General features: G+C 37.6%; 1 pseudogene; it reads right to left on the minus strand.

The window, feature by feature from the left end:
• Positions 1 to 25,509: 25,509 nt before the first annotated feature.
• On the minus strand, positions 25,510 to 33,386 carry LOC118580087 (annotated as a pseudogene).
• Between the last annotated feature and the right edge of the window lie 38,703 nt (positions 33,387 to 72,089).

Here is a 72,089-nt window from a genome sequence, read left to right on the forward strand (position 1 = left end):
TGTGGACTTCTGGGGACCTCTCCAGCACTCTGCCTATTCCTGTTCTCATGTGGTCTTCATTTATCATGGCCTGTTATTCCTTGTTCTCCCTTTCTGTTCTTGATCCAGCTGGGATCTCCTGCTTCCCTAAGCTTTCTTTCCCTCAAACCTTGCCCTTCATTACTCCCACTGTCATCCAGGTTGTTCATGTAGATCCCATCCATTTTTCTGTCATTGGGTGATCCCTGTGTCTTTCCTAGGGTCCTGTTTTCTAGGTAGTCTCCTTGGAGTTGTGTAGCAGTCTAGTCATCTTTGTTTTACATCTAGTATCCTCCTATGAGTGAGTACATACCATGTTTATTCTTCTGAGTCGGGGTTACCTCACTCAGGATGATTTTTTCTAGATCCATCCATTTGCCTGCAAACATCATGATACCATTGTTTTTCTCTGCTGAGCAGTACTCCATTGTGTATATGTACCACATTTTCTGTATCCATTCTTCAGTTGAAGGACATCTAGATTGTTTCCAGGGTCTGGCTATTACAAACAATGCTGATATGAACATAGCTGAGCACATGCTCTTGTGGTATGATTGATCATTCCTTGGGTATATGCCCAAGAGTGCTACAGCTGGGTCTTGGGGGAGATGGATTCCCAGTTTTCTAAGGAAGCACCATATTGATTTCCAAAGTGGCTGTACAAGCTTGCATTCCCACCAGCAATGGAGGAGAGTTCCCCTTGCTCCACATCCTCTCCAGCATAAATTGTCTTCTGTGTTTTTGATCTTAGTCATTTTGACAGTTGTAAGGTGGTATCTCAGAGTCATTTTGATTTACATTTCCCAGATAATTAGGGATGTTGAGCAATTCCTTAAATGTCTTTCAGCCATTTGCACTTCCTCTGTTGAGAATTCTCTGTTTAGTTCTATAGCCCATTTCTTAATTGGACTGTTGGGCATTTTGATGTCTTATTTCTTGAGTTCTTTATATATTCTGGATATCAGCCCTCTGTCAGATGTGGGGCTGGTGAATACCTTTTCCCATTATGTAGGCTGTTGCTTTGTCTTGTTGACCATGTCCTTTGCTCTAGAAAAGCTTCTCAATTTCAACAGGTCCCATTAATTGATTGTTTCTCTCAGTGTCTGTGCTACTGTTGTTATATTTAGAAAGTGATCTCTAGTGCCAATGCGTTCAAGAGTACTTCCTACTTTCTCTTCTATCAGGTTCAGAGTAACTGGATTTATGTTGAGATAGCACCATTTGTTGAATTTGCTTTCTTTTTTCCATTGTACATTTTTGGCTTCTTTATCAAAAATTATATGTTCATAGGTGTACAGGTTAAGAAGTCAAGCTTTCCCTATTTGCAGATGACAAAATTGTATACATGAGTGACCCCAAAAATTCAACCAAGGAACTGATACAGCTTATAAACACCTTCAGCAACATAGCAGGATACAAGATCAACTCAAAAAAATCAGTAGCCCTCCTATATACAATAGACAAACAGGCTGAGAAGTAAATCAGAGATTCATCACCCTTTACAATAGCCAAAAATGATATAAAATACGTAGGGGTTACTCTAACTAAGCATGTGAAGGACCTATATGACAAGAACTTTAAGTCCCTGAAAAAAGAAATTGAAGAAGATGTCAGAAAAATGGAAAGACCTCCCATGTTCATGGATAGGCAGGATTAACATAGTAAAAATCATGATCTTACCAAAAGCAATCTACAGATTCAACACAATCCCCATCAAATTCTTCACAGATCTGGAAAGAATAATACTCAATTTCATATGGAAAAAGAAAAAAAAACCAGGATAGCCAAAAGAATCCTGTACAATAAAACAACCTCTGGAGGCATCATGATCCCCGACCTCAAGCTCTACTATAGAGCTACCATAATAAAAGCAGCTTGGTACTGGCATAAAAACCAACATGTGGACCAATGGAATTGAATTGAAGACCCTGACATACATCTAGAATTTAATTTAGATTGTTTTACTTATGCATGAAATTCTCATCCTTTCTATCCCAATTTCTAACTCCCTAGCAGCAATGTTCATGTTAAAGTTTCTGCAGCTTTGCCCCTCCCAATTGGCCTGGTAGTTGAGATCATACATCTGGCCACTTAATATTAGTTTCTTTTGGTCAGTAATCTACATTGAAAGTTTTTCAGTGTTTCTATAGTCTTGACAGTTCATTTTCTTTTATTGCTAAATCATACTCTATTACACTCATACACTGCTGTTTTTTCATACATTTACCTACTAAAAACCATCTTAGATGTTTATGAGTGTGGTTGATTATGAACAAAGTCTCTGTATATAGGTTTTTGAGAAAATAAAAATTTTTGTCTCCACTGAAAAATTACGTTGGATTTTAATTGCTGTATTTTATAGTAGGCTGTGTTTGTATCTGTAAGGAGTAATTACAATGTGTTTTTTTTTTTAAATTACTCCCTGTATTCTGTAGAAGCTGGTAAACTGTAAACATTCTGGTAGATATGTAGTTGTATGTCATTTGTGTGTGTGTATGTACACACATGTGTATTGGTGTGTACATTATGTTTAGAGTAGGAGGCCAGAAGTTGACTCTCTGTACTTTCCTCTATTTTCACCTCCTAATTTTTTAGGAGAGTTTCACAGAACTTAGAGATGACCATTGTATGTAGGCTGGATGACTTGTAAACCCGTGAGTTCCCATCTGTTCTGCTCTCAGAACTTGAGTTACAGGCAATTGCCATCATGACTAGCTTTACAGGGAACCAAGGTACTGGAATTCATGTCTTAATATTATGAAGCAAGCACATTACTAACTGAACTACCACTCCATAACATCATTTATATTTCGATTTCGAACTGGTAGTATGCTAGATAGTTTTATTTCAACTTGACAAAAGCTATAGTCACTTGAGAGGAAATCTCAATTAAGAAATCATCACCATAAGATCTGGGTGTAGGCAAACCTATAAGACATATTCTTAGTTAGTTATTGATGAGGGAGGACTCAGCCAATTGTGTGTGGGGCTACCCATTGGCAGGTAATCCTGGGTTCTGTAAGAAATCAGGCTGAGCAAGCCATAGGAAGCAAGCAAGTAAGTAGCACCAATCTATGATTTCTGCATAAACTCTTGCTTCAAGGTTTCTGCTCTGTTTGAATTCCTGTCCTGACTTCCTTCAATGATGAACAGTAATATATAAGTGTAAACCAAATATATCCTTTCCTCCCTATGGAATATTCCTTTACATCATGTGAATATATGTGATTAGTTTAATAGAGAAGCTGTCTGGCCAGTAGTTGGATAGGTAAAGGTTAGGTAGGAGAGCCAAACACAGAACCCTGGGAAGAAGAAGGTCAGAGTCTATAGTAGTGAGCATATGCAAAGAGAAAAAATGATGGGTGTACTATACTGAGAAAAAGTACCAAGCATAGATAAAAAATATGGGTTAATTTTAAATGTAAGAGTTTATTAGTAACATGTCTGAGCTATCATCTGAGCATTTATAATTCATTTTATCTTTGTTGGTTATTTGATAACTGCTGGGTGGAAAAGAAAAGTCCATCTACATAAAGCATTGCAACTTGGGGTAAGAATTCCCACATAAAATGTAACAATGTTTAAAAAAAAAGAATGCTAAGCACACAGAAACAGTCAAAGGCAGCTTCTTGATAACTGCCTTTCCTCGGATAGGCAGTGTTTACTAGTGTCAAACAGGCATGACTACTTTAAGAGGCAACTTCCTGACTCGGTACTAACACAAGCATGGCTCTTTTAAGAATCCCTGCTACTAAACACTTAGATGGGGTTTGTGAGTGTGGGAGACTCACTACTCCAAGGCAGCATGGACCTAAAAACTTCCCAGAGATAGGGCTGTGAGTAGGGCTCCCTGGTACCTACACCATGAGTCTGAACTCTCAGTGAGCCTAGGGAGAGAAGCCAGGCTCCAGCACACTGTAATCTAAGTTACAGAGCAGGTTAAATATGGCTCATGCAGACAAAAAAAAAAAAAAGATGAATAGATACACAGTATAGACAGATACAAACAAATAAACAAAGAAAACCCTTTAAGAAGATTACAGTATGTTTAAAAAAAACATAGGCATGGGATAGAGAACAGAAAGAGTATATACCATTATATATATATGTGTGTGTGTGTGTGTGTGTGTGTGTGTGTGTGTGTGTGTGTGAAAGAAATATTCTTATTTAAAATAAGAATGTAAAGTCCTTAAAAGGGGAGTAAAGTAATATAAGAAAAAGTCATGTAAAAATGGAAAGAACACATATAATTTGCATATTGTTTATTATTGTGTTGTCTTTGAATTTTTTGACCACTCAGGAAAGAGCCATCACTACTTAGAGACACTGGATTATGAAAGTTGCTACATTAAACCAGCCTATATATTTTAAATATATCTTGACTTCAAAATGGAAGTCAAAAGATATGTTACTTTGGGAGAGAGGTTATGCTTTTTTCTACAGCTTTGAAATGAATGTTATAAAACATAATAAATCATGTTGAATACAGAGTTCCCATGACTTATTATTCCATATCTGTAGTAAGATAGGCTTGTATGGTCAAGGAAATTGACTCAAACACTTTGCCAAGGCATGCTCATAACATACCTGCTTATGAGCCACCCTGAAGTCTGCCTGAGGGCCTAGCAACAGGCACTGCCAGCGGTACTGGTAGATGTCAGAGTTCCTGATTGTGCCCAGCCATTGAAGGATGACCATGTAATGCCACCAGATTGGGACACAGCTTGGATGCTGAGAGCAGGGTATATAAGGCCTGCCTCATTATTGAATAAATGAGTCTGCTGTTTGACTTCAACAAACTCCCAGTGTCTGTGTCATTGACGATGTGCCTTCTTACCTCTTCCTCCAAGGGAGCTGTTAGGATCTAGCAACACATATCATCCTTTGATATAGTATGAGTAGAGATTTATATAATACTATTTGTTTATATAGTCCAAATGGATTTATAAAGTTAACAGATGCCTTTTACCTGCTCAAACATAAAACAAAAACAAAAACAAAAAAAAAAATCATCTTTAGCTGACTCAATACGACATTCAGTCTATACTTATATTAATTCAAATAACATATGTTATCTTTAAAGGTTTATGTATTATCAGATAAAGGGGGACAGATTACAATAAAAATGGATGGCCCTGGTGATCCAGCACCCAGAATAGCTTCAAAGCTGCTAACTGAGAGGATCCAGCCTCACAGAATATTCTAGCCAAAACGTAGTACATATCTGATTTTTCTCAAGGTTCCCCAAAAGATGCCAGCACCTCACAATAACAGGAAGCAGTCTATAGAAAAATAATGCCCACATTCGCAAAAGATGGGTTATAGATGCTTGTCATCATTTAAGGGAGGTTGGTTACAAGTTATTACTGGTAAGAGTCAGAAAAAAAAATAGCTGAACAAAAAAGATAAGCTTCAAGGATCTTGTTCTGAAAAGAAATAGGGGAGATATAAAAATGATAGGATAAAAGCCTATTGAATCTATTAGTAAATCAAAAAACAACCACTACTCTTAAATAGTTTACATTGTTATGGATTTTGATTTATTCCTATATTGTATTATGTTTCTACTCTTATTTGGGGTATTGTGCTTATACAGCTCATTTTAAAAATAATGTATAATTCAGAAATTCAGGTTAGTAGTTCATCGACAACAAATTTGTAGTCACATTAGTATGCTTTAAGTTTAAAAAGATATATTTGTATAGCTAGATGATCTTCAAACATTTCAAAGACCTATAGACTATTGTATTTAAAATGTTTTAGTAACATAAAACTTTGTTTGACAGAGACACAGCTGCTTCTTTGAGGGACAGTTTACTTCAGAGAAGAAGATGGGCAATTAAGTACCCCTGTATGTAGTTTTTTTTTTTCCTCTTTAGGGCAAAAGTTAGCCATTTGGGCAAAAAACTGCCCTTGCCTCAATTGCTGACAGTATACTGTCCAAACTAGATGAGCAGGAAGCAAAAGAAAGTGACTATCAAACTTTGCCATGACAAGATAGAACATTCCTTCAAGATTCTCTGCTTCTCAAAAATGTCTGTCAGGAGAGACCAGCCCCTAGCTTCTGTCCTCCCCAGAACTCCCATCTGGACCAGAGGTGGGTCCCTGGGTTATAGTCAGAGAGGCTCCTGCACCTGGGTCCCACCTCTGGACACAGGCTACTCTGGGAGGACCTGACCAACTTGGCCCCAGTTTCCTGCCAATTGGCAGGTCCTGCAGGAAGGCTCCCCTTTTCCAAGACTGCAGGCAGACACTGCAGTCTCCACACCCTGCCCCCACACCCATCTGCTAGAGACCCCAGCCACTTCCTGAGACTCAGAGACCAGCCCCCAGCTCTCATCCAGCCTGGAACTCCCATCTGGACCAGAGAGACCGCATCCAGTTCCTGAGAATCAGAGACCAGCCCCAAGCTTCCATTCTGCCCTGGAAATCCCATCAGGACCAGAGACCAGAGGAACTCCCATCTGGACAAGAGGAGCTCCAATCTGGACAAAATAAGGAGACCAGAGGGACTTCCCAAGACTCAGAGTCCAGCCCCCCAGCTCCTATCCAGCCAGCACTCTCATCTGGACCAGCACTCCCATCTGGCCCAGAGCTTCCATCTGGACCAGAGAGAGGCTCCCTAAATTTGTCAGCTCTCTCTGGACCAAGTACACTGATAAGACCAAGAACAAATCCACTAGGAGATGGGCAGATGTCAAGGCAGAAGAACATACAACAAAATAAAGAGCAATGAAGCATCACCAGAACCTAGCCCTTATACAACAGCTAGACCTGAACATCACAGAATGGAAGAAGAAGAAGAAAAAGAAGAAGAAGAAGAAGAAGAAGAAGAAGAAGAAGAAGAAGAAGAAGAAGAAGAAGAAGAAGAAGAAGAAGAAGAAGAAGAAGAAAACAACCTTATAAGTAACATCATGAAGAGTCTAGAGCTTTATATAGAAGAAATCAAAAATAAAGTAGAGGAACAAACAAACAAAAAATGGGAAGAGAGCTATAAAAAACTAGTGGAAAGGACAATTAAAGCAGAAGAAAACAATAAACCCTTGAATGAGAATCATGAAAAAGCAAGGGAGACGATCCGAGACCTGAAGAGGGAAATAGAAAAAATGAAGAAGACACTAGCAGAAGGAATGTTGGAAATAGAAAATCTGAGTAAACAAACAGGAACTACAGATGCAAGGATAACCAACAGAATGCAAGAGATGGAAGAGAGGATCTCTGGTGTTGAAGATAAGGTAGAAGAAATAGATTCATCAGTCAAAGAAAACACTAAAACCAAAAAATCATGACCCAAAATGTCCAAGAAATTTGGGACACCATGAAAAGACCAAACCTACGAATAATAGGGATAGAGGAAGGAAAACAATACCAACTCAAAGGCTCAGAAAATATATTTAACAAGATCATAGAAGAAAACTTCCCCACCTTAAAGAACGAAATGCCTATGAAGATACAAGAAGCTTATAGAACACCAAACAGACTAGACCCCCCAAAAACGTCCCCTCGCCACATAATAGTTAAAAAACTAAACATACAGAATGAAGAAAGACTATTAAGGGCAGCAAAGGAAAAAGGCCAAGTGACTTATAAAGGCAAACCCATCAGAATAACATCCGATTTCTCCATGGAGACTTTGAAAGCCAGAAGGAACTGGACAGATATAATACAGAAACTAAGAGACCATGGATGCAAGCCTAGACTAATATACCCAGCAAAACTTCAAATTATCATAGATGGAGTGAACAAGACCTTCCAAGACAAAACCAGATTTAAACAACACTTATCCACAAACCCAGCCCTACAGAAAGCACTAGAAGGAAAATTCCAACCTAAGGAAGGCAGATACACCCATGAAAACACAAGCAATATATAACAACATAGCAGTAAACCCCAAAGAAGAGAAGTACACACACACTACCACCAAAAAATAAAAATAAGAACAGAAATGAACAATCACTGGTCATTAATATCCCTTAATATCAATGGATTAATTCACCTTTAAGAAGACACAGACCAACAGATTGGATACGAAAACAGGACCCATCTTTCTGCTGCATACAAGAAACACACCTCAAATTCAGACAGACACCTCCTAAGGATAAAAGACTAGAAAAAGACTTTACAACCAAATGGTCTTAAGAAGCAAGCCTGTGTAGCCATCCTAATATCCAGAAAAATAGACTTCAAACTAAAATCAATCAAAAGAGATGATGAAGGACATTACATACTCATCGCAGGAAACATCCACCAAGATGAAGTCTCAATTTTGAACATTTATGCCCCAAACACAAGGGCACACACATATGTAAAAGAAACATTACTAAAGCTTAAATGACATATAAAACCCCACACATTAATAGTGGGAGACTTCAACACCCCAATTTCACCTCTGGACAGATCGGCCAAATTGAAACTTAACAAAGACATAATGGACTTAACTGATGTTATGGCTCAAATGGACTTAATTGATATCTACAGAACATTCTACCCAAATAAAAAAGAATATACCTTCTTCTCAGCACCCCATGGAACCTTCTCTAAAATCGACCACATACTTGGCCACAAAGCAAATCTCAACAGACACAAATAATTGGAATAACCTCCTGTGTTCTATCAGACCACCATGGTTTAAACTTAGATTTCAACAAAAGAAAAAAATACAGAAATCCTACAATCTCATGGAAAGTTAATAATGCTCATCTGAATCACCAGTGGGTTAAGGAAGAAATAAAGAAAGAAATTAAAGACTTCCTAGAGATCAATGAAAATGAATACACCACATACCCAAACTTATGGGACACTATGAAAGCAGTGCTAAGAGGGAAATTCATAGCACTGAATGCCCACATAAAGAAGCTGGAGAAATCTCACGCTAGTGACTTGACAGCACACCTGAAAGCCCTTGAACACGAAGAAGCAAAGTCTCCCAGGAGGAACAGATGCCAGGAAATTATCAAATTGAGAGCTGAAATCGATAACATAGAATTAAAGAGAACAATACAAAGGATTAATAAAACAAAGAGTTGGTTCTTTGAAAAGATCAACAAGATAGACAAGCCCTTATCCAAACTAACCAAAAGACAGAGAGAGAGCATCCAAATTCACAAAATCAGAAATGAAAAGGAGGACATAACAACAGACAATGAGGAAATACAGAGAATCATCAGGTAACACTTCAAAAACCTCTACTCCACAAAACTGGAAAATCTAAAAGAAATGGATAGTTTTCTGGATAGGTACCACATACCTAAGTTAAATCAAGACCAGATAAATCATTTAAATAGTCCAATAACCCCTATGGCAATAGAATCAGTCATTAAAAGTCTCCCAACCAAAAAAAGCCCTGGACCTGAGGTTTCATTGCAGAATTCTACCAGATCTTCAAAGAAGACTTAATACCAATACTCTTTAAATTGTTCCACACAATAGAAGCAGAAGGTATATTACTAGACTCCTTCTATGATGCTACAATTACCCTGATTCCTAAACCAAACAAAGAAAGAGAACTACAGAACAATCTCCCTCATGATCATTGATCCAAAAATACTTAATAAAATTCTGGCAAACAGACCTCAAGAACACATCAAAACAATTATCTACCATGATCAAATAGGATTCATCCCAGGGATGCAAGGTTGGTTCAACATATGAAAGTCCGTCAATGTAATACACCATATAAACAAACTCAAAGAAAAAAACCACATGATCATCTCACTAGATGCAGAAAAGGCATTTGACAAAATCCAACACCCCTTCATGATAAAGGTCTTGGAGCAATCAGGAATACAGGGAACATACCTAAACGTAATAAAGGCAATCTACAGCAAGCCAACAGCCAACGTCAAATTAAATGGAGAGAAACTCAAAGCAATACCACTAAAATTAGGAACAAGGCAAGGCTGTCCCCTCTCCCCATACTTATTCAATATAGTACTTGAAGTTCTAGCCAGAGCTATAAGACAACATAAAGAGATTAAGGGGATACAAATTGGAAAGGAAGAAGTCAAGCTCTCCCTATTTGCAGATGACATGTTAGTATACATGAGTGACCCCAAAAATTCAACCAAGGAACTGATACAGCTAATAAAAACCTTCAGCAACATTGCAGGATACAAGATCAACTCAAAAAAAGAAGTAGCCCTCCTATATACAGTAGAAAAACAGGCTGAGAAGTAAATCAGAGATTCATCACCCTTTACAATAGCCAAAAAATGATATAAAATACGTAGGGGTTACTCTAACTAAGCATGTGAAGGACTTATATGACAAGAACTTTAAGTCCCTGAAAAAAGAAACTGAAGAAGATGTCAGAAAAATGGAAAGATCTCCCATGCTCATGGATAGGCAGGTATAACATAATAAAAATGGCAATCATACCAAAAGCAATCTACAGATTCAATACAATCCCCATCGAATTACCAACATAATCTTTACAGATCTGGAAAGAATAATACTCAACTTCATACGGAAAAACAATAAACCCAGGATAGCCAAAAGAATCCTGTACAATAAAACAACCTCTGGAGGCATCACAATCCCTGACCTCAAGCTCTACTATAGAGCTACTGTAATAAAAACAGCTTGGTACAGGCATAAAAACCAACATGTGGACCAATGGAATCGAATTGAAGACCCTGATATTAACCTGCACACCTATGAACATATAATTTTTGACAAAGAAGCCAAAAATGTACAATGGAAAAAAGAAAGCATCTTCAACAAATGGTGCTGGCATAACTGGATGTCAATATGTAGAAGGCTGCAAATAGATCCATATCTGTCACCATGCACAAAACAAGTCTAAGTGGATCAAAGACCTCTACATAAATCCAGCTACTCTGATCCTGATAGAAGAGGAAGTAGGAAGTACTCTTGAATGCATTGGCACCAGAGATCACTTTCTAAATATAACACCAGTAGCACAGACACTGAGAGAAACAATCAATCAATGGGACCTGTTGAAACTGAGAAGCTTTTGTAGAGCAAAGGACACAGTCAACAAGACCAAGTGACAGCCTACAGAATGGGAAAAGGTCTTCACCAACCCCACATCTAACAGAGGGCTGATATCCAGAATATATAAAGAACTCAAGAAATTAGACATCAAAATGCCCAACAGTCCAATTAAGAAATGGGCTATAGAACTAAACAGAGAATTCTCCACAGAGGAAGTTCAAATGGTTGAAAGCCATTTAAGGAATTGCTCTACATCCCTAATTATCCGGGAAATGGAAATCAAAATGACACTAAGATACCACCTTACACCTGTCAGAATGGCTAAGATCAAAAGCACAGAAGACAGCTTATGCTGGAGAGGATGTGGAGCAAGGGGAACTCTCCTCCAACTGCTGGTGGGAATGCAAGCTTGTACAGCCACTTTGGAAATCAATATGGTTCTTCTCCCCCCAGACCCAACTATAGCACTCTTTGGCATATACCCAAGGAATGCTCAATCATACCACAAGGGCATTTGCTCAGCTATGTTCGTATCAGCTTCGTTTGTAATAGCCAGAACCTGGAAACAACCTAGATACCTTTCAACTGAAGAATGGATAAAGAAAATATGGTACATATACACAATGGAGTACTACTCAGCAGAGAAAAACAATGACATCATGAGGTTTGCAGGCAAATGGGTGTATCTAGAAAAAATCATCCTGAGTGAGGTAACCCAGACTCAGAGGGACAAACACGGTATGTACTCACTCATAGGAGGATACTAGATGTAAAACAAAGATGACTAGACTGGTACACAACTCCAGGGATGCTACCTAGAAAACGGGACCCTAGGAAAGACCCAAGGATCACCCAATGACAGAGAAATGGATGAGATCTACATGAACAACCTGGATGACAGTGGGAGTAATGAAGGGCAAGATTTGAGAGAAAGAAAGCTTAGGGGAGCAGGAGATCCCAGCTGGATCAAGAACAGAAAGGGAGAATGAGGAATAACAGACCATGATAAATGAAGACCACATGAGAACAGGAATAGGCAGAGTGCTGGAGAGCTCACCAGAAATCCACAATGATTTAGCCTCTGTAGTCTGCTGGCAATGGTCAAGAGCAAGCCTGATCTGACCTAGTCTGGTGATCAGATGACTAAACACCCTAACAGTTGTCTTGGATCTCTCATCCAATAACTGATGGAAGTGGATGCAGAGATCCCCATCCAGGTCCCAGATGGAGTGTCCAACTGTCGAGAAAGAGGAGGGTCTACAAGAGTGTGAATTGTTGAATTCAAGATTGCAAAAAGCACAGTGACAAATAGCCAAATGAATGGAAGCACATGAATTATGAACCAAAGGCTGTGGAGCCCCCAGCTGGATCAGGCCCTCTGGTAAGTGAGACCATTGAATAGCTTGATCTGTTTGGGAGGCACCCAGTCTGCGGGACCAGGATCTGTCCTTAGTGCATGAGCTGGCTGTTTTAAACCTTGGGCTTACACAGGGACACTTTGCTCAGTCTGGAAGGAGGTGACAGGACCTGCCTGTACTGAATCCACCAGGTTTAAATGAATCCCCAGGTGTGCCTTGATCCTGGAGGACATGGGAATGGAGGGGAGGGGCTGCGGGGAAGTTGGGGGTGGGGGCGGGATGGGGGAGGACAGGGGAACCCATGGCTGATGTATAAAATTTAAAACACATAATAATAAAGAAAAAGAATTATAAAAAAAATGTCTGTCAGATATACTAGGCCTATAGGCCAAAGTTGGTGCTCTATTCTTACAGAAGAATTTTGGGTGACTGTCCAGCTAGCTAGATATCACTATCATTACATAACATTATACCCTTCTGAGATCTTTGATAGAATTAAAAAATAAATAATTTAACTTAAAGTTTTCATTAGTTATGATAAAAAGGTAAATTATAAAATTTTAGATTCACAAAGATAAGATAGTATTTTCTCTAATTTTGCCAAATATAAATGGACTGGATATTGTGACTGTAATTCTCACCTGATATGTAATTCTATATAATTTTACTATGATAAAGTTAAAACCATCCTTTTAATTAGACAAAAAGTGGAAAATGTTGAATATTCCTTTGTACTGCATGGATATTTGTCAGTGTGATTGGTTTAATAAAGAAGTTGACTGGCCAATAGCTAGATAGGTAAAAGTTATTGGGAAAGCCAAACAGAACTCTGGGAAGGAGGGCATAGTCTACAGTAGTGAGCAGATACAGCAAGAAACATGGTCATGCTGTACTGAGAAAAGGTACCAAGCCACGTGGCAAAGTGTAGATAAGAAATATGGGTTAGTGTAAAATGTAAGAGTTAGCTGGCAACAAGCCTGAACTATTGGCTAAGCACATAATTAATACTAAATATCTGTGTTGGTTAATTGGTAACTGAAGGGTAGGGAAGAAAATTCTGCATATACCTCCCTGACTTGCTTTTTGGTCATGGTGTTTTATCACACCCTAAGAGAAGTTGGTATCAGGAGTGGGATATTGCTGTGAGAGACTTGACTGTATGTTTTGAGGAAGATTGTGTAATGTCTTTGAAAATTTGGACTAGAAAAGCCATAGAGTATTAGAATCTTAGTGAGTTTCTCTTCTTCTCCTTCTTCTTCTTCTCCTTCTTCTTCTCCTCCTCCTCCTTCTCCTCCTTCTCCTTCTTCTTCTTCCTCTTCTTTGTTGGCACTTGGAAGATAAGAATGTTAGAGGAATGCAGAATATGGAGACTTGGCCTGAGAAGTTTCAGGGGGAAGTTTAAAGACTATACTGAGGCCATTTGTTGTATTTTAAATTAATATTCCATGATTCTGGGTAACTGTGGCTGAAGAGTCAGCAGCACTTAACAAGATACAAGAATGCTAAAGTGAAGCTATTACTTTGCTAGAATACTGACTGCTGAAGCTGAAAAAATAGTGGTGATTAAGAAGAACTCAGCATCACTAAGGTGAAATCTTCTGTGCAGTGTTTCTTCAAGGTTGGCCCTCAAAAGTCTTACTCCAGAGATGGTCAAGATTGTAGCTGAAGCTGGTAGCTGATGCAGATTAGTAGTGTTAAGAGTCACCCAGGTGATACTCATTTTGAAGGTATGAAGGAGTCAATTCAATGATAACATCTGAGGCTTGGCACAATGAGAGGTCAGGAGAGGTCATTGGTGAAGGTACAGCCTCAGTGGTAATTGAAGGCTCAGTATTGAAGAGGTCAATGCAGAGAAGTTGAGGCTTGGCATCATGAAGAGAGCTTATGAGAGGCTATTGGTAAAAGTGCAGCTCAGTAACAGCAGAAGACACATGAATTTTGGAGATGTTAGTACCATTGGATGACCACCAAGAATAGCAGCACCAGTGGAGTAGAGCCAACTGTAGCCTAGAAGACAAGCTGTGTGTGTTTCAAAGAACAGAGATAAAGAAATGACCAAAGCCTGTTGGAGGATTCCAGGAGGCCATGAGTGAATCTCAGATATTGAACATTGAATTATTTACACTGTTAGACTGCAGTTTTGCTTTGTTCCTATTGTGAGGGTGTACAGCTTATTCCTATCAGAAGTAAGAATACATTTAATTATTGTTCTTTTTTTATTTTACAGGAGCACAAATGTTGTAAAAGTGACTGGCTGTTTTACAGAGACTGAACTTTTAATGTATTTGAATCTGTAAAGACTGTGGGATTTAAAAAAACTATATTTTTTCATTTTTCTTTATTAAGAAATTTTCTACTCAGTCTACATATTACCCACAAATCCCACCTCCTCCCTCCTCCCCTCTCCCAGCTGTCCCTCCAAAACCACCCCACATCCCCACATCCCCCAAATTAAGGCCTCCCATGGGGAGTCAGCAGAGCCCTGCACATTGAGCCTAGGGAGGTCCAAGCCCCTTCCCACTGTACCAAGGCTGTGCAAGGTGCCACACCACAGGTACCGCATTCCCAAAAGCCTGACCATGCACCAGGGATGGATCCTGAAACCCCTGCCTGGGGCCCCCCAAACAGTTCGAGCCAAACAACTGTCTTCTGTATCCAGAGGACCTAGTCCAGTCCCATGGGGGCTTCTCAGCCACTAGTTACAGTTCATGGGCCTCCAATAGTGTGGCCGGTCACCTATGCACTTCTTCCTGTCATGATCTTGATGTCCCTTGCCTGCAGAATCTCTCTTCTCTCTCATCCATTGGATTCCCAGAGCTCAGCCTGGCACCTGGCTGTGGATCTCTGTATCTGCCTCCATCAGTCATTGGACAAAGGCTCTATGATGATAGGGTATTTAATAGACCAGTCACCAAAGTAGACCAGTCCAGGTACACTCTGCACCTCTGCCAGGAGTCCAAGATGGGGCCATCCTTATTAGTTCCTGAGAGTCTCCACAGCACTCTGTCTCTTCCTTTTCCCTGATGTCCTCATCTATCATTGTATCTCCATTCCTGCCCTCCCACTCTGTCCCTGTTCCACCTCAACCCTCCCATTTCCTTATGTTCGCATTCCCCACTCCTCACACTCTACCACACACACACCCACACCCAGTCCCCTCATGTAGATCTCATCCACTTCTCCTTTGCTGGGTCATCCATGTGTCCCTCCTAGGGCCTTTCCCTGTTAGCTAGCCTCTTTGGAGCTGTGGGTTGCAGTCTGGCCATCCCTTCCCTCACATCTGGTATACATTATGAGTGAGTACAAGTGAGCCTATTTATATATTTAATGTGAGCTCTTAGGGAATGAATGAGAAAGAATGGTTGTGGCTTAATGGTGATGTGTTTGTGTGTCATATTGACAGGAGGTCATTTGTGCTTGATATTTTTACGTCAACCTGACACAGGCAAAGTCATTTGAGAGGATGGAACCTACATTAAGAAAATCCCTCTATAAGATATGATTGTGGGCAGACCTGTAAGGCATTTGGGTTGTAGGCAGGCCAGTATGGCATTTTTGTAATTACTGATTGATAAGGAGGACCCAAATCATCATAAATGGTACCATCTCCAGGCCAGTAGTCCAGGGTTGTATAAGAAAGTGAGTTGACCAAGCCTAGGGAGCAAGCAGGTAAGCAGCACTGTAACAAGTCTTTCTCTGTCCTACCAGCTCCCAAATAATGACATAGAGAATTATTAATTATGAAAAATTTGCCTTACCTTAAGCCCATTCCCAACTAGCTCTTTTAACTTTAATTAACCCATTTATATTATATGCATTACACTAGTGAATCCTCGTCTCTCAGATTCTTCCCCAAAGTTCCTCTTTCCCAAAAAGTCTCACCTCTCTTCTGCAGCCTAGCTATTTGGCCATTCATCTCTTTACTAAACAAATCACTAGGTATCTTATACAAGTGAGGTAAAACAGAGACATACCTTCACAGTGAACAAAAAGATTATTCCACAATACCCCCCCCTTTAGCTAGGAAGTAAGCAGCACCCCTTCATGCCCTTTGCATCAATTCCTGCCTCCAAGTTCCTGCCCTGATAGAGTTTCTGTCCTTACTGTCTTTCAAAGATGACCACTGGTGTGGATGTGTAAGCCAAATAAACCCTTTCCTCCTCTACGTACTTTTTGGTCAAGGTGTTTTGTCACAGCAATATAAAGTCTAAGTAAGGGAAACAGATAGATATACTTTCTCCCATGCTATGATGTTAGTCTACAGCCTTGCACCATTAAATTAGTGGTCTTTTCTGATTTCTGGACTTGGCAAATCAAGATCTTCCTCCTGTAATGAGTTTTTGATTCCAATATAGATGAATGTTGTCCTTTAACACACAAGGAGATGTAGATATAACCGTCTTGTTAAATAAGAAAAACAGAGCCAAATGCAGAGTTAAAAACACGAGGTCAGAGCAAGAGCAGAAAACCTTACCCTTCACTGCTTCTGCTGCAACGATGCTGAGAAACATTAGGTGACTGTCCAGGCTGCCAGCTGTCTCTGTCTACTCTTGCAAGACTCCCAAAAGTTGCTTGTGTCCTTCTCCCATTTCTCAGGTATTATTACATTCCTTCTCAGGTCTTTGATGAGGTTGAAGATTAGCAGTTATAGTTACAACTTAGTATATATACATATATAATATCTTAGATAGAATATATTAAGTATTAGACTCAGGTTCTTTAGGATAGGACACCTTTTGGAATGATCTTTGTAACATGCCACCTACCCATGCTCTAGACTTCCCTGGATTTTACTATGTGTTTTGTGCTTGATATTGTTTGCACTTATTGTAATTCCAACTTATCTAGGTCATTATCCCTCATTACTCCTGCACAATATTTGAAAACCATCTCTTTGTATTAGGTTAGAACTTTCTTATTTAGACAAAAGGGGGAGATGTAGTGGATAGCCATCCCAGTATTGGCCTGGAAGTTCCAACCCCTATTGAGGCTTCGGTAATGGTCACGCCCACAAGGTGGGGCAGAGGAGGAAGCGGAAGACCCAGGATCGAGAGGAGGTCTTTCTCTTGGTTCTGGGATGCTGGACGCAGGAGGTAGGTGGAGCAGAGTTCTCCAGAGAGACACTGCCAGCTCCACCATGACAAGGAAGATCTAAGGTACAGATAAGCCACGGACCAAGTGGCAAAATATAGACTAATAGAAATGGATTAATTTAAGATAGAAGAACTAGATAACAAGAAGCCTGCCACGACCATACAGTTTTTAAACAATATTAAGTTTCTGTATGTTTACTTGGTTGGGTCTGATTGACTGTGGGACTGGCAGGTAAGAGAGATTTGTCCTGATTGGGCCAGGCAGGAAAACTCTAATTATAAGGAGACCCTTATATATTCTATATGAGACATTTCCTCAATTCACAGTATGGAGACAGAATACACATTCTAAGATATGTGGGAAAGCCACACACTCTTATCAGGGGGATTTAAAGATATAGGAATCCAGCATTTAAGTAGAGTGCTACTCAATCTTCTCTGCTCCCAGACTCTCAGCCACATATATAATGGCCAGGAAACTGTAAGGTATATGTGAAATAATATATACATTATGCAAATAAGATTCACAGAGAGTCAGTTGTGGTGGCAGAGGCCTTTAATCTTAGCACTACGGAGGTAGACACAGGCAGATGTTTGTGAGTTCATGGCCAGTCTGGTCTACAAAGTGAGTTCCAGGAGAGTCAGAACAGTTACACAGAGAAAGCCTATCTTGAAAAACCAAAAAAAAAAAAAAAAAAAGTCTACAGAAATTACTTAATTTATTTTACAATCACCTCATTAGTAAGTGACACATAAGAATTAGGTCAGGGTTTTAAACAAGACACTGAACTGGTGACAGAAAATACATTGTTGATAGCTGTTTTGTTTTATAAATACAAATTTAATAAATCACTATTTAAATATTTTCAAGGAAAATAGAACAGTAATGGGAGAGAAATATACTTTTTAATTCTTTCATTTCAATGTGGGGTGACTCTGACATGGGTTCCTGATAAAAAAGGGATGTGATTTTCTTTTTTGTTTGTTTGTTTGTTTTTTTGTTTTTTTAATTTATTTATTATTTCCTTGAAAATTTTGTACAACATATTTTTGTCATATATACTACCCCCACTCCTCACAGACTTACCCCATATCACATACATACATACTTTATACCTTTTTCTTTCTTTAAAATCTTTAAATGCAATTTTTGCTGTCTATATAGCCTTCTGCTGGAAGTCTTTTATCAGGGACAATGTGCTTAAGGAAATCTGACTCGTTCAAAGCCTGTATTGGTTACCAGCAGCCCCTCAGCTTGGAGTGGCAATTCATGCCTGCATCACCTCTGCATGCTGGCATTTCATTTGGCTTCAACCTGCATAGATCTGTTGTACACTGCCATATCACCATTAGTTCTATGTGTAGCTGCCTTGCTATATCTGGAGAAGAGTTTCCTTAAGGTCATCTACCATCTGTGGCTTTACCAATCTTACCAGCCCTCTTCTACAGTGATCTGTCAGTCACTCTCTCTGAAGATTCACTAACTTATGAGTATAGCTATAAGTGATTACAGGGCAGTTTAATATAGTGTCAGTTAAGCAGAATAATAGTATCATGTTTTCTCCAAGTGTTTATGACCTATCTAGCCACAGATCATTGTGCCAGGTATGGGTTTCATCTTGTGGAGAAAGCCTTAAGTCCAATCAGAAAACTGTTGGTTACTCTCCTCAGTTCCACCCACCATTGAACCAGCAGGCATATTTAACTAGCCAGGTTATTATTACAGCCTGCATAGACCAGACATGGGTGAGATTGATGATGACTTTTCACCTCCAGTAGTTTGCATAGCACTACCCCCAACATTGAATCTAGCCAACTTTGATGACACTCCCTATTCAGTACCAGTTTGATTACTCCATGTTGTAAAAATCAAGCATGTGGTATTTTCATTAATAAGGCCTTACTGTCAAGTTCTGGAGGGCAACCAAGAACATCAGGAACAGCCTGGAATATTTGGGTTTTTTTTTATATTTATTTATTTATTTATTTATTTATTTTTATTATTATATTTGTGTTTTAATTTTACACATCAGCCATGGGTTCCCCTGTCCTCCCCCCTCCTGCCCCTACCCCCTCCCCTCCCCTCTATTCCCATCCCCTCCAGGGCCAAGACTCCCCTGGGGATTCATTTAAACCTGATGGATTCAGTACAGGCAGGTCCAGTCCCCTCTTTCCAGTTACTGGACCTGGTAGAAAGAGGATGAGGAGAAAGTGAGTGAGCATAAGGAGGAGGACAAGGATGACAATGATTTGAAATTGGTTTGGACTGGGAATGTGTGCCATGCAAGATGGCAGAGGGAATTGAAGTGGGGAAGTCAGGATAGATATGACCAGATTTCAATGTATAAGTGTGTGAAACTTCAAATAATAAAATTTTAAATGCCTGCAGAGTCTATTCAATCTCTGACTTCTGGGATCCAGTTACTAGTTTCTAATAATAAATTCTGAGCTAGTGTTATAAACTTTTCAGTACATGTGAATGAGTGAGTGATTGTGTGTGTGTGTGTGTGTGTGTGTGTGTGTGTGTGTGTGTGTGTGTGTGTGTGTGTGATAGCAATATAGCAACGTTTGAATAACTGAATGGGTTCATCAAAATATTTAATATAAAGCCAATCACAACCAGTCTAATCTGATTTCAAAACTCACATATTTGCATGTGGAAAAAATTCTATTATATTCTCTGAACATTTGAAGCAATGCCAGATAGAATTCAGAAGGTCTGTGTTGTATGTGACCCAGCAGTATCTATCACCCATAATCCAGAAACTCAATCTGAGCCCTATGAAGTACTAGGGTTCAAAGAAAACCTTTATTTAACATTTTGTGTGTCAACATTACTCTAGCTTGACCTGCCAAGTGTATTTCATAGCAGATGACTCTGGAACATGAACAAGTGTTTGCTCTTATGTTTCAACCATTAGCAGTGAAATAAAGACTACAAGGTTTGCATCTCATGGCAGGCTTCTTTGCTGCCATATGTTGCTAAAGCTGGCCAAGAGGAGTGTTTATATATTTATGCCTGTGGAATACTAAGGAGCCCTTGGACATTTGACAAACAAGTACCTATACAACTCAGCCTCAGGGAACATCCAAGTTAGTTGCAAACAAGTTTTCACTGATGTTGAATCGAAATTGATATTCGAAATACTCCATCTTAATTATTTGAAATTAACCGAAACCTCATTTGTTATGCAAAAATATCCTTGTCTTTAAATTATATAAAACTTAAAAGTTTTATATGCAGTGGTGTGATTATGATCATGAGGGTTAGGAAGGGTAATAACCTGTTTTGGATGGAGAGAATCTTTAGTTACATTTCTCAATCTAATCATTTTAAAAGAGATATTTATTTTATTTTATGTGTAATAGACTTTTCCTGGACCTATGTAAATATACCATGTGAATTCCTTGTACATGTGGATGTGAGAAAGGCTTGTCAGATCACGTGGAACTGGAGTTATAGATGATTATATACTACCATTCAGGGCTGGGACTTAAACTCATGTCCTCTGTAAGAGAAGCAAATGCTCTTAACTATGATCATCTTTCCAACTGCCAAGTTAATTGATATATTGACTCATTCTCCAGATATTTACTGGTTCCTTCATGCCTAAGTACTGTTTGGACTCTGTAAGTGAAATAAAAATTAATAAGACCAAGGCATGTATTCCTCATGGAGCCTATGTTTTACAAAGGAAGATAGATCAATGATCAGCAAGTATAATGAGTTAGGGACGTTACAAGACACAAACTTCACAGCCAATGGGGAGATAATCCAGGTGACATGAAGAATAAAACTCAAGTCAGTACCATCCTTGCAGTGCTTGGTTAAAATCTTCCAGAGACTGATCCCTTGTTTATTCTTCTTACACATTTAAGCATAGTAAAACTTTGGGGAAAAGTTAGCGTGTAACAGTTATCACAACAATGCTTTATAGCTACATTGAAACACCCTAGCAAGGTAGCAAATCACCTGTGACCTTTGCAATAAGTATGAATTCTATTGGCTGATAAACAGAGCTCAGGCCTAGGAACTGTGCTAAGTGTACAGATAAATATTGGTGGAGGATTCAAAGCACATAGAAATCATTTTTTCATAGGGATAAGTACTATTCACTAAAAGACAAAGCCTAGGATTAGAGCCTAAACAACTCTCAGGATGTTGGGGGATTCAGGTGGAGGTTGGCTCCTAATAGCATAGCCAAAGGTCACCAGGTTGTCAGATAATATTCACTTCAGTCTTCCTGGTGAATATACATTATTCATTTCCTTAAGCACCCTCACGTTTGACAAGCTTGCTTCCTCCAATGCTTTCTTTAAGCTGAGCCACCTACAATAAAGTATAAATCATTCAGTTATCACTTACATTGTTGATGCAAAATAATCCCAGTATGGAAAGAGCTATAGACCACTGACATTTTGTTGAGATCCTGTGCTACCGTATTTCCATGATAAGCAGAGTAGTTTAGACACACATAAAAACATGTTAATTTTCCATGTTTTACACACAGAGAATGATATAAATGATATAATCAGTTACACAAAAAAGCAACTTGACATCTTGTTAAACATGGGATTCATGAGAAAAGCACCAGTTCTACCGTTTTTTAGCTAAATTTGAAGCAAGTTTTAATTCAGTGCTGGGCAAGGATGGTGGGTTTTGGCCAGGACCATCCTGGAGTTCCCAGGAAATGGCAATGAGTTACATTTTGGAGAGCTTAAAAAGGAAAATCCACACAGCCATATTTCCCATCAGGGCTAAGGCTAGTTTTCCAAAGAGCCTTTAGAATAATATTTATTTTAATGTATTTCATGAAATAAAATTGATTGGGTACTTATTTCCAGAAATATTCTGTTATAGGTATAGACAACACAATACAAGCTTGATATACAAATTCTGGAATTTCACATTAGGTAAGAAAAATATTCTAAGCAGTTTCACATGTTCAGATACATGATCCAGAGCAGTAAGAACATAGTATGTTAAAGCATTAGCTTTAACTAATTAATACTCATTGTACTAAGCCATGAGGAAAGCTGCTGAACTATGTAGTGCATGTTCTTCTTGCAGGAATGATAGTCCTCTGGAGCAGTATGGCCAGTGTAAAAATTTCACAGGAGCATTTGGAGTTTAAAATCCATAAAGCTCAGAGCATTGCAAATCTAGTACTGAAAGTTGCTAAAATGTTCTGTTTGGTTCCTATGCCTTTTGGCAGGAGATTTCCAGAAGCTGTTAGGCTGTTTTTAAACTGTTGGGTACTCATTCTAATCTCAAAGTTTATGTTGACTCTTTTTTACAATGGTTGGCAATATGGATGAGAAGTGAGTGAGTAAAAGATAATGTTACTTTAGTAAGAAAATTGAAGTTTTGTGATTTGGCTTTGCTTCAGTGCACCAGATATAATATCATCCACTTCTTATCTTCTTGTCTTCCAGCATTTTATTTATTTTCTCATTTTTGAGTATTTTTAATGCATGTATGCCTATGCAATATATATATATATATATATATATATATATATATATATCTCCAACACTCACCAGAGGACCCTACAGTCTACACGCCCTGCCCATACACCCTTTAGCCTGAGACCCCCACCACTTACTGAGAATTGGAAACCAGCCACCAGCTCCCATCTGTACCAGAGGTGAGTGACTGGGGTAATACCCAGGGAGGCCTTTCCCTAAGTCCCATCACTAGACCCTAACCTTCCTGGGGGCAAGATCCCCAAACTTGGCCTCAGTTGGGTCAGCAGGCAGGACTCCCTCAGGATGGTTCCCCTTCTCCAAGACCCCCAGCAGACTCTGCAATCTACATGTCCTGCCCCCACACCCATCTGACTGAGACCCCAGCCACTTCTTGAGACATAGAGACCAGCCCCCAGCTACCATCTGGTTTTTCCATATGAAGTTGAGTATTATTCTTTCCAGGTCTGTGAAGAATTGTGTTGGTATTTTGATGGGGATTGCATTGAATCTGTAGATTGCTTTTGGTAAGATTGCCATTTTTACTATGTAAAACCTGCCTATCCAAAAGCATAGGAGATCTTTCCATTTTCTGACATCTTCTTCAGTTTCTTTTTTCAGGGACTTAAAGTTCTTGTCATATAGGTCCTTCACTTGCTTAGTTAGAATAACCCCAAGGTATTTTCTATCATTTGTGGCTATTGTAAAAGGTGATGTATCTCTGATTTCCTTCTCAGCCTGTTTGTCTATTGTATATAAGAGGGCTACTGATTTTTTTGAGTTGATCTTGTATCCTGCTATGTTGCTGAAGGTGTTTATAAGCTGTATCAGTTCCTTGGTTGAATTTTTGGGGTCACTCATGTATACTATCATGTCATCTGCAAATAGGGAAAGCTTGACTTCTTCCTTTCCAATTTGTATCCCCTTAATCTCCTTATGTTGTCTTATTGCTCTGGCTAGAACTCCAAGTACTATTTTGAATAAGTATGGGGAGAGGGGGCAACCTTGCCTTGTTCCTGATTTTAGTGGTATTGCTTTGAGTTTCTCTCCATTTAATTTGATGTTGGCTGTTGGCTTGCTGTAGATTGCCTTTATTATGTTTAGGTATGTTCGCTGTATTCCTGATCGATACAAGACCTTTATCATGAAGGGGTGTTGGATTTTGTCAAATGCGTTTTCTGCATATAGTGAGATGATCATGTGTTTTTTTTTTTTCTTTGAGTTTGTTTATATGGTGTATTACACTGATGGACTTTCATATATTGAACCACCCTTGCATCCCTGGGATGAAGCCTACTTGATCATGGTGAATAATTGTTTTGATGTGTTCTTGGAGTCTGTTTGCCAGTAATTACATCTCATATGCATACCTATATCCTTTAGTAAGTAAAAAGTATGAGCAAATTTAAACATAATTTAGATGAGTTAAGCTCCATGGGATACTTACGTCTCAGATCTTGTTGATATAGATGGCCAACACCACCATTAACGAGTAAAATGGGAACTAGTACAATAAAAGCTTGGCCAGGCATCCTATATCCAAATAGGAAACCAAGAGAAATTTGATATGAGTAAGTGGTCAGCATTATCAACCAGTGGAAAAGGAGCATACCTGAACTATTACCAGTGAGGGACTCATCATTTTTGTCCAACTGGGTGTCAAGTCCAGCTACTGAGTGACAATATGAAGTTTTTGTGGGAACAGGTGTCAATCACATAGAAAGGGAAACAAACCATCCAGATAAACAAAAGAATTGACAGGAACACACACCCACCTCCATACCATGCCAGGATCAGAGTCAACCTGACTACTGTCATGTTCCATAGGTGTTGTATTGACCAGCCCCATGCATCCTACAAGCCACATTTGACAGATCATATATTAATCAGGCCCACTGTTCCTCAAGAGTCTCCAGCCAAGAATGTGCTCTGGAATGTCCAAGCATCTGCCACACTCACAGCCTTGGTGTTCTCATTTGTAAAAAGTTTGCCTAAAGGAAAACTTCACTTCATATACCCTTTTCAAAACACTTCTCTCCTTCCTGAAAACCTCACAGAAAGTGGCTGACTAATCTTCATTTTGACAATGTTTTGCAGGGTTTTTTTTTTTAAAGGCTTCAAGGTCTTTTTTTCTACTATTGTTGGGTTTCCACATGAGATTTAGCAGAATTTTGGGAGATTTCACAGGCCATGCGAAAGGATTCCAGTGAGGATTGGTGCCCAGTATCAGGGCATCCAGAGCACAAGGTGGCCTTCTAGTAAAAGTTCATATTTGAAAGTAAGTCCTTGTTTGTAAGATTTGCTTAGTTATTTTTTCTATATACAACGTGTTTTCTTTCCAACTACTATTTTTGTTTGTTTGTGTGCCTTAGTGTTTCATACTGTTAATCCTGAAGCTCATTTTACATGGTTTCCTAAAAGAGGAAAAAACATGGATTTAAGATCCCCCAACTCTGAGATGAAGTCCATCCACTATGTGTAGCTTTTGATTCTAGCTTCTCTTTCCAATTGAAGAGCTCATTTTTATTATTATTATTATTTTTTTTAACCAAGTTTTAACTCTGCTTTATTAGTCAATGGGAAAACTACACAATCCTCCAGTAAGGCAGGGCTTTAACTTAATCCTCTTCCTCGTCATCGCCAGCTCCAGTATCACCCTGGCCCTTCTTTGCATTCTTCCTCTTCACTTGGCCTGGGCGGCCACCAACATAAGGAGAACGGAGGGAGAAATCAATGTGCTTCTGGGAGTCTAGACAGACAATGAAGGATGGAATGTTCACCACCTGCTTGGGGACCCTGATATGACGTTGGTGGATGAGCACAGGGACATGATGAATAGATTTATGCAGACCCAGTTTAAATACCTGAGTCTGCAGCCGCCTCTCCAAGAAATCCTCAATCTTCAGGCCCAGGATGTAATCCAGCTTCATCTTGCCCTCATCCAGCACCCCAATTCGAACAAGTAGCCTCAGCAGAGCATTTCCTTCAAAAAGACGCCATGGGTCCTTTTTGTCCAGCATCAGCAGCTCCCAGGAGGCCTTATGGATCTTAGCTAGGGTAAATTTGACCCTCCAGACCTCAGGTTTGTTCCGGAGAGAGACTCGATTTCTCGAAGGGTCTCTGTGGGGTCACACAGGTTTTGCGACAAACCCAACTTCTGCAACTGGCATGTTGGCTTCTCTAGGCTCGCTACGCCTACGAACTCAAGCCCGGGAAAGAGAAACCAAAGAGCTCATTTTCATACATGGCTTTTTTGTGATATATGGCTAACAATCTACTGATTCAGTCTCAGCAGCTAAAGTCCAGGCTTCACCATCACATTATCTTAAAATTAAAAAACAAAAAACAAAAACAAAAAACACTCACACTCATATTTTATACACTTTTACCCAATTAAACTTAATTTTAAAAATTGTTTCTCATTTTGGTCTCCACTGCACGTTTGTCAGAATCTCAATTGAAGCGTCAGTGAAATGGTGCCCTCATTGTCCAATCAGATAGTTGCCTCTTTCTCTTGTTTTGAACTCTAGGGCAGCTTGTGTGGCAGGTTACAATGCCTTTCTGAAAATTCTGTCTTCTTTTGCTTTCATTGAAATTAAACTTGGTTAGTTGACTCTCTGACCACTCTTTCTTGACCTCCGAGTTCTAAATGTTAGAAAGTTTCAAGGTAGTGTCTTTGAGTTGCCTCTTCCTTTTTTGTGCATAAATTCAGAATAATGATTTCATTCAAAACAACTGAAGTACTGAACCTCAAACTTGAACACTGGTTCTCTTCAGATTTCCAGAATTATATATTTAGCTGTTTATTTGATACTTGTCATTAACGGTTGGATATATGATAGAAAATTGCAGTGTAATATAACTTCACCCATAGCTTATGTCTGTACCATTTGCTGGTAAGACCTACCAGTGAGTCAAATATCTTCTGCATAATTTTATTAAATAAAAAATTATTAGAACATAGCCACACAATTGTGTTTATAGTTTATTTCAGAGTTCATTAAAGATTCACATAGTTTTAAACTACTAAACCATGTGCTATTTGACCTTTTACAAAGTAAAATCAAATACAATAGTTAGGTATTCAGTAGAACCCAGCCTGCTTTTATCCCAGCCAGTCCTTATCTCAACCTAAAATATTACCAGCCAGTCTTATTTTCTAATCCAATTTTGTCTTAATTATGTTTTATTTTTATAGTTATGTTATTTATTTCACACAGTACATTAGACGCTCCTGGCATCTTTGCTTTTAAAATAGTCCCCAAACTAAAAAAATCACCACAAAAATTATTAAAATCTGAAGCACTGATACACCAAATCTGCTTCCTGGTGCTGTCCTGTGGTGGTATGGTGCTCCCCAAAATATTGTGCACCCTAATGAATTTATCTGGGGTCAGAGAATAAATAGCCACTAGATACAGAGGCCAGAAAGTGGTGGCACTCATATCTTTAATCCTAGCATTCCAGAGACAGAAATCCCTCTGGATCTCTGAGTTCAAGGCCACATTAGAAACAGTCAGGCAAGGTGACACACGCCTTTAATCCTAGGGAGTACCGGCAGAAAGTAGAAAGATATATAAGGCATGAAGACCAGAAACTAGAAGCAGTTGGCTGGTCAAGCTGAGAGGCATCCAGTCTGAGAAAACAGGATCAGTTGAAGAACTGGCAAGATGAGGTAGCTGTGGTGTTTTTCTGCTTCTCTGATCTTCCAGCATTCACCCCAATAACTGGCCTCAGGTTTGATTTTATTAATAAGATTCCTGCTACATCTGGCGCCCTCTGTTCATGGTATGAATTCATGAAAAAAGCCTTTCGCCTGTGGCCTTGTGAGCCCCAGCTGAGGCCCGAGCTACACTCAGACGGCTGTAAATGGTTGGATTTACTGAAGAAGGCAGAGGCAGGAGGATCCTAAGTTTGAGGCCAACCTAGGAGAAGCTTTGGCCGGGGCGAGCCACAAATAGTGGTAGAACTGTGGAGGCAGCCGCTGCTGCTCCAAGTTGCTGGCTCCTTCTCATCATGTTGGTAACTGTGGTGATGCTGCTACCAGGGACAAAGGGTTTACTGCTGCTTGTTCAGAGAAGAATTTCCAGGACCATTGTGTTACAAGAAAGCATTGGCAAAGGTCAGTTTGGAGAAGTTTGGCAAGACAAATGGTGGGGAGAAATTGCTGTGATGATAGTCTCTTCTAGGGAAGAATGTTCATGGTTCTGAGAGACAGACATTTATCAAACTGTGATTGCTCCAAACTACAAAGGACACACACACACACACACACACACACACACACACACACACACAAAAAAAAAAAAAAAAAAAATCTGCAGGGAACCATGATCACGCCTAAACCCCACAAAGATGATTCCACATGGACTATGATAAAGCCATTAAGCTGATTAACACCACCAAAAGACTGACTTTGGACTACAAACTACTCAGGACAATTGTAGATGGCTAGCTGAGATGATCCAGCCTGACAGACTACTTGAACAAGGACTTGAAACAAACCCTGCACTTTCTCATTATGCAGCAGATGGACAAATGATACAGGTTTTGACAATTAACCCAAAAAATTTTCTTTTCAGGATCCCCTAAAGATGTCTTCATCCCCAGAAATCAGGTAGTAATTTTAAGAAAACATTCCCAAGAGGTGGGGTGGGTAGTTTTTGGTTGCTTAATGAGTTATGGATATTGTCATTGTTTATGATGGTTGGTTACAAGTTGTTAATTGTTAATGGTCAGAAAAAAAAGCTGAACAAGGAGATTTGCATCAGAGTTTTTGTTTTAAAAAAAAGAAAAAGAATATAGATATAAGGTAGATATGAATCTACTCTGAGAAAAAAGATAAAGAAAAATAAGATAAATGGGTAGATCACTGAATCTACTGTAAAAAGAAAAAGGGGGAGATATAAAAATGACAACAGGTAGACTACTGAATCTATTATGTATATACTTATTGGATATAGTTTTTCTTGTATTAGTTATAAGCTTTTTTTAAATTTTAGACAAAAAAGGGGAAATGTGATGGTATTGTGTTCCCCAAAATATTGTGCACCCTAATAAATGTATCTGGGGTCAGAGAACAGAACAGCCACTAGACAGACATAGAGGCCAGAAAATGGTGGCACTGACACCTTTAATCCTAGCATTCCAGAGACAGAAATCCTTTTGGATCTCTGAGTTCAAGGCCACATTAGAAACAGCCAAGCTTTGTGACACACACCTTTAATCCCAAGAAGTGAGCCTTTAATCCCAGGGAGTGATGGCAGAAAGTAGAATGATATATAAGGTGTGAAGACCAGAAACTAGAAGCAGTTGGCTGGTTAAGCTCTTAGGCTTTGAAGAGCAGCAGTGCAGCTGAGATTCATTTGGATGAAGACTCAGAGGCTTCCAGTCTGAGGAAACAGGATCAGCTGAGGAACTAGTGAGGTGAGGTAGCTCTGTTTTTTTTTTTTTTTTCTGCTTCTCTGATCTACCAGCATTCACCCCAATAACTGGCCCCAAGTTTGGTTTTATTAATAAGATCCTCTAAGATTCATGCTACATGAGTCTTTCCCTTTTTTCTCTTTTCTCCTTCCCATCTTCCTCCTCTCCTCCCCTATCTGTAGTAGGTATCTGTTCCAGCTATGATCTTGAGGTACCAGCTCCTAGGGTGTGGCCTAGGGGCTAGCTTAAGACCTGAGGGGCAGTACTCCTTGCTCTCTTCTCTCCCTTGTGGACTTGGATGGTATGGACTGACTCAGGTGGCAGGAGCAGTGTGGGGCAGGACTTCAGCCTTCCAGGATTCTGCAGCGATTTTGCCTTATTCTGTTTAGTGAGTTGTTGTCTCCAATTTATGCCCTAACAAACTCCCTATACTCCTTAAGTAGACTCTCTTGAATTTCTTGTTATACCATCCCCTCCTTGTCTCTTTCTCTGTGTGTTCCTTCTGCCTTCTTTCCCTCCCATCCCCTCTCCTCTTTCCCTCCCTCCTCTTCTCCCTTTATCCCTCCCTCCTCCTAGTTCTCCCTATTGCCTTTCTCCCTTCCTTCCATCAACTCGCTTCCTTACCTCCTCTCTTCTTTGTAAAGCCCTTACAGTGCTCTTAAGTTCCTCCCAATCTTCAGTGACATTTCACATAGTATTTCTTCTTGAAAAACCTTCCTGATGTGACCTGAGAAAAATGGGCTGCTGCTTTCTTGACCCAGAAAATCCTTTAAAAATCATGCAAATTAAGAGGTCCAAATCTTTCTGTTCAGCTTAATAATATGCACAAAAATACCCAGGACATCAAGGGTACTGATATCCAAAATGACACAAAGTATATGAAAGAGGACTTTGTAAAGAAGAAGTATGGACATTCTTGTGGTAGTATAATGGTAGATTGAATAGGTGTGTTCAGGCTGAGCACTTGGGCTGGATATAGGGTTGATGGTCCAAAAGCAGTGCTGAATTTTGCTGCACATGATTAAAAAACATTGAGAGTAATGCTAAACTTCAGGTTTTATATGTAGATTCTCTAATTATTGAACACATTCAGGGGAAGAAAGAACCTAAGATATTCTGTCAAACTCAACAGAGTTCTTGGTTAGATTAATGCATACATAAGCTCCTCTGTGACACGGAGGTCATTCTAAATGAAAAAGATTCAATTGCTCTAAAACTCAGACATGTGGTTGCAAAGAAGATAGCCCAGAGGAAACTGAAGAAACAAAAACTTACAGCACTTATGGCATGGGGATAAGCTCAGCATAAAATACATATAAATATAAATATTTAAAAATCTTTTTTTTAAATTTTTTTATTTTTTATTATTATATTTGCGTTTTAATTTTACACATCAGCCATGGGTTCTCCTGTCCTCCCCCATCCTGCCCCCACCCCCACCTTTCCCCCATCCCCTCCCTTCCATTCCCATCTCCTCCAGGGCCAAGACTTCCCTGGGAATTCATTTAAACCTGGTGGATTCAGTACAGGCAGGTCCAGTCCCCTCCTTCCAGGCTGAGCAAAGTGTCCCTGTGTAAGCCCAAGGTTCCAAACAGCCAGCTCATGCACTAAGGACAGGTCCCAGTCCCACCGCCTGGGTGCCTCCCAAACAGTTCAAGCTATTCAATTGTCTCACTTATCCAGAGGGCCTGATCCAGCTGGGGGCTCCACAGACGTTGGTTCATAATTTATGTGCTTTCATTCATTTGGGTATTTGTCCCTGTGCCTCTCCAATCTTGGTCTCAACAATTCACACTCTAACAGTCCCTCCTCTTTCTCGACAATTGGACTCCTGGAGCTCCACCTGGGGCCTGTCTGAGGATCTCTGCATCCACTTCCATCAGTTATTGGGTGAGAGTTCCAGCATGACTATTAGGGTGTTTGGCCATCTGATCACCAGACTAGGTCAGATCAGGCTTTCTCTCGACCATTGCCAGCAGTCTGCAGAGATGTATCATTGTGGATTTTTGGGGACCACTCCAGCACTCTGCCTATTCCTGTTCTCATGTGGTCTTCATTTATCATGGTCAGTTATTCCTTGTTCTCCCTTTCTGTTCTTGATCCAGCTGGGATCTCCTGCTTCCCTAAGCTTTCTTTCCCTCAAACTTTGCCCTTCATTACTCCCACTGTCGTCCAGGTTGTTCATGTAGATCTCATCCATTTCTCTGTCATTGGGTGATCCCTGTGTCTTTCCTAGGGTCCCGTTTTCTAGGAGCCTCTCTGGAGTTGTGTAGCAGTCTAGTCATCTTTGTTTTACATCTAGTATCCTCCTATGAGTGAGTACATACAGTATTTGTCCTTCTGATTCTGGGTTACCTCACTCAGGATGATTTTTTCTAGATCCATCCATTTGCCTGTAAACCTCATGATGTCATTGTTTTTCTCTGCTGAGTAGTACTCCATTGTGTATAAGTACCATATTTTCTTTATCCATTCTTCAGTTGAAGGGCATCTAGGTTGTTTCCAGGTTCTGGCTATTACAAACAATGCTGTTATAAACATAGCTGAGCAAATGCCCTTGTGTATGATTGAGTATTCCTTGGGTATATGCCCAAGAGTGCTACAGCTGGGTCTTGGGGGAGATGGATTCCCAATTTTCTAAGGAAGCACCATATTGATTTCCAAAGTGGCTGTACAAGCTTGCATTTCCACCAGCAGTGAAGGAAAGTTCACCTTGCTCCACATCCTCTCCAGTATAAACTGTCTTCTGTGTTTTTGATCTTAGCCATTCTGACAGTTGTAAGGTGGTATCTCAGAGTCGTTTTGATTTGCACTTTCTGGATAATTAGGGATGTTGAGCAATTCCTTAAATGTCTTTCAGCCATTTGCACTTCCTCTGTTGAGAATTCTCTGTTTAGTTCTATAGCCCATTTCTTAATTGGACTGATGGACATTTTGATGTCTAATTTCTTAAGTTCTTTATATATTCTGGATATCAGCCCTCTGTCAGATGCGGAGTTGGTGAAAATCTTTTCCAATTCTATAGGCTGTTGCTTTGTCTTGTTGACTGTGTCCTTTGCTCTACAAAAGCTTCTCAGTTTCAACAGGTCCCACAATGAATGGATCCTGCATGATCAGCCATGGCAAGAACCTCAAGACTATAATATAAATACCATATAAATTATCTAATGAACATTTTGTTTTTTATTTGTAAACTGTTAATTCTCATCCTTTTTATATCTATGCATTTAATTTTATTTGAGAATTTCATACAAGCAGATAAATTATTTTCATCCTTTCATTTTAATACATTTTATATCCAACCAAACATCCCCTCTTAAATCCATATATCCACACAAATTTTATTTGTAAGGGGAAATTCCATTCTTACTGTCCAATACACTATCCTGTTACTTTAAATTACTCACTAAAATTTAAAGATACAAATCAATTTAGCAGTACACCTGCCCCTTTATTCCTTTTATAATCACATAGGAATTGAGTTTTTCGGATGAATTAAAGTCATGGCACTAGGTACTAGAAAAAGCAGAAAGAAATATGAATCCTTGTCTCCCGTTCTTCATGCCCTTCTCAGATTTCTTATGAATTCTAAATCATGGAAAACAAAATGTTTGTCTTTCCTGCCTGAGTAGAAAAGTATCAACAGAAAATCTAAATATTTTCCCGTGTTGGCCCCACTTTTCTCTACCTTTGGAGTCATTGCAGGAGTGTAGCAATCTGTTCTAGTCAGGTGTTGAAAACATAATCCTTTCAGAACTTTCAGATGAACCAGTTGGTTTTATATTTCCTATGTACACATCCACTCACCTTTCTTCTTGATTTATCGGATATTAAGCATGCCCATTATATACTAGACATAAGGAAAATGAGTGTCTGACTGTGATTGTATTTATATTGGTTCAATCCTATCCTATGTCTTAGTTTCCAATTTTTCAAAAGTCTCTTCCAAGGTAGAAATGTTTCAATTTTTAAGTAAAACAGTCACAAACTACCCGAAAATTTCACAGAATCTCTGTGACAATTTGTTCTTTACTGTGTAATCTAGATGCTTTCTGAGGGTTGATTTGTTCATGCTTGCGTCAATACTACTAGCTAACATTATTGAATAATTAGCACCTGCCAAGCCCTCTGCTAAACACTTCATGTGCACAAGTTCACTTAATCTCTTAACTGTGTTGCCCGGCACTGCAGTTGCTTCGTATATTTACAGCTTAGGGGCACTCTCCTAGGAAGAATTAGCAGACTCAAAGTGAGTTTATTTAGAGGGTATTTGCTTAATTCCTTCATCAAATTATCTGCAAAATGTAAGCTTATTCTGAAAATGTTCTGAAGCAAAATGTTTAGGGGACTTTAAGTCATTTTATACTTAACAAGGAGAAAAAAAATGCTCTTTTTCTCATACACTTTACATCCAAACTTTCTTGATTTTCCACATATCTGGAACATTGATAAAAATGATGTATTTTTTAAATTGAGTTGCGAATAGGAACTGGTAAATAATTAAGGAACCTTGCACCCAATGCATTGAAAAAATAAATGTTTACCATAAATATGATCATCATTTAAAAATTATGCTTTAAATTCATATTCATTCCAGTTTTACATCATTTTCTAAGGGTATTAATAGATAAAAAAATAATGTGAATAAAAATGATTGTTATCTTGAGTAAGGGAGAAGATTGAAAAAGGTATAGGTAGCAATATGCTCTTTTGATTTATACCAAGCACTCATATAACTGAGGTCCAAATAAATTATGAAATGGTCGGCTCCTGTGGTGTTATTAAATTCCTTGTAGACGCCATGCATCAATCATTAGATACCCTTAGGTTTTTCTTTCATTCAGTGGTAGAAATATATGCATTATAAGTCATGTCCATTTCATGATTAAGACTTCGAACAAGGAACTTTCATTATAGTTAATATGTACATGAAGTGAACTGAACCTGTAACATGCACCCAGATGTTGGAGAATGACACACATTTTGTAAACTAAAAATATGAACTTCATTTTGTGTTAGATTTCCAAATATCATGCTGACACATTTTTCATCACAAAACAAATATGTAAGGAATGATCACTGGTTTTATATGAACGTTATGTTTGTGAGGCTGCATTTGTGCTTCTTAAAGATTTACAAGATTGTATGTTCAAAAACCTACCTGTTTAGGATTAAAGCATATATTGAAGTTGTTGGTAGATGTAGATTGCTTTTAAAAAATTCATAGAAGTAGCAGGATTATTAATGAAGATAAATGCGTTTTTCCACTTTCTAAATGCTTTTTATCCTCACACATCTATACTATATGTGGGAAGCTGAGTGCAATTTACTTACACTGTGTATTTTGCATGAACTCCAACATGAAACACAGCTGAACTCCACAATTTCCACATTGAATGACCAACAAATCAGAGCTGAGAAGTCTCCTGTGTGTTTCTTGACCTCATTCATTCCTGAGTTTTATAACTTCTGGCCTCTCAGTTCCTTATTTGCATAGATGTTTAAAGTAAGGCAATTAATCAGCACATTGCATATTCTATAATGACCATATAATTAGCATCTCCTTTATAATATTTCTGTTCCCAATACAGAGCTCATAGATGCATTACTTACTTTGAACTTGGAAACAATGTAGGACAAAGTGAAAAATAACTATTCATCCTTGCTTCCAGCTTTATTGTTGCTGTTACACGAGAAAGAACCAATTGCCTCTTAGTTGTTGATATATTCACTTGCTTTTCAAAGCTCTCTGAAATTAGAAAGATGGCTAATCTCTCATTAAATCTTACCTGATTTTTTTTTCCTGGAGATATATGAATGTGTATTTGGAATTCATTAAACAGTCATCAAATTTATTCATGCATCTATAGATACAATTAAATGTCAATATTAGTCATTATCCATATATGTTGTGGTTTTGAATGTTGGTTTCTCAGATACCTCAGTGACCTCCAGATATGATACTTCCTAATTGTGGTACATTAGTTTCTTCCAGATCAGAGGTATTATTTGTTAATAGCCTTAAGGGTAACTCTGAAGTGTCTAATGTGTTTACAAAAATTACTTAGGTGATATATGAGTTTTCCCATAAAATACTGATACTGACTCATTACCCCTTGCTCAGGACTCGTACATTTAGCAAGTGTACCCTTCCTGATTTTGTTGCTGGAGGTATCACACCAGATAGTAAAAACAAATGAAATCAGAAATCAGAATTTTTTTCCTCTTCTAAATTCTATCATCTGTCATTTGAAGTGCAGTTGTTTTTGTCAAGCATGGCTGTGAAATTATTAATGCTGGTGTTACTGAATAAAACATGTCATTTGTATCTGAAGTAGTAATATAAAATCCCAAAGGAATGATGGGTTGCTGGAAAGATAATTGGTATGTGTAGAATATCTTAATTTATCACATTAAGAAATCTGTTTCTAGGCTTTCAATCTCTGTTCCTATACACTGACAACATGAAATGGCAGAGCCAACTTTTGAATTGAAAACTGATTTCTTTCAGTATAATGTGGTTTTCTTTTGTGACTCTTATTTAGGGCTAAATGAAGAATTTAGTCTAGTGTCTGGAATTAACAATATCGAAAAAACAGTTCAAAATACTACAAGCTATACATTTGATTCTCATAGTGGGATATACTGAAAATGAAGACCATAGCATGTAGATCAATGTTAACGGTGCCCTTGAAATACCTGTCTCTAGTCATTCAAGCACCAGACTAGCTTGCACTATGAAGCAATACTGTCGATACAATTAATATGCATCAACTGTCCTTAAATTGAGTCATTTTTATTATTTTGTATTCTATGAAAGAGCACAGTTAAATCTTGTGAACCCTTAAAAATAGAACAGCAAAGCAGATTGATCAGGGAGTAGAATTGTTTTAGAGACATGAGACAAAGGAGATAGTCAGAGGGATTTGGAGACAGAGTACTTCTGGCTTTAAAGGGATGAGCTAGCAGCCTGGAATTACCTACCAGGGACCAGAAAAGAAATCAAAGACGGAGTTTTGACCTATCCCTAAACGACACTAAAGGATCCAGCTAAGCCATATTGCACCTGGACTTGGAAGGTCAAAGAATGGTGTTATGACAAAATTTCATTGTTTGAAGTCACAAAGTTTAAGGTAATTTTCCCCATGGCAATGAGAAACCATTAACTCATATTTACCTGCAAAAGCCATGTGTCTTATCAAAGCAAACATTTAACACAGCTTTTTGAAAAGTTATGCATCTTTGTTCTGTTAACATGGCTTATCTTTTTAGCAACGCTGCAGACAGTGATCAGGTTAATGAAAAATATAAGATGTTATGGAGATTCCAATTGGCTTTTGTTGAGCTGTGAAGACAAACCTTTCCCTTGATCCACCAAACACATTATACCCAGATTATTGCTTACCTGGCTTCAGTGTGGTTCTTCATTCTCCCAGGAGTTTTCTTAGGAATGTTCTCTGTCCATCTGCATCTTTTTGCTTTCTTTGCCTGGAGGCTGGATATTATGTGGGCAATAGTAAGATCTGGATTTATAGTGACTAAATGTCAAACTCTGCCTTTGCAATTTCCTGGCTCTGTAGCCTTAGAGGAGTTCCTAACTTCTCATCCCTCAGTGTCTCCACTGGTGGAATGATGAGAATATCACCTTCTTTCAGAGTTGTTATATACAGACATGCCTACTCCTTTCCATGGCCCATGTGCTGTACCTTTCACAAAGATATACCTTACATGCATTTATGGTTGTAAGTGTAAGTCTATAGAGCTCTAATCTCAGACCTCACCCATAGGTACAAGTGAACGTTCCTTATTTATTTCCTTACAAAGTACAGGAACTTTCAACTGTGGATGGAGTAGCTGTATTTTCACCCATCTGCTGTGGAATGTTCTGAATGTCAAATGTGTTGCTCTGATTGGTTAAAATAAAGTGCTAATTGGTCAGTAGCCAGGCAGGAAGGATAGGGTAGGCAGGACAAGGAGGAGGAGAATTGTGGGATGTGGAAGGCTGAGTAGAGAGACACTGCCAGCCGCCGCCATGACAAGAAAGATGTAAGGTACTGGTAAGCCATGAGCTACATGGCAACTTATAGACTAACATAAATAGGTTAATTTAAGATAGAAGAAGTAGATAACAAGAAGCCTGCCATGGCCATACAGTTTGTAAACAATGTAAGTTTCTGTGTGTTTACTAGGTTGGGTCTGAGTGTCTATGGGCCTGGCTGGTGAGAGAGATTTGTCCTGACTGTGGGCCAGGCAGGAAAACTCTAGCAACACCCGTCCAACAAATTTATATTATAAACCTATTCAGTTTTAAAACTAATGACACGTACCTAGGTAAATATAGCTGTTTTTGTGTTGCTAATGATACATTTATCTGAACATAGAAATAACATGGTATATTTTGCAAAACAGGCATTTGTCAATAAATCAAATTCTGAAAATATTTCAACTAGTTTATTTGGGTGAATATTAAGTAAAATTTAAACAAATGTTAGCACAAAATGATGTATTTTTTATTAAAACACATTTGATTGTTATATATAAAACAATTAAGTAAGTGTAGTCAAATGTGTATATAGCACCTAAGACATTGCCTGCCATTTAAAATTTGCTTACTTAAAAAATATACGTTTTTGGTTCAGAGGTCTAGCTAAATGGTAGAGCATATAACTCATCATGTCATCAAGCATAAGGCCCACCCAGACTTTTGGAGAGGGGGTCGGTGGTGAGAGACAGAGAGAGACACACAGAGAGGAGATACACATACACACACACACACACACACACACACACACACACACACACACACACAAACAAAACAAAAACAAAAAAAACCAAAAAACAAACAAAAAAAACTAAGTAACTATCAGGATTGTTCAAAAAAGGGAAGAAGGAGCTACTTTTGAAAGAGATTTCAAGAAAGACCCAGGGTTGAGGTTGAGGACAGTTAACATCATTAGTATTAGTGATTAAAAAATCCTTACCATGGGGCACTAAACATAGTGACTTGCTCCTTTAGCTTGAAAATGATTTGTTTTTCTTCTGTATCCTGTCAATATCTTCTCCCTCAACCAAAGCTATGTCGGAAGGTGACATACAATAATTTGAGTATTAAATATTCCAATTAGTATTATGAGTACTTAAGAAATTTTGCTTTTAAATCTACCACCAATGTCAACATGCTTTGGATTTTAGTGATATTGTAAAAAAAGCACAAAGAGCATAAAATCATAATGTATTTTTTCTACTTGTTCTTTCTTTTTTCCTTAGTTGCCTATTTATTATGAAAATCTCATTATTTTCTACAGTTTATAATTTTGTAACAGTTGCCTGATGTGTTTCATTACATCAATTAATACTTTGCATGATTTAACAGCCCATAGGATACCAAAGAAATGATCATTTTAAAAGCTTGAAGTTGCTGACTACATCTGAGGCAAACTGGAAAAGATTCAACTCAGAGAATGATTGATTTCTTAGTGATGATTTTCTGTCATCAACACGGGCTATTTGAGAAAGGCGTTCTGTAATTTTTCCCAAATGTAATGCACTGCCAACTATCAACATGTTAAAAGCTTGAAGAAATTGAAAGGACAATTGTGTATTAACAGGAGCACTTCACAAGTTGCCCTACAATTTCTATTTTATATACAATAACTTTTAAAGGTTCAGTGGTCAAAGGCAATTCAAAACCATGCTATTCAGTGGTTCAGACAAGAGAAAGCACTGTTTAAAGCACAGACACACTGTTTATAGAGAAAAGTTCTTGGATTCTTAACTGTATTGAGCATTCTAATGAGTCTATGCAAACACTGAACAGCCGCTACAATTATGTTTCTGTTTTCTTTTCAATATTGAATGTTTACATTTTTGAAGTATCTCTGATCAATTGCTCTTATTGACTTTGTTTTTTTCCTTTCTCAGCTATTTCCTTACTTGCTTTATGCATTTCCTCATATTTATTTATTTATTTCACTGTTGATGTCGGGGAAGAGGTTGCCCTCTTTTTATTAACAGCTTGAGTTATCAGCAGGCACTGAAGCTTCGAGCCAAGCGCAGGAGATACCGAAGAGCTTAGTTTTTTCCAACCCCATTTTCAACCTTGAATGCAGACCTCCAAATAATGTCACACTAGATACTTGGGGAATATTTGTTGCAATTTCATTTTATGCTTGTCTCAGCGTTGACCTAAAATAAGATCAGAACTAAGAAGACTCAAGCTACCTCTGCCAAGGCTGTCTCTCATTTGCCCTCTTTCTCAGGATTTCTATCTTGTATAGTTTTCAAGGATACTGCCATGCAACTTGACTCTGTAGTTAATATTTAAACAAAAGTTGGTAATTTAAAAATGGCTAGTGTGATACACAAACTCTGTGATCCCACTCAAACCCATAGTCTATATATATATATATATATATATCTTTGGACTTGTTCTCTCTCAACACTGCCTTACTGACAGAAGTAAATTGCTCCTAAATCCACACCTGATACAAACTAGGAGCTCTGAGGTCATCATAATGTTTCCCTCCCTCTCTCACAGAGAACTTCAGCAATACATCCTTTTGATATCCATTCTACAATATCCTGCATACTTCCTTAATTCTCTCCATCTCCCTGGTGGCCTCCTCTGCTTAAGGCTCTGCTCACTGTCTCTTGTTAAGAGAGGTGAGCTACCTAACTAATCCAGTGTGCCATTGAACATTTCTCACAGGGCATCTACATAAATATATAGGTAACAATATCACACATTACAAGCCTTATAGTAAACATTTAGTGGATTCTCAGTGCCATCAATATGACCTAGAATGTGTAACATGTCTTAGTGCCCCTCCTGATTGCAGTGTGCACTCTCTATGCCCATTAGACCATGCAAGTGTCTCAGTTATGTTTGATTTTTCATCCAAACCAAATTTCTTGTGTGATTTTTAGCATGATCTGCTTCTCTAAACAAGGAGAAGTATTGACTCTTCCATTCATTTATACTTTTAGATATCAACACATAGCAATATATTCTTTTTTGGAAAGTTTAGTGCCCTTTCATTACTTGATCTGTTTAGTACATCCATCCTTCAAATAATCTTTCCTAATCTCGGTAAAGCACTTAAGAACATATAATTTTAACAATTATTTGATTCTGGGCTAAAAGATTTAGAAGAAAAGTATGCATGGCATCTTGTTTATCACACACTCCATTATATACTCAGTGAATATGTGTGATATAAGAGAAGGAACTACATTTAGTTCACTTAGTTTACCAAAAAAGGAATATAATTAAATTTTGTATATCTTGTAGGATGAGATTTTGGCATGTGTTCGTGTGGATACGTAGGTCTGAACATGTGCCTAGAGGCCAGAGGCCAACTGCAGTGTTGTTTCTAAAGTGCCATCATCTTGATCTTTGATAGAGTCCCTCATTGGTTTGGAGCTCTCTTAGTAGGCTAGGCTATCAGGCTGATGAGCCCTAGACATGTACTTGTCCTGACCCCTCCAGCACTAGAATCATAAGTGGGCATTACCATTTCTATCTAGCTTTTCACTTGCATTCTATGCCTCAAATAAGTCTTTATATTTATGTGGCAAGCACACCAACTGAACTATTTCCCAGCCAAATAACTAACATACAACCTAACATTTCTAGAGACGCTATCTTGATTCCCACTCTGAATTGAATATCTTTATCTAGCAATTCACCCTTTTTTCTTGTTAAAACTTTAGTGACTCCTCAGTGCCTTGCTCATCATTGAGTATAATTTCATCATTTGGTGAACTTTAATCCACCAAAATTATTGTTCAGAAGTCAACCAGGTTTCCTTGCTTCCTCTTCTATTCTTCCTCTGCACATCTTTTCATGAACAAGCTCATTCAATGTTATATGGCTAGAAGATTAACGAATAAAATATCATGAGCATGTTATTCAATTATAAGGCTAGTCATTCTGATATATTTCATCGGACAACTATTTTTTTTTTCTGGCCATAATCTTAATCTATTTTCATGTACCAGAAGTATCTCTATTGTACCCATTTTCCCAGTCACAACTATAGGAGTTAAAAATCATAAACTACACTACAACATACTTGAAAATAGAGACTTTTTATTTTGATTTATTTCTTTAGAAACTAGGAGGACAAAGTCTGATAAGCTAAAACTCCTATTTTTGAAAGCTCTGAGAAAGATCATGTTTATAACTGAAGTACAATTCTCCAAAACCTCAGGCCAGAAAATTTAAAAGTATACCAAAGAAGACTCACTATTAGAATAAATTAACTCCCCTTAGTTCATTTAATTTGCATGAAAGGAATATAATTAACTTTTGTGTACATGAGTAGGGGGGTGTTTTGGTGTGTTTCCTTTCAGTGCACGTGTATGAAAATGAGTGTGGAAGCCAGTGGTCAACTGGAATACTGGAATATTGTTCTTTTATTTTGTAAACAAATGAGATTATCTTTCTTCCAATTTACATCCAAATTTCAACTGGACAAACTGGATTGGAATTTTAGATAATGGGTATAAGATTGCACGAAAGTATTTTCCTTGAAAACCATACATTCTATTTCACCAATATTTTCTTCCTATCTTGTAACATTATCCAAAATACTGTTCTAGTTTGTCTGGTTGAAATTTGGATGTAAGCAGTAAGACAAACAATTCTCAGGTAGCCTTTAAAATCTGACAGAAAATGCAAATACTATTATGAACTACTATAACATTAATCTATTAAAATAATTATAATAACAATCACATGAGATACTATTCACTAATATAAAGGTGGAATTATTTCCAAATTTAAAATAAACCTTCAACTGCAGCTAACTATGAACACTTAGAAAATCTATGCTATCACTTAAAATGACTTCCTCGTGTTAATTCCCTCTTAAAAATTGTTTTTCTTGCTTTATTCCTTTTAATTAAAAGAAGTCAAGCCTCCTCTATCTACTTCTGAGCCTCCAAGATGCCAATTGTGTGAATGTATGCCACACCACACATATGTTCATCTCCAGATGGCTAGCCTGTTTCTTTCAGTTCTCCACCTGCCTGGGCCAAAGGCATGCTGTGCTCATATCCCCGTGTGTAACATGGAACCTGTTGGTGCCTGCTGTCATCCATTCACTTACATGTCGGGGATTCTATACCAGACAATTGAGGGAAAAGGGGAAGAGAAGCAAGGGTGAAGGGAAGTGAAGAGGGTTTAGAGTTAAGAGAAAAGAAAGAGGCTAGAAAGGAGTAAGGATAAGTGTAATGAAAATAAGAAAACTCACCAATTAGTTAGGAATTTTAATAAAAAATTTATTGTAGACTCAAAAACTAAGGTAAATGTACTTTAAACTTAGTCACATGGAAAAAAATTCAATATATTCTTCTTTGGCCTAATACTGGAACCCAGGCTGTGTTCTACTGTGCTAAAATTGGCTAATGATAATAAGGAGCCAGTTTTGTGGGTTTTATTGAACAAGAAAGATCTTGTGGGTTTGTGCAAGGCATTTCAAGTCCTGTGCTTGTCAGTGAAAACGTTCATATTGGAAACTTCTTGTTGATGTTGGCTGGCTTTGGGTGCCTGAATTGCAGCTCAAGCAGAAAGGGAAAGGAGTTCACTGAAATATTCTACCTGTGCAATTTCTCTGCCTTTTCACCTTTTAGTCATGATTTTGGGCCCAATGAATCTACAAGATTTGAAAAATGTAGTCACATAACCTTCGGTTATCTCTTTCCCTTTTTGTTCCAATTTCTCTGTGTATGGGCTTTAAGAAAAAAAGTTAGCTTCTTCTTCTGCAGCCGGTGGATAGTTACCAGGCTCATTCTCCAACTGCATTAATTCTCCGTCAGGCACACCCACCTCAATCAGGACTTTATAGCTTCTCCATTAAAATGGAATATCACTTATTCTTGAAACTCACTTTTTGTTATATTTTTCTTTCCAACACATACCATCTTACATAATGTACAATGTACTTCTCTTTTGTTTGTATTATTTCCACTGACAAGGATGTAAATTCCATAGGACACTGCATGTATATTATGCTTTTTAAGTGCTCCATCCATATAATTCAAAGCAATACTTTATTCATTCAAGATTTTATGTTCAATGAAAAGATAAGGCCCAGAATTATTCTTTCTACAATAACCTGTCCAAGTGTTAAAATTAGTGCATATCTCATGATTGATTCTTAGTAAATACTTATTGAATGAATGAACTACTTCAATAGATCTTTGTTACTAATTATTCAATTTTTGCAGGCCATTGCAAAACCCTGTAGCTACTCCACTACAAATTCTGTTTTGTCACACAAAGTAAACATCAAATCCCGCTATGTAGAGAAGAATTGGGATAAGTAGTTTCAATAATCTGGGTAAAAGATTTAAAAAATTCTTTAAGTGAGGAAATCTTTGAAATGTGAAAAGGTTCTAGACATATTTTGGGGGTTGAATTTGCATGCTTTTCTCATCACTCTAACTTAGAATGACAGAGGAAGAGATTATTCAAGCATTATCCTCCCCTCACCTCCAAAAGAAGAGAAAACAGAAGGGAGTGGCTAAATGCTTAAATGTGCATGCTCTGCTCTGGAGCACCTGTAACTTTTTTCTACAACAATTGCTCTGAAAACCAGACTTAAACTTCTAGCTCAGTGAACTTGAGTTTGCAGTAATGATTCTCAATGGAATTTCAGGCCATCATCTGTGCACTCAAGTCACATATCGTGTGTTGTTCTTTTTCTGGAATTTCTGACTTTTGCACTGAGTAGCTACTATTTTTTTTCTGTTTTGTCAAACTTTAGAAATGTTTATGGAACTGTCCTGTCTCTTATGTTGTAAGTCACCCTAATGTATACCCTATTATAATTATGTATGCATCTACTTGTCTCTGGATGAACTTGCTCTGGAGAGTTCTCTGGAGAACCATCATTAACATGATACAAAATGTCCATCAGAGGATGAGTATCTGAGATGCTGTTATAGCATAGCAGGTATGGGAGCACACTGCCATAACCTAAGGATCTCTATTAGAACAGTAGAACATTATGGAAGAGAACTGATTTCTAGGTGTTGACCTCCATACGCATTCTATAGCCTATGTACTTGAGAAGGAGGAGAGAGAGAGACAGACAGAGAGAGAGAGAGAGAGAGAATAAAATTAAAAATAAAAATATAATTAAATGAATAAACATATACATATAATAATGTATATTTTCAGCTTTTAAAAGAAAGAAAGTGCAAGGCAGTGGTGGCACACACCTTTAATCCCAGCAATTGGGAGGCAGAGGCAGAGAGGCAGTCGGATCTTTGTGAGTTTGAGGCCAGCCTGGGCTACAGAGTGAGTTCCAGGAAAGGCACAAAGCTACGCAGAGAAACCCTGTCTCAAAAAAACAAACAAAAAAAAAAAAAAAAAACAATAAAGAAAGTTTGATGTATACTGTAAATGAATGCAGATAAATGCTGAGGATATATGTTATCAGAAGTCACAAAAGTGAACAATCAAGTTCCCTAATTTAGATGAGATATACATAGAATATCAAATTCACACAGGCAGAAGATTGCTGTTCATTCCTAGAGGCCTTGAGTAGAGAGTGATAGTAAGTCAATGGTTAATGGGTATAACTTCAGCTGGGACACCTGAAAAAAGATCTTGAGTGGTGGGGCAGATAATTTTCAACAAAAATATGAAAGTTTCTCATGCTGCTGAACTGGACTCCTGATACTAGTTTTGCTGGCAAATTTTATATGATGTACATTTACCATAATCACAAGAAGTAGAAAAAAAAGCATAAGTGAAAGTAGTAAGAAGACTCTGCAGGAGGACGAAGGGATAATGCCAGAGAAGATTTAAATGACTTCCACATACCAGAGCTTCTGATCATGCCCATATAACTCAACTTTCTCACCCTCTATAAAAATTAGCTTTCGAAATCCATAGCACTGAGTTATTCCACAGATGAGAAAGAAAATCACAAGGGTTCTCTCTTAACATTCCTAATTCTACACATTAATGATTATTGAGCTTTGGGCCAGAAAGGCTTCAGCATGATTAGCCATAATGGTGGTAAATTGTCCATCCTAGCTTTAAGAATAATTGTAAAAACAAGTCTCAGAGGATTTGAGATGCAATTCTGGAGCACAAGTCATTCATGGGCTAATAATATTTTACCTAGAACTTACCTAATTTGAAGAATATGCACTTAATTTTGTGAATTCTTTGAGTAGTCTCTTCTGAATACAAAATGTTTCCTCATTTTGAGTACTTTTTACAATACTGTAGGTATTTTTCATGACTCAAGTTACCTCTTTAGAAAGTATTTTCTGCCAGTTACTTAAATCTGAAAAAGAAACCATTAAAGAAAGCTTCAATCCATAGACAATACATAGCTCTATAGTTTAACTGCTGACAACTGATGAAATTTCATGATACTGAATCAAAATGTTATGAGTTGGTACAGCCTAAAAGGAAGAGGTATGTTATTACATGCAGGCATATAGGATTGTACCCAAGAAAGTAAAAAAAAAAAAAAGTGAGTAACTTGAGTGTTGGTACAGGACCAGGAAGTGAAATATTTGGAAATGATGACTGTAAATGCATAATTAATTTGCTGCAATGAATTAATTCAATTTAGAGTTCATATGTTTTGATTTCTAGTCACAACTATGTTTAATAACTCCCTTGGAACATCCCTGGGAATATAAAAATTAGCTCCCACAGGCTTCTTTATTAAGTGTCCAGCAAGATGAAATACCAGCAAATAAGGAAAAAGGAGATGCCTATTGTCTTTGCTTCATTAAATATTCTAAATCATTTAAGTATAGGGGAGTCTTTTAACTCTCAGTTGTGTATAATAATCAACAACTATTTTCCCAGGTCCTCCCAGGATAGTGATGGATTCATTGTGATGGTTAATCTTAATTTTCAATTTGGTAAGACTTATAATCACCATGGGCACAAGTCTCCAGGTATAAAGGATTATGTAGATTAGGTTAATTGACTTGGGAAGGCCTGCCATAAATGTGGGTGGTACCCTATTCTGGGATGGGGTCTGAATAAAAAGGAAAAAGTGAGCTGAGCAGCCATCTTTTCTTCTCAGTTTATCACTGTTGGAAGCCATTTGAAAAGCTGCTTTAAGCTCTTTCCTCTATAATTTCCCCACCACGATGAACTGTACTTTTGAACAATGAGCTAAAAATTAGTTCTTTTAGGTATCTTTTGCCACAGGTACAAGTACTCAGCACAGCCATCTAAGGAAATAGGCATCTTTGAATTTTTTTTTTTCTCACCAACATATGCTCATTTCTTCTCTATCTAGTTTCTCATCTCTCTTGATTAAAAAGAAAAAAATTATTGATTTACACATTAAACAGAAACAAATGAAGTAAGTAGAATGTTTATTTTAATGTCAAATTGACTAAAGATTCAAAATGTGTACCAGAAAAAAAAATAAGTGAAATTGTGTCTTATTTTAGAGGCAAATATGGAGACATCATATTTGTAGAATAAAGGAAAACTCTTGGCTCTTGTGTTGCAAAAGCAGTGCATTTTGTATTTACACTACACCAAGTTTTAAATCCTCAGCCATTTTTATCAGGAAAATCTCTGACATGTTCTTGGAGTGTGAAAAGCAAGAACCATTTCATCAATCAGGTTACTATGCTTGGTCTATTAAATCTGCCCTGGCACACTCACGGGGAAGCTTGGCTCCAGATCATTGTGTGAGAAATAAACCGATCTCTCAGAGCAGCCATTGTCATCTAATTATATTTGACAGCCAACCTGACAGGTTTTGTTTATTTGTTTGTTTATCCTTTCAGTTCTCACGGCTTGGGGAAAACATGAATCACACTGTCAAAACTATCAGACCCTTCAGGAGCTCTTTGCTTCATTGAAAAGCTCAGGGAAACAGCTATTTATAACATGCCCAGTGAAGATAATGAGGGATATGATTTCATTGAGAATGCTGCATAAGTATGCACAGCTTGTATGGCAATTGGTGATGGTTAGCTGTCAGCAGTATACTGTGGTGTCCTGAATAAGGATATGAAGGTCATAGGCATAAGGTAGATTGAAAATGCACTTGAAGTCTTTATGACATGGTGTTTATTCCTCAGAACAAAGAATAGCATGAATATCTGGAAAACATAAAGAAGTAAAATAGAAAATTTAATACAATTCCTAAAGGAATTGTAACTAGATTATTTGCAGGTAATATTTAATCCTGCAAAAAAATTATTTTCCCATACTTTTAGAAATATCAATAATTTTTTATTAAAGGTGATATGATCAGAAGATTCCCAATATTCTAGAATACAGTTCAAAGGCAAAGTCTTTCATTATGCTGTTCTTTATTTTTCTTCATTAAGACGTTTTTTATTCATTTTGCATTACAACCACAGATCTCCCTCTCTTCCCTCCTACCACTTTCCCCCAACCCACCCCCATTCTCTCCTCCCAAAAAATAAGACCCCACAAGTTCCAGTAAAGAGAGGGAAAGAGAAATGACATGAGCAAGAAGCATCAAGATCATGATGAGGAAACCTACAGAGACAACCAAACCAAGCTATTGGGAATTCATGAACTTTATGCTGTTCTTTTTTAAGTCCACTTTTACTAATCATTTGTCTAAGGAAATTGCATGGCTGGCCAATACAATTTTAGGTAGTTACTTTGATATCTATCCCTTACTACTATGGTAAAAAGATTGTTTGAAGCTCACAAATTTACTAAGGGTCAATAAATCGAAGTCAGAGAACCAAAGATATAACAAGATAAAGAAAATAATAGAACAGGTGAAGCGAAAGAAACAGGCATCTCAGTGAGAAAAGACTGTAGTTGGCAGCCAAACTTCTTAAGTCACTGTTGCGACAATACTGTGAAGAACTACTGTGAGTAGTGTAGATGACAGCTTTTAGTAACCATATTGAAGCCAAGGCTGGAGAGACAAGATCTTCAGTGTAATCAGCTGGTAAGTAAAAATATTCATTTTCTATCTCTTTGTGTAAGTTGGTCTTCACCATTATGCTACTGAATATTGATTGTGATAGTCTGGACATTCCACTTGTTCACTCATTATTTACCATGCATGGTATACAAGTGAGTTCCATCTTCTAAGTTGCACCTTTTACTCCTTGTTTACCCTGACCATTGGGATTTTTGTCATCATTGTTTGGCTGTTTCCTAGCCTGTATTAGGACTAGGGAAATGTAATGTGCCTTATAGGTTCCACTTTTCCTTAAATAATGATTCCTACTCATAAAACTTTCCATTTTACTGAGAGTAGATGCTGTAAATAGCAAATAAAATATTTGAAAGTGTAATATGCAAAAATGAGAACTGTGAAGACCACAGATTTTTTTTTTTTTTTATAGACACTAGTCGAAGAGATAGCCAGCTATGATGGTGGACAAGCAGAATCCCAGTACTCGAAAGACAGAGGTAGGTTTGCCATGAGTTCAGGCCATAGGGAGTTCCAATCCAATCAATTTATAACATTAGACTGTGTCTGAAATGAGACAAAGGAAAAAACTAAATACACAAAAACTGATAAAAAAAAAAAAAGTAAGAATATTTTTAATGGCAGAAGTTTGACTGCCAACTCAGAGAAATCTATGATTCAATGAGGTCTCATGGCTGGCCTGAACTTATTGTGTAAATCTGTTTGGCATTGAACTCAAGAGTTTGACTTCTTTTTTCTCCTAAATGCTGGCATTAAGGGCATGCACCACCATGTCCAGCCTAAGAATATTATGCACAAGAAAAAGATTAAACAATTATTAGATGCCAACTAAAATAATAAAACTCACATAAACAGAATTGTTTTTAAAAGGTTGTTGGTCAGGTCGACCTTAAGAAATGTTTCACCAACGTCCTGCATACTCAGGCGGATCTCTCTGAGTTCGAGGCCAGCCTGGGCTACCAAGTGAGTTCCAGGAAAGGCGCAAAGCTACACAGAGAAACCCTGTCTCAAAAAACCAAAAAAAAAAAAAAAAAAAAAAGAAAGATGTTTCAAATGGACCTTGAGAGTTTGTTTGGAGGTTCTAGCAGGGGCACGCAGCTACTCCTATACCCTTGACCAAAGACGGGTCCTCCTCCACCTAGCACTCAGCTTCTTGGAGGGATGCACATGGAGCGGTGAGGGAGGAAGGGGACATCCTCCTAGCCAGCCAGATCAGCTGAATCAACCCTGGCGATCAATGGGGTGACAGATGTTGCAGCCAGATTACCCTCACCTTGGGTTTATGCAGGGACACTTTGCTCAACCTGGAAGGAGGGGACTGGACCTGCATGTACTGAATCCACCAGGTTGAGCTGAATCCCCAGGGGAGTCTTGGCCCTGGAAGAGATAGGAATGCACAGGAGGGGCTGGGAAGAAGGCAGGGATGGGTTGCGGGAGCGGGGAGAACAGGGGAAACCCATGGCTGATATGTAAAATAAAAAAAAAAAAAACACAAATATAATTTTTTTTTAAAAAAAGATAAAACTAAACCTTTTCCTAAAATAATAATAATATATATATATATATTATTGGTGAAACTGTTAAGGCCACTCCACATAGTTAAAAGGGAGGTTTATTTTGTGGGGTAACTTACAAATGAAGGGATAGGTTGTAGGGTCTGGCAAAGGTATTGCACAGTCCAGCGACGTTCTCTGGAGAACTCTGCTAGGTCCAGCTTCCAGGGTCCCAGAACCAAAAGAGACCTCTCGATCCTGGGTCTTCAGCTTCCTCCCACAGCCCCGCCTTGTGGGTGTGACCATTACCGAATCCTCAATGGGGGTTGGAACTTCCAGGCCACTGCTGGGATGTTTACCCACTACAATATATGAATATATTACAATTTAAAAAAATCAAATGAACTGAAATATTCAAAGATGAAATATGCTTATACAAACTATTTCCTACTCAAGGAAATTACAAAGGTGATTGAATGATTATATATGTATATATCTGTGTATATGTATATGTACATATAAATGTATATATATGCAGTTTTAGAAATTGGAGTGATTTATCAGGTGCAGACCTATAAACAGTGAGTTGGAAGATCCTTTTGAACTCAGAGAAATCTGTGATTCAATGTTTCTTCTTTGAGTTCTTCAACATGAATACCTAAGAATTCTTAGCACTGCACAGTATCATTCCAGAAGATGGATATGTATCTCTCTAACCTTCATTTGGTTCTTATTACTTTGTAATCTCTCATCTAAAACACCACTCAGATTAAAAAAGTATTTTCAAGTACTACATTATAACTTCCACTAGTCAGTAGAACACATTCAATTTCAAAAAATGAGTCATGGCTCTTTGCAGATTTTATTTTAGTCTTAGTTTCATTTTCTAAATTTTCACACATTTAATTTGCATACAGACAGATAAATTAGTAAATCATAAGCATATGGATTTAATACAGTATCTGCTTTACATAGCAACATTTAATGATGAGGAATGGAGGCTAATCAAAGGTGTTGATAGGGGAGCCAATTCACAATTTGAAAGGCCAACAGTGAAACAGAAATCATTTGTTATGATTTCCTCATTCAGATTTTATTAAGTGTTACTTAGAAGCAGTCAAATACATAAAAAATAATATTGCATTAAAATGCTGTGGGATAATTCTATTCTACACTGGTTTAATAAAACACTGACTGGCCAGTAACCAGGCAGGGAGTATAGGCAGGATAGGCAGACTAAAGAAATTGCTGGAAAGAGGAGGAGCAGAATCAGGAGTTGCCAGCCAGACACAGAGGAAGCAAGATGACAAGGCAGAATTGAAGAAAGGTACCAAGCCACATAGCTACACATAGATAATAATTATCAGTTAATTTAACTGTAAGAGCTAATCAGTAATAAGCCTGAGCAAATGGCCAAGCAGTTATAACTAATATTAAGCCTCTGTATGATTATTTTCTAAAAGGCTGCAGGACTGTAAGCGCAAGATTTGTCCCAACCACAGGCCATGTGGGACACAGAAAAACTTCTGACTACATTAAAACACTGAAGAATATATTTTAAAACAACTGCTAGCCATCATTTTAGGATAGTCATTTTATAGAATTATATCATTTTCTAACAGTGCAGAAAAACTTCAAAACACCAAGATTTATCATTAGAAATATAAAAATCAAATTCAAGTAGTTGTAGAGTCTAAACTTCTTTATAATGATGTAAAGAAGAAAAGATGTAAAAATGATTGGAGAAATTTTTCCTAAAAGATGAAATGTTATTCACCTCCAATTTGAAATTGATTTTTCATAATATAAAAAGCCCTAAAATGTTTTAAGCATAAAGGAGAGGTACACAATGATTAATTTTTCGTAAATATTGTTTGTACTCCCTTGTGAGGGAGCAGTTATACACACAGGCTTGTGAGTGGGACTGCACCTGTGTTGTAATGGGTGAATTGTGTTCATGGCTGATGAGGTTACCAGGGTCTGTGAATAGTGGATGTGAAGTCAGTGGGTTGGAATACAGCTCCTGTAGGATGTACAGACACTAATGAAGGAAATATGTGAATAAGTTGACATAAATCAGTATAGTCTATCAAAGAAGCCTGAATATTTTAATGAATATGAATATCTCCATCTCTGTTAATTTTGTACGACTGCACTTTATTTTTGAAAAACCTTAATATCAAGTTAGATATCAACCTGTTGTGGCTATTATGAAAGTATTATTTTTTTCTTCTTGGATGTTGAAACAGTAACACCTTCAAAGTGGCATCATCTATCAGGAGAATAATACTGCTTCCACAGTCTGCATGATCTGTTCAAAATTTCTCCATTAGAGCAGAAGATGCTTCCTGTACACTTTCACATCCCTTCACTCCTCCTTCAATAGGCACTCCAAAATTATACCCATCTACTCTATCTTTCTTTGTCCCTCCAGAGAAATAAAATGATTGGTAAACACTCGGATTCTAAAGTAATAGGCAATGAAAATACTGATTTATATTAAATCAGCACATGCAAATGTGCAGAGAAAGGATAAGAATGTTTTCTGAGAGCTACAGTGTTATAAAGTAAATTATATGCTTGTCATTGAAGGCTCTTGGCCGTGTAAGTGAATAGAAATATATAGTATTTCCTTATTATCTCCAGTACAAGCAGTAAATTACCACTGAAATGGCAAAGACTGAAGTGGACATAAATTTGGGGTTTGCTGTGCTGAAGAGTTTTCAGCTTAGTGTATATTTCAAAAACCTTTGGAGGTTACTGATCATCATGATATGCAGCCTAGTGCTGGGAATAAAGTAGATGGTGATTTCTAGTTAGAAACTTAACCAACGTTCTCCTTTTTTACAGTTAGAAAGTTGTTTTTTCTTGGGAAGAGTTTACTAATGGTCTTTTATTTCTTATCAACTCTGGATCTTTTTCTTAAATATCAAATTATTTGACTTGAAATTTTAAGTGCGTGTGTGTTTATATGTAAATTTTTAGGCTATAGAATGACTGATTGACAGATGTGTGTGGAGGTCCTCACCTCTAATCTCAGCACATGAAGCAAAGGCAAAGGGAATCATGGCAAGTCTGAAGCCACTTAGTTTTAGTAGTTTCCAACAAGCCATTGCTGGCAAATGAGATTTTGTCTTACAAAAATGGTTTATTCTTAGTGACTGATTAACTTCTGTTGTGTAGAAAACACTGTTATGGATGAATAAAAGAATACAACAAATGAATCTGCTATATCTTTAAATTTTTTATAATATGGAGGATTAGAAAGACAGTAGAATGAGTAAATAGGTACTGCACCAGAGAGCTAATGCAGAATAAATATTTGATATTTTTCATAAAAATAGTTTGCTTAAAATAAGATATACACGAGTATGTATACACATACACACATATGTGTATGAACTATAAGGTAAATGACTAACTTTAAAAAAGATACATTTTCTCTTCAATGCCTAGATGTTTCCATTGTTGCTATACCTGCTGGTGGCTCTGATTTTGATTAACAGCTTTTGCTCAGCCCAAGGGTTTCAAGATTGACTTCTGACTATCACTGCCTCTGAGGAGGAACTAACAAGTGGATGACCGACTATTGGTACTTCAATACTCCATCTTAGCAATACAGAGGAGCCAGATTTTTTTCCCTTTAAGACTACCATACATTCAGTGTTGTCAGCTCATCATCTTTTTATTCATTTTCATTTCACATGAAAGGTGTTCTCCCATAAGGTGGTGGTGGTTAACTGCTTCTTCCACTGGACTGTGGCTGCCAGGCTTACTCTTGCTCTTATGCCCTTTGATGTGCCTTTTTGCCCTGGAAAAGCACCTGATGATTGAAGGAAGTCAGCCCTTGCAAAGCCACAGAGACAGAATCCACTGTTAAAGATGATGTGAGACAAGTGTGATGGAAATACAGCTCTATGCTGTTGTTGCAGATCATCATTGTCTGCAGAGTGTGCTGGCTGGTTTTATGTGCCAACGTCACACAAGCTAGAGTCATTTAGAGGAAGGAGCCTCAGCTGAGGAAATGTCTCCATGGGATCCAGCTGTAAGGTATTTTCGCAATTACTGATCAATAAGGGGGAGGGGCAACACATGGTGGGTGATACCATCCCTGGGCCAAAAGTCCTGGGCTCTGTAAGAAAACCGACTAAGCCATGTGAAGAAAGCCAGAAAGCAGGACTCCTCCATAGCCTCTGCCCCAGCTCCTGCCTCCAGATTTCTACCCTGCTTGAGTTCCTGTCCTGACTTCCTTTGGTGAGGAACAGCAAAGTGAAAGTGTAAGATGAATAGACCCTTTCCTTCCCAACTTTCCCTTTGGTCATGGTATTTTGTTGCAGCAATAGAAATTCTAAGACCGAGTTTTTCAAGGAAGAAGTCATATTTTTCTTTCTTACTGTACATTTCCTAACAATAGACAGAAAATTTTGATTCTTTTTCAGTTATTACATTTTCTTAAACTTTGGTATGTTTTATAATAACTGATATCAAAATAGTTTTTTGTAGCTCTTTAACAATATTTCATGTTATCTCATTCACTTATGGGCTTCAGCCACCTCTTAAGTATCCAAATTCTAGTTCTACAAACAAATTGTATATCCTTTGTATTTTAATCATCATTTATCCCACTCAATTGTTTTAAGCACTTTGCTTCCCAACCCTGGTCTGTGCCTTGCCTAGTTTAATTACTGAAGCATTTTTGAAAGCACCAGGATTTCATTAGCGATCTCTGTAGATTGCCTTAGTTCTCTTACATGTTGGGAACATTATAAAAGCTGGAGGTTTGAATGCTCACTTGGAGGCAAAAACTAATGGGTAAAGCAGGTTAAACAGATAACTAATGAGGCGAATTGACAGTTACTCTGATCTTAACATGCCTCTGGACATTGAAATTTTAAATAACCCCAGTGAAAGGATATCAAACTAGAAAGTAGTCACTTGCCTTCCCATATACTACTTTATGATATGGCAAAGGATATCAAAAAGCACAAGTGGTGAATTACATGGGACATGAAGTTGGTGTTGATACAGGTAATTGAGTCATAATGCACTGATATTCTCAGTCTTGGTCCTATTCATTTGACCAATTTCATAGAGGTCAGAGTTAAAAGCAAAGCTCAATGAAAACAGCAATCATACGAAGTGAGATTTATAGAATATAATAATTAACCTGAAGTTCCAACAATATTAGTAGATACCCTCAAAACATCACAGGAACTACAAGGGTTCAGGGGACATATGTCTCCTAGAAAAGGTACTGAATATCCTTACCATAGGCATGAACACAAGGCATGGGGATATGTACCATTGGGGCTAGATAAATGTTAGAATAATTGGGTTTTGCAGTTGAGGAGACTCTGGGAAGATGATGACCACTGTGGATTAATATGGATGAGTAACAAGGAAACCAACTAGATGAAGAATATGAACATGATTATTTCATCTCTGTTGTAGGAGAAAAGTTGGTCAGTGCTCTTAATTAAGGCAGGCTTTGTTAGCATCTTTATGGATTATTACAAATTCTCTTTTTCTACAGCTGTTGCACCAGCTATGTGCACAGACTGTTTAAATGTATAGATAATCATACAATATTTCAGCTCCTCAGTTACATAATTTCTGAAATGTGTTGTGCGAAGATCTCAAATGAATTATTATTCAATTTTATTCTGAAAGTCTAGGAGTCCATGGCATAAGGTTAAGATAAAGCATTTTATTACATGTTTGAATATTATAACTTCTACTACACAGAAACAATGAGATTATATTAAATTTAGGTATGAAGGTGTGAGAAATATCATTTAAGCAGCATTTTACAATGTTTTGTTGGTTAATTACAAAAGTTTATTTGTATAGTACTATTAGCCTTTGGAAATTGTCCTTTCCAGGTCTAGTTAACACTAAATTGACCCAGCAAGAAATTAAGTATTAACATGCAGTTTTGATTTTATTGATTATAACATTTCTTCAAGAACTGTAAATTTCAGATGATTTGTAAATAGGATTTTGAGCATTTCTAAAATAAACATAACATACTAAATGCAGCAGTATTTTCTTGATTTAGAAAAAAGTGTATAAACCAATAAAATCCATATAGGCTGAGCATGCAGTAACAGCAAGTGATTTTGCTGTTTTCTGTTGGTTACACTGACATGGACATGAGTACATGTACTGGTAAATTTTTTAAAAAGCAGAATGTGTAAAATTTTTGAAAAAAACAGCATAAACTAGGAAGGAAAATGTGTTCTGGAGAAGAGATTAATTGCAATTAAAATAATTAGACAGATTTTAGGGGATTATTTATATGGGTACTGAGGGGTGATAAGGATTTCAATAGCTCATTATTAATAAGGTAACAGACAAAAAGAACATTTTTCTTTACTGTATACCTGGAGTTCAACTTGAATTACCTGCTTCCTATATTAAGACATTAATGTTTAAAACACATTCACCACCAGAAATCAAGTAATATTAGTATTGTGTTGAGATTCCATAATGGTTTTGTCCTCTGTGTAAGTTTAATAAAAATAGAGAACATTTTATTGTTGGTAGTGGTCTTGTTGTTGTTTGGGTGGTTGGTTGTTTTTTGTTTGCTTGGATTTTTATTGTTATTTTTCTCATCTTTGATAAAAAGTAGTAGGGAAAGCTAGCTAAATGGATTTGATGGAAGTTCAGTTTATGGGCAGCTAAGTAGAGAGTGAGTGAGTGCCTTCACTACTAAACTTATTACATCAGTGAAAGGCTGCTAACATCAAGACATCTGGAGTCTGGTATCAGTCACACAAAGCTTAGAGATTTTACTTAATCTCTCAAAGTGTCGTTTTTCTCAGCTACAACTTGGGATCAAATAACAGACTTCACTAATTTATTATAAAGCTAAGAATAACTCACTTGATATAATGCTTGGTAATATGGGTTAATATAAAGTACTACTAACTTTTCTGCGATTATTGAACTGGAAATACTATCTCCTCATCCAGTGTCACCTAAAAAAATGAGTCATATCTATACTTTCTACCCTGTCACTTATGTATCTAACTAGAATCCTATATAGGCTTGCCTTAATGGGTGAACTGACATGGATATGGAAGATCCTTCCAGACAAGTTATATTTTAATACATAAAATATTTTCATTTTATACATTATGCATCAATGTTTGCCAAGTGAATGCTACCCATTCCCTCACTCCTCTAGAAATAAAACATGCTATGACAGACATAAACTCATGAAGACCATTGGTGATTCTGTTGAGTCTGTGAGTTATAAAAGAGATTCTGTACTTGACACAGTAGACACTTGAATGTCATCCCATATTATTATATAGCATGAAGTAATCAGTAGATATTAATAGTGACTATAACCAACTGATCACACAGTTGATATGTAAAGAAAATGAGTGTTCTTACAGACAGATTATCTAGCCCCAAGAATGAAATATTCATAGAAATGAACACTTAAATCAAGGACAATCAATATAAAGTTTTTAATGCTAGTCTTAATATGAAAAAAATTAGAAATTATGCTTTGTAAGTACACTAGGAAAAATATGAATGGTTTTATTGAGGTTAAACTGTCAGTGTGTAGATTCTGCTTAGCTACTTGCTACTTGTGTGACCCTAGACAAGATACTTAACCACCTGACCATTATTGTTTTGAAGCTTGTTTGTATGATGAAGTCAACAAGTGTCTGAAACATAAGTGTGACTTTAATCAGTGCTGAAAAATCTTGTTATTTGTATCTTCTCCTAAGTGACTTGGGGGTTAGAAAATATGTTTCTCTCTCTCTCTCTCTCTCTCTCTCTCTCTCTCTCTCTCTCTCTCTCTCTCTCCCTCCCCTTTCATTTCCTTCTACTTCCTCCCCTTTAATTCCTTTTACCTTCCTTCATTGGCTTCCTTTCTTCTTCTCATCCTTTCTTCCTGATGGTCAAAGTCCCAGTATGGTGATATTTTATTTATGCTCCCCAATAATGCTTATCTGTGGATCAGAGGACAAAGCCAGCCACTATATTAAACATAGAAGTCAGGCAATGGTGTCACACTCCATTAATCCTAGCATTTGAGAGGCAGAGATCCATCCAGATCTCTATGAATTCAGGGCCACACTGGGAACAGAGCCAGGTGTGGTGGCACTCATCCTTAAACCCAGTGCTAGTTAGCCATAGAGGTCTGGACAGACAGAAAGTGAGTGGAATGAGAAAGTGATGAAGCTGGGTGGAGAGAGGAAGTACGATGTCAGGGCACAGAAAGGTATATAGGCATGAGTATACAGGAAGTAGCTCTCTCTGGAGGCTGAGGAGTTGGTAAGGTGATCTTGACTCTGGCTTGTTCTATTTCTCTGATCTCTCAGCTTTCACCCCAATATCTGGCTCTGGGTTTTTTTTATTAATAAGACCATTTAGCAATTTGCCTTACATCCAAAGTAAAATTTATTTTCATCTCTAACCTTACATTTGAATAATGATTGATTGTCTCTTAACAGTCTCTTTCTTGAGCCTCTTCTTTACATTATCATCTGTGTGATTAGTTGAGCCTAATCACTCCTGTCTACTGATTCATTTATGCTATATAATATGTAGTGACTTGACATTGTCTAGTGCAGCAAGTATAGCCTCTTTTGTAGCTTCGTCTCCTTCATTGTCCTAAAATATGTTTTTTTGTTTATTCTTCACTCTCCTCCTTTGTCTCATATCTGCACAAAATGAAATTAGATTTTCTCATTATTGCTTGACATTTCCCTATGGCCCTTAACTCAAGCTTTCATTCCTCATCCTTGCCTGTTGAAACTATAACCATCAAACAAGACATTTTCTTAGTGGTGTTTTAAGACCTTCTCTGTGTACCTGCTACCCTTAGGTGTATGTAAAAATACTCAGATACATTGAATGGGGAACATGAATTTGTTAACAAAAATAATTGGGAATTCTAGAAATTATTTTGAGAAGAAAAGTAGTTTTCCTTCAACTTTGTTTATATACCAATTCAGTACTGTACTTTAAATTATTTTAGAGGAGCACATCTTTATTATCTACAGCAGTGCTGAAAAACAGAAAGAGAATGATGCCAAAGTGGGGAAGAAAGAAGTAGAAAGGGAAAACTATAGAAGAAATGAAGAGAGGAAGAAAGGAAAACAGAAAAGGGGAAGGGAGGAAAGGAGAGAAGAAAGGAAAGAGTGAGGAAAGATGAGTGGAAGATGGGGAGACAGAGATGAGCTTTAGGGAACTGGTGACTCTCCCTGGCTAGTATATTGCACACTATATTGCATCAAATACTCAAGAACATATATCTCCAATTTCTGTATGAATGTACATTCACAGTGTGTTTTTTCCCTGTGAATTTATTAAAATCCAATACCTCTCATGTGGCATGCTTAATTTGTAAATTACATGGCACAATAAAATGAGTCAGAGAGTCAGTATATGAGTTTTAGAAAAGACTCTGGCCTATTGTGGATTCTGTCTTTGCTGAAAACACACTATAATTGTTTTGAATTTGAGGCCTCCATGGGAAGGTAGGTTGCCATGTCTCAGCCACCCCTGTTGACTCTATCTGCCAGGAATAGAATCAGCATACAAATCCCAAGTGCTCAGAGATGAATCTTGGGGAAGAATAATGGAACCAACCCACAGAATCATGAGAAATGTAAACCTCTATTTTAGTCAGTTTTTTGGTATTTATAATGTAGCAAAAGAGAATTGATAAAAACTAAGAGCAAGCTGGCTCTCCTATGGAAGTACTAAGGAACATTATTTAAAATAAAACAGAACTATTTCTAGAGCATGGTATAAATATAATAAACCCAAAAGAAAACAATCAAAAGTTGGTTATTGTGAGCTCGTTAGCAAGAGTGAGCTGTCATGTACTGTAGCAATTTTCCCCAAGACTGAAACATCTCATCCTTCAGGGAAGCTCATTAAGATAGAAAATAAATAACTCAAAACAGCTCCAGGAAGTCCCTAAAATTGACCAGATTCACTAGCCTCTCCATCCCCAAGAGTACATAAATAGAAAAAAAGACTACTGAGAGTCACTCTGACCTGTCAATCTACATGAACTGTTTAGAAGAACAAAAAAAGAAATAAACAAAACCAATCAAACAACAACAATAAAACAAACACCAGATTAGCTGCCTGGGAGATGCTCAGACCAACTGAGCCATCTGGAAAGGACACTCTCCAACCTGCTGAGCTTTCTACAGGCTGTGCAGTGTACTCCAGGGTTTCCAGCTTTTGTGAACATTCACACGTACTAGGGTGGGCTTTGATGATTCAGCTATCTTTGAGTCATTTTGACTTCTGTAATTAACCACTCCCCCACATTCCTGTAAGTAACCACAACAACAAAAACTAGTTCACAAAGTTGAGCATTGATACATTTATTAATTTGTTCAGTTGTGGGCTGCCTCTTTGGGGTGAGCAGATGTGTGTGTTGCTTTCCAGGAGAAGTCGGCCATACAACATCATCACTTATCTTCTCGATGAGGCTCAAAAGCAGGATCAGGGAGACAAAGTGAAAGCTTCAGGCTAGGCTTTTTTGAACGCTGTCATAAAGAAAGTGGGTGATGGTGCTAGGGAAATTCCCAGGAATCCAAAAGGGTGACCAAAGATTAGACTACTAGTAATGCTGGTGAGGGTGCCTGAACTGGCCTACCTTGGTAATCATATTTGTGAATACCCTAACTGTCATCATAGAGCCTTCATCCAGTAACTGATGGAAGCAGATGCAGAGATCTACAACCATGTACCAGGCCAACCTCTTCAAGTCCAGTCAAAGACTGGAAGAGGGATTACATAAGCAAGGGGCTCAAGATCATGATGGGGAAATCTACAGAGACAACTGAACCAAGCTCAAAGGAACTTGCAAACTTTAGACCAACAGCTGTGGAAACTGCATGGGACTGGACTAGGCCATCTGTGAATGGGAGTTGTATAGCTATGTCTGTTTGAATGTCCCCTGGCAGTGTGTTCAGGATCTATCCTTGGTGCATGAGCCAGCTTTCTGGATCCCTTTCTGGGATACCTTGCTCACCCCTGATAAAGCAGGGAAGGGCTTGGTCCTGCCTCAATTGAATGTACCAGGCTTAGCTGTCCCCCATGGGGGAACTTACCCTGTTGGAGGATGGGATGAGGGGTGGATCAGGGGAGGGGAGGAGCAGGAGGAGAAATGAGAGGGGGATCAGTGATTGGCATGTAAGTGAAAAAAGAATTTTAAAAAAGAAAGTGGGTGAACCAGAAATACTATGTCCCACCTGAAAGTCTAAGGATGATTATCAGACTTTATGGTTGACTCTAAATTGGAAGCAAAGACACAAATTAAAGAAGCTATTGACTGCTAGGTTGTAGCTCCTTAAGTTACATTTTTGCAGGTACTAGAATTTCGGTTTCTTGAATAATTGCTAGAGGTCTTAATCCTATTTTGGTATGAATTGAAGTGAAGAGGCAAATAGGCCTTTGAACTCAGCTCCTTGTGTCAGATTGTAGGGCAGAATTATATTCAGTATTCATTTGATGTGTTTTATTTCTTTGTTTTGCTTTTTCATCAAAATGGTATTTTAGAATTGTCCAGAACATGAAGTCCATGTTGAGTTAACCAACATAAAATTAAATTGTGAAGAGAGGGCCTTAGTAAATCATTCATAAAGAATAAAATACAGGGGTTAACAAAGCTTAGAGTAGGAATCTTCTTGGGCACAGAGACAGGGCCATTTCATGGACAAAGTGAAAAAAGTAAATCTTTCAAACTGGGTGTTACAGGGTCAGCAGAGTGAGAGAAAAATACATTGCTGACCATATTATAAAAGCTGTCAGCTTCCAAGGCAGCATCACTAATTGACCTCTCTCTAAACACAGATGTATGAAATGAAAATAAAATATTAACTCATTAATCTCCATTATAATAAACCATGTTATTAATTTCTTTTTTTTAAGATTTATTTATTCATTATGTATACTCTCATTACAGATGGTTGTGAGCCACTATATGGTTGCTGGGAATTGAACTCAGGACCTCTGGAAGAACAGTCAGTGCTCTTAACCTCTGAGCCATCTCTCCAGCCCCATGTTATTAATTTCTTAATAGAGGAGGACATTCATTGAGAGGTTGGGAACTAAGCTAAGTATGTTTTGTTGCATTCAATAGAATTGATAAAACAGGACATTTCTTTAAATTTGCTCAGAACGGGTGCAATCTATAAATTACATCCAATCAGGGAGAGTTCTGTACATGGGTAAGAAGTGACTCTTCCAGTTGGGCAACCTTGAGAAGCCTCAAGCTGGCTTGGAAAAGTGAGATAATAGACATTATGGGACAACAGAAGATTTTCTTCTCTCTAAGAGATGGACGGTTGTGTAATGATGTGCTGAGACCTTGTGAGTGTGAATGTTTGTGTGCTTGTGTATACATAAGGAAAGAAGCATGAATGTAGAAGTGCACATGTGCAAAAGCCAAAGAATAACTTTAGATGTCACATACTTTTATTTTTCATCAGAGCAGGATCTCTCATTGGCTTGGAATTTGCCAAGCAGGCTAGGCTCACTACCCTGTAAGCCTCAGAAATGTACCTGATTCCACCTCTTTTGGTACTGGGATTGCAGTATAACTATTTTTAAAAGAATAAAAACACAGTTCCTTGTAATAAACTCAGATTCCAGTTCTTGCAAAGTGTGTATCTTACCAACTAAAATATTTCCTTAGACCATCACCTTAAAGTTGTGTAGAGGTTAAGTTCAAGCACAATAAAAGGTCTTTGGTATCTGGAAAAGAAAATGGGAGGGCTATACAATAACAAGTACTTGGGAGGACGATAGTGGTTGATTAAAAATAAAATAATGAAGTGAAGAAGACTGGAGAAAACAATTCTAACCAGACACTAGATGTCCTTGGATACCAAGATAAGTTTGACATTTATTTTATTCAAAAATGTTCATGAAACTGGCGAGCAATAGAATATCTTCAAATCATTTATCCAAAATTAAAAGTTTCTTTCACAATGGTGAGGGTTGTAAAAGGCCACTGGATGTGAATCTATTACTGAAAGTCTACAAGGAGCATCTACAGAACTGGTAATAGGGAGGACAAATCAGAACAAACTTCTAAGTACCTGTCTAAGCAGAAGTCAGTGTCATGGTTGCTCTTGTCAACTTGACTAGATTCATGTTCATCAAGGAAGCACACCTTGGGTATATCTGTTGGGGTGTTTCCAAAGTTTAACTAGGGTGGAATATTCCACCTTCAATGTGAGTAGTTCTGTCCAAGGGGATAGGATCCTGGCCTAACTAAAAAGGAAAAAAAAGTAGAACATTGGTTAAGTATCAGCACTTATCTCTTCCACTTTTGAACGGTGCAAATAATGTGACCAGCTACCTCCCACTTAGGCTGTTCCAACTAGGGCTGCTCCTACTAACCATGCCCTCCCTACCATGATGGAAGGTGGCCTCAAACTAGAAGCCATAACAAAACTTTATTTAATCAAGGGACTAGAAAGAGAAACTAGTACAGTTGGTTAAAGAGAAAGAGAGTAATATGAGGTAAGATTATCAAAAAGATGCCTGCCTCCAAGTCCACAAGAAGTGCCAAAAGTTGTTCACTCTGTGCAACTTCAAAAACCCGCTCTTGTCTATGAAATGATACAGGCTCACATGGAACACAGCTGAAAATGACTTTTGGCTGTATGATTCATCATCATACCTGAAATTCAGAACTCAGGATTCTTTTTCCATTTCTCCTCTTTGTGGTTTCTTTTTAGAGATTTCTATAACCCAAATGTTCTCTGTTGCTCAATGTATTTATGAGATGGTGATAATGATTTTGGCTGCCCTCATGTGGCTTTGGAGGAAGAAAAGAAATGGAATTCATTTCTACAAAACACATTGAAAATTTGAGAGATTTTCTTTTATTTCAAGAAAAATACAAACTTCAGAAATACTTATAACAGCCAAGGTTGGCAACTGAAATTACCTTCTGGTCTGTGGAGACTGCATAATATGAGTTAGAGGACAGAAAAATGATCCTGAAACATGAGGTCTCATATGAACAACTGAAAAAAAAAGTCTAGAACATAAATTGTAGTTTCCTTGCTGGGTATTTATAACTGTTCACTTGTAGAGCTCCTGTCTTGCTGAACAGGGCCAATGGAAAGCATTTCTCAATTCAGCATTCTGCTTGAACCCTTACTGCACAGTGATTGATCATAGCAATTTCTTTCACATAAACAGAATCTTCCAGATAAGCTTGTTGGAGACAGTCTGGGCTATGAATACACTCCGGACCCAAAACTAATATTTTGCTTGCAGTGTTTAAACTCAGTGCCAATAGGGCTCAAAATCCTTGTATCATGAAGGCAAAAACTCTTTTAAGCTTCCTGATTTAATCAAGATGAGGAGAAAGGGCATTGACTATACACGGTTCTCCTGTAGAGAGGTATCTGTCTTTTCATTAGAGTCCCCATATACCAGCAACAAAACATATGGCTTAATGTGGAGAGCATCCTTAGTCATTAGGAAACTATCCAGCAACTACTCAGCTACCTCATTTTGGAAAGCAGAGAACTGTATCTGGAAGGAAGAAAAATGCAGGACAGCATTTCCTGTGATCCCAAACATTTTCTCATATTGATGATGGTCGTTGCTGCCACTGGAGTAGCTGGAATCGTAATTTGAAAGGAGTGTCATTTTCTACAGACACAAGCCTGGTCTAATCCTCCCATTTAAATCGAATGGTCCTGCAGGCAGATGATCTCCCTGCCTGTAGTTTATCACTTCTCCACTACACACTAGCTAAATGAGGGTCGATAGGCTGATTTTGTTAAGCCTGCCTACTCACCTTGTTAGAAGTAATTTTTATTCAGTTAATTATGTCACAATGTATGAATGATCATTATTTTGAGGGAGAGATAGAGAGGAAGGAGATTTAAAAAGGCAAGAAAGACAACCAAATAACGAGAAGGTAGCCTAATTAGAATGGATTATAAAAGTCTGTAAAGTGTATCCCCAAAGGTTGCAGAATTTCTCTAAATTTATGTATGTTTTTAAAACAATCTGAGCTAACCTAATGGACAACAGGTTAAGGTTTACTTTTGCATCTAGATGAAATATGACCTCCATGTGTAATATTAAGTTAGGGTTTTGAATTTTACTAGTGTATATTCATTTTAACAATATGGTGGTCTGCCAAAGCATATTTTCCCACAAATGTATCATTTTCTTTGTATTCACCCCATGTTTTCCTATCCTTCCCCTCTACTCTTATTACCTCCCTTCCTTTTCTCAACTAATTGCCCCTCTGTTTCATTAGAGTTGATGTTAAGTCTAAATCTAGTATATGAGAGGAAGCATAGATGTGAACCTTTCTTTTACCCCCTCACTTGAGAACTCAGATGAAACAGATTGAAGAGACTGGTGTTAGTCATTCAAGCAAATATTGCAAGATATGCCAGATCTGATGCCTTTTTTCTTTCTTCTTTCTTTTAAATCCTGGAGTTTTGAAGAATGTGTGTTTGTGTGTGTGTGTGTGTGTGTGTGTGTGTGTACCAAATATGCCATGATAATTTTGTGACAGCCAGAGAATAACTAATTGCAGTCAGTTCTCTCTAATGAACTCAGGACATTAGGCCTAGTGAGAGGTGTTTTTTTTTACCTGCTCTGCTGCTCATGGGACCAGATATCTTTCATGTTTCTACTTAGTGTGGTTTCAAATGTAATTCTTTAGAGTGCAAAGTATTTTGGAGGGGAGCAAGAATTATCATTTGGATATACGTGCGTTAGCTATAGGATTTACTGAAACTTTGTGACACGAGTTCACAGCTCCTTTTCTGGCACACCTGGGATATAAATTAGTTGTGTCTAACTGGAACACTTTGATGGTGATTGGTTCAGCTTCCTGTGGTCCACAGCAGAAGAATGTAGCCATAAAGAATGAGCACACTGTACTGTGTTCTATTTGAGTCTTTCTTTCTTTCTTCTCTCTCTCTCTCCTCTCTCTCTCTCTCTCTCTCTCTCTCTCTCTCTCTCTCTCTCTGTTTTATTTTCATGGTATCTTACATTGGCCACAGCAGTTCCCACCTAAACAGACAGGCATTTGAGACTGAATGGTAACATTATTAATATCTGTGACAAGAATATAGACAAGATTAGATATCCCAGAGGTAAATTCAGATGAATGGCCTCCATAGCAACACATATTCTGGAATCCCAAGTGCTATGATCAGAAAGTCTCCAAATATTCCTGTATAAACATGTGAATGTTACAGCTAGTCAAGAGATGTTTACATGCCTAGTATGAGTAGGGGAAGGACAGAGAGGGAACATCAGAAGGTGGGGAAAGTCCTGTGAAATCTTTGCATAAGGAGCTATGTGGTCTTTATCGGTCATGAAGCTCATAATAATCTTCAGAAACTGTAAAATTAATCACCTATAATAAGGGACCTTCCTCTCCCACTTGTCAATTTTGTTAACAATGTTCTCTTGATACTTTAGAATTTCTCTTGACCCTGCAAATGATTTACACATGATGCATACATGTGTCATCTGCTATTTGGATACTTAGTTTCCTTTTTATTTAAGATTGTTTTGTGTTCTTCCCCCATTTCCAGATCAAATGCCATTGAAATAATTTTAACGTCTGCTTCCTATTTCCACCATCAGTCAGCAAACTTGAGGACTGACTAAAGAAGGCTACTGGTGTCATACTCTGAATTAAGATTCAGAGGTCTCATCAGACTCTGTAAATTATTTTGGCAGCTAGCAGAAACAGACTCTTTTTTCTATGCTATATGTTCTACTTCAAAGCAAGCTGTGATTAGATAGGAACATAGCTTCAATGCCCACAAATGACATCTATAAAGATGGACTTGGTGGTACTCACTTGTAAGCTTGGCACTAAGGAAAACAAAACAAGATGCTTCGGAGTTGAGGCCAAACTTAGAACGTTGTCTCAAAGCAAAAAGAAAGAAAGAATGAAAGGGAGGAAGAAAGAAAGAAAAAGGAGGAAGACAGGGAAAGAGAGCATGAAAGACAAACAATCCAAGAAAGGAAGGGATGAAAAAGAAGAATGAATGACAGAAGAAAGGAAGAATTGAAGAAAGGAGTATAACTTCAAAGGCAGAGATGGTGGGATTATTTCTCAGACACCTTTTGCCTTGTTTGTCATTCATTTTATATCTAATCCTTACATATAATTAAGACAATTCATTTTCTCCTAAAGAAACACTTCCTATTAAAAGCACACATTTGTTGCTACATTTTAAGTCATAAAAGGTTAGTGAAGCACTAGTGAGGAAAATAATTTTGTACTATTTCCTTTATTTATTTATTTATTTATTTATTTATTTATTTATTTCCTTTAAGATTTCAGAAGTATTTTATACATGATAGTCCTTTCAGTATTTTTTCTGTATTTGAGTTTTACAGGAATAGATGTAATTGTTTCCACATGTTTTCTTCCTTCTTTCATTTAATAGATATTTACATAAAATTTTAAATTTAAGATGGTATTTTTGACATAGGGCTTATTTGGTAATGAAATTATTGTAATTTTATGTCACCAATGGGCTACTGCTCTAGTGGAAAGGAAAACAAACATTGCAGATTAAGAAATAAATGTTGAGGCACATAAAACAGATTAGGAGAATGGTATTATTCGATTAGAAAGGAAGGCCACAAAATTCAGTTCTAAGTTATAGAAACTGATTTCTGCAGTATTACATAAACAAAACCTAAAGTTAGTATTTTGATTTTTTAATCTAGCTCTGCTTTTTTCTAAAGAGAAAAATACATATGTAACTCAGTATTATTTTGATGTGATTGAAGTCATAAGACAATAAAACAGAAAACAATACTATTTCATGCTACGCTAATGACTTTGCTTATGTCATTTCACTTAATCTTTATGGCAGAACTATTCAATTGACCCTTGTATCATCTCCTAGGAAAGAAAGTGGAACCAATAATACTCTGCTTGTCCCAAGTCACACATCTCATGAGTGATGCTATTGGAATCTGTATCCAAGCAGTCTAGTTTTAGACAATATGACATTAACAAGCAATGATCTTTCTAATTCTTTCATATTGGGAAATATTTCACTTCTGTTCCAGGCACATGTTAATTTCCTCCCCCAAATGTAAGGGGTCTAATTGGTTAAACAAGAGAATAGAATTTGGTACCAGTAATGTACATGACCTGAATCTTTATTTCCTACTAACAGTGTAGTGATCCCAAGCAAATGCTTTTCCACTGACTCTTTTTTTTTTTAAAGAAGGAAAGCATGCAAGCAAATGTGAAGACGTATTTATGTGTGTAAATCAAAGGGAGACATCATCCACTTTCATTTTAAAGAATGCAAATAAATATAGTTTAATCTTTTATACATAATTCATACTAGCAATGAATACTTCAAAATTAATGTCAGCTAATATTAAGATTAGCAGATGAAGCATCTTAAGCATGGCTTAGGCTATTCTCACAGAGACCAGTTAAAACCTTTGTGCTTAATTTCCTGAGGCTTATTTTTGGTCTATTCTAATGAAATATTAAGCTCTTTTAAAAATTAGATTTACGTGATTAAAAATTGGGTGAGTAAATCCTTGTTTAACTTATCACATAGATTTTTTTCCTTAAGATAAGGTGAGGCATTATGTAAAATTTGGGAGGGTCCTATGGGATTGGATTATAGCTGAGTCTATGCAATATTGTCCTCCTCTATAACTTGACCTCTGAATGTTCAGCACATTCTTAGTAAAGTGTGTTAATGTCATCCCCTAAACACACTTTAGTGCTCCCAATACTAAGAAAACTGTTAATCTTCTATTTAGAAAAATCTCAGAAGGCTGGAAAATAATTGGAGAATGAACACTTAACAGTATTGGACTCTAATTTGACTTCTCAGTCTTTTCTGATACTAGAAGTTATTTTAAAATTAAATACAATATGTTCCAAGAGAAGGAGGTCAAAGTCTTAGAATTAACTCTTTTCTTCTCTTTCAAAATGGATCTGGTACTAGCATGGAAGTATCTTATTTTTTTAATTCTCCGTCTGTCTGTCCATCTGTCTGTCTTTCTTTCTCTCTCTTCTCTCTCTCTCTCTCTCTCTCTCTCTCTCTCTCATCTATCTATCTATCTATTTATCTATCTATCTCTTGTTCTCGCTCTGTCTCTGTCTCTGTCTTTCTCCCTCTCTCTCTCTCTCTCTCTCTCTCTCTCTCTCTCTCTCTCTCTCTCTGTGTGTGTGTGTGTGTGTGTGTGTGTGTGTTTGTCTGTCTGTCTCTCCTGATAACAAAAAAAATTAGGGTTGGGGATTTAGCTCAGTGGTAGAGCACTTGCCTAGCAAGCGCAAGGCCCTGGGTTCAATCCTCAGCTCAAAACAAAACAAAACAAAACAAAAACAAACAAACAAAAAAACCAAACCAAACCAAAACAAAACCAAAAAAGTAATGAAGAATTTGAATATTTTCCCTGAATTGATACTCAGCAATATTTTTAATCACTGAAAATTTCTCAGTATTCTTCCCCGCAATATAAAATGTCTGCAGGTTTTTCCTATCCCTCTACTTTATGACTTCATTTTTTATATAAAAAAAATGGGTGCTAAATGCCCATCTTCAAGGTCAAGATCAACTATTTCTTAGTCCAGGATCCATCTATCTCTATTTTATCCTAGAACATGACATCAATCTCTTAATGACTCCAGTTAGCTTTTAGATACCCTCTCAACATTTCTCACCTATAGTATTTTCAATCCCTCATTCTTTGCCTCAGATGTTCTTTCTTTTTATTAATGTTTTTCTTCACTGCTTCTTCTCCTTTCTCCCTCTCTTTTCCATTGTTTCTCTTCTCTCATTTAATCATCAGGTGTCTTAAAAGGGGAAAGCCCTCTTCTTTCTTAGCATAAGTGTCAAAGGACTGTGTCAAAGAGCTTTGCCATCATTGTTGAACATCAATATAGATGTTAAAGTACCATAGATACTCCAGAATCTCAGGAGATATAAGCTAGAACCAACAATATTCAAACTTTAAATATAGTAAACTATTGTTGATTTGGCCTATGAAGTTCTAAGTTAGGTCTTTGTACATCACTATAGATAATATATAATTAAAATGTATTATAATTATTACTGAAATGACTGGAACTTCTTTTCTAAATTTTCTTGTGGCGTAAGTTTTTTTCCTCAATTATTTGAACTATACACACCCACCTTTGTCATTATAATTCTTGGACTATACACACAGTTACATGTGGATAGAAATATATGGCATAGCTCTTGGAAGGTATCAGGCTCTCAGTGAGTAAAAATTGACTTTGGTTTCTTTAACATGCCTATTCTTTTTTCCAGAAAGACTGGTTTGACAAAATATGATTCAGAATACGGGGTTAAAGTGCTAAGGAGTAATTATTCATTGATACACAAGTATTCAAAATATATGATCAGTCTAATAATAATATACCTATGGGCCGAATCAGTGGAAAAGAATCCAGAAATGTCATTTCTGTTTTTAGGAGTGTGGTCTATTGGGACACAACTATGAAAAGCACAGTGGTTGGAAAGAACTAGAGACAGACTTGGGTGGAGAACATAGTTGTTCTTAGTTGAACTATTGTGATAGTTTACACTATGCCAACTATTTATTTATTGTCTCATATGCTGCTGTACATGCAAAAGGATAAAATATTCTTGCTATCGAATATAGATCATAATTATGAATGAGGTAAAGGCAAAGGAATGGGGTAAAACGGACAATTCTAGACCTTAAAAAACAGTGCCATAAAAGCTGAGAGTGTGGAAAAAAATGTCTTCCTGATGGCAGGGCAGTCCAATTGGTTCTCTAACACCAAATGGTCAGTCCTGGAACCATGCATACAAGCAATATTTTACAGTCTGCCCAGGTTATATTTAGGCATGTATGTGCAGGTTCATATACATGTATGCATATAGCTTCAATTAAACTTAAAAGGGAGCAAGGAGGAGTATATAGGAAAGTTTGCTGAAAGGAGTGGAAAAGGAAAGAGAAGTGATATCATTATATCATAATCTCAAAAACTAAAATAAGTAATAAAATAGACAAGGAAAACCTGGTGGTAGCTTTCTGTTGGAAACCAATTTCATTTTGTAATAAAGCCCAAGCAATCCAGGTGTAAAGCTTCTGAAAGTGGCCCAAGCTATCATGGCTGAACCACCACACACAGGAATGCAGGAAGAAGCACCTTGTATATTCCAAGTTACAAGGTCAGAAGACAGTGCAAATACTGAATGCCCAAATATTAAACATATTTGAAAGTTGTTCATTCAGTCAATGAAGTTTTATGTTGACATTTGTCCAACTGGGAATTACTAGATAAAGCCATTAATATGCCTCCTGGAATTCATCTAAACTCAAAGAAACAATTTTAACTTGAAAAACTGATTCAGCCGGGCAGTGGTGGCGCATGCCTTTAATCTCAGCACTTGGGAGGCAGAGGCAGGTGGATCTCTGTGAGTTCAAGGCCAGCCTGGTCTACAAAGTGAGTTCCAGGAAAGGCACAAAACTATACAGTGAAACCCTGTCTCAAAAAACAAACAAAAATAAAGTTAAAAAAAAAAGAAAAACTGATTCAATTGAATTATCCAGTTTTAAAGGTAAACAAATATCATGATAAATGCAAAATTATATATGTTATATGTACATGTCCATGTGTATATCTATTCATACATATAGTATACATGTGTAGCTCTGTATGTGTGTGTTGGGGGGCCAGCATTCCTTAGGATTGATCCTCATTGTTTTGTTAAGCAGGGTATCTCACTGATTCAGAGCTTGTCAAGTGGCTTGCCCAGGACAGGGACTCCAAGTACACACCACCGAGTCTGGCATTTTAAAAACTGGGTTCTCAGACTCAAACTAATGTACTCATGTTTGCAAGGCAAACACTTTACCAATCAAGCTGTATCCATAGCTCCTAACCTGCTCCCAAATCATATGTTCTTATGAGTGAAGTAGAGACTTTGACATCAGGAAGTCTAAGAACTCCCTTGTTATTTCCTTTCTAACTCTGTTTTGCCTTACTGGGGATGGAATATATAATGGCTGATGTGCTGCCAGCAGAAACTGGAGAAAAGGGAAACCTGAGATTGTGGAACATCAACCCTCCATGTGATCCCCTCTGGATCTTCTGCTTAGCATGTCTCTAGAGGGCCAAGGCAGAAATGCCTATGTGTCCCAAGGACATGCTTTATGGTGTGCACATGTCATGCCCTCCTCCATATAAATATTTCTTGTAATACTAGTCTTTTTCTTTTATCTGATCTTCATGTCCTGTGATCTTAAACCAATGGCGATTTCTGTGATACAGGAAAGGAGTGAAGTACATTTCACAGGAAATTATACAGAGATGAT

The sequence above is a fragment of the Onychomys torridus genome, chromosome 3, assembly GCF_903995425.1.
Source record: "Onychomys torridus chromosome 3, mOncTor1.1, whole genome shotgun sequence".
In the NCBI taxonomy this organism is placed as follows: domain Eukaryota; kingdom Metazoa; phylum Chordata; class Mammalia; order Rodentia; family Cricetidae; genus Onychomys; species Onychomys torridus.